The sequence below is a fragment of the Dermacentor silvarum genome, chromosome 6, assembly GCF_013339745.2.
Source record: "Dermacentor silvarum isolate Dsil-2018 chromosome 6, BIME_Dsil_1.4, whole genome shotgun sequence".
Taxonomy (NCBI): domain Eukaryota; kingdom Metazoa; phylum Arthropoda; class Arachnida; order Ixodida; family Ixodidae; genus Dermacentor; species Dermacentor silvarum.
In genome coordinates, this window is record NC_051159.1 from 50,539,215 (window position 1) to 50,597,836 (window position 58,622).

At 47.4% G+C, this 58,622-nt stretch overlaps 1 protein-coding gene across 1 annotated transcript; it reads left to right on the forward strand.

The window, feature by feature from the left end:
• The first annotated feature begins 43,031 nt into the window (after nt 1-43,031).
• Nucleotides 43,032-55,187, forward strand: LOC119456651 (sodium/nucleoside cotransporter 2). The gene is made up of 5 exons (XM_037718477.2): nt 43,032-43,181; nt 49,600-49,979; nt 51,995-52,142; nt 53,107-53,373; nt 54,951-55,187. Exons 1-5 carry the CDS (start codon nt 43,050-43,052, stop codon nt 55,185-55,187), a joined length of 1,164 nt encoding a protein of 387 aa, XP_037574405.2. The 5' UTR covers nt 43,032-43,049.
• The last annotated feature ends 3,435 nt before the right edge of the window (nt 55,188-58,622 follow it).

Genomic DNA, 58,622 nt, shown 5'->3' on the forward strand with positions numbered 1-58,622 from the left:
TCTGATCCTCGCTCACGTACCTACTACGTTCGCTCACGAACTAAGCACTGCACCGATGCTGAGTAGCCTATGGTTTGCGAGCGCGCGTCGCACACGCTTTTGCCGTTTTGATCGGCGCAGTCTATGCGAGTAGTACCCTTATTTTAAGGACTGACGAAAATGCTTCGCCGCGAAATAGTCTTACATTAGCGACAAATCGTCATGTAAACCACCTATTTTACTTTATCACGGGAAGCACACATCGTGTGTGCCTCTTGTTTCTTTTTTTTCTCAGTTTCTTTTTTTGCTACTGGTTATTTGGGACTAAAGAACGCAGTGCTTCTTCTGGGGAGAGCGGCTGTTGTGTACGTGGCAAGCGAAGCATTGTGATTTTCTCTGATTTCTCAGCAGATATCTTGCGGATCTCAGGTTGTTACGTTATATAGCTGATTTTTTAGACGAATATATTTGTAGCGTGGTGCTCGTAAGCCGATGGTCATTCGTGCTCATTCCCGATCGTAGTAGGTACTGTGACGGTCTTTAAATGCCTGTGCACGGTATGCCCAGGTGTAGTAGAGTTAAGGGGCATCATGGGACCAAAATGTTTCGGCGCTTTCTGGCATGGTGTCTGTTGTGGCCTGTGCATTTCTTCGAAACATGTGAAGCGAGGTAATACAGCATTACTTCTGCGAAAATTTATTTTTAAGCACTGTAATGGGTTCTCTGTATTTACAAGGCAACTTTTCATATCAATAATTACTTTTGTTGTCTTACTTGTACTTAGAAACACTTTGAAGAGGACCAGTACGAGGGAAATCGACAGGATGGGCGCCGTCTGTTAAAGTCAACAGCCTTACATCATCATGGACTATATTTTCGAAGTGAAAAACATTGCTAATCTGTATTTTATTGTCTTAGTTTCATTTACAGTTTTTGTACGCGATATGTACGCCGTGTTGTTTATTTTTTCAATGTAGTTATCAGTGTTCTAATGGTTATTTATAAAATGTTCTGTACTCGCCATCGATGTGTTTGGCTGATGCGACGTATTCGATGGTAGATGATGTATTCGGGCTGGATATCTTGATTAATATTACCCGCGGTTGCGTTTTCTTGTTTATATTCTTGTTTTAGATTTATATTGTGTGTAATAAGGTTGATGTACTCACTTGAAATCCCCCCCATGTAATGAATAAATTAAAAAAAGACTCTCCCTATCCCGCATTGTGTGTGTCGAGCCTACCTTGCGAATTTTTTTTTTATCTCGTCTTTGAACACAACCTTCAGGCACCACACATTACACACAATTTTTCATGTACATATCTCTTTCATGATTGACTGTACTAGACATTACTAAGTAAATGTATTTTGTGCATCGTTTGGTTTCTTGTGTGTACTACGCAAGATTGACACAGACAAGTTACGTTACATGTTTCTCTACGCACAAACTAAACCTTATTTTCACATCGCAGTAATTTTTACACCAGCTTAATCCTGTCAACACACAGTTTTGTGGGCGAAAAAAGCAAAATTGCTCGTAGATATCGTCAAATAATTGCAACGAACGCGAAGAGCACGCGCAACGCAAGGGAAACTAACCGCCGTGCGCGAGTTAAAGTTACGGTAAAGGAGGCGTGACGTGTAAACCAAAATACAACAGCGAAAAACAAAAACTTCCACACACAGGAGGTCGCAAACCTTATATACCAAGCATCGAAGCGCAAAAAAAAGTGCGTATTTGAAACATACACACGGCATATTAAATGTGATTGAATTAGGCAACTTGGGGTATGTTCCCGGCGCCAGACATTTACGTCTTCGACCTTCGACGAGTTAACGGCTATTGGTTATAAAGATGTGCAGATGCGATACCGATAAAAAATCCTCATCAAGGCAAAGCACTTGGAAGTGCGCCGCGAGTAACACTATTTATGAACGCAAGCGTAGCTGAGTCTGAGCTCATGTGATTCAATATGGCGGCGCCAGCGGGGTTGTCTCCACCCTGAACGGCGGCGCTGGCATCGAGGCACCCTAGGAACTAATGTATTGTGGTAAATGATGAAAGCAAGGACATTTGTGAATCATTGGGACTCTATTTGCCCGGCGGTTACTCAGCGCTCACAGTTATCTTTTACTTACTCATTTCCCATACTGAATTTCCCATACTGGTAGCGGCACGACACCGCTACCAGTATGGGAAATTCACCGCTGCTGTACTTACAGGTTGCTGCCATATGTGCCGCCTGTCCTTCGTATGCGCAAGGATCGCTCCCCGTAGTACGTGATACGTCCATTCTTCTGCCGGTGGCTCATCTAAGCCTGCTGCGTTTAGACACGACTCACGAGAACGGCTGGCAACCGGGATCATCGACGTCACCTATCAACGCCTCCATCACAGAATATAAGCAGCAAGCTACGGCCACCCACTTTGGGCACGACACCGCTACCAGTATGAGAAATTCACCGCTGCTGTAATTACAGGTTAGTTACCTGCAGGGTGCTTCTTGTTTAAAAACTAACAACTATTATCTGGTTGCGGTGTCGTGCCCACACGATCTCTGTGAAAAACTGAGGTGTTTGTCTAGTGCCTGCCGCTCTTTAATACGCCTGTCTCTACTTCTTTCCGGTGATGTGGAAGAAAATCCCGGGCCCGAACATGACACGATTACGTCTACACTTGAGTCTGTTTTAGAAACAATGCGCAGACTTGAAGTTGGACAGGCCGCCATACTTAACGAACTTAAGTGTGTTAAAGAAAAACAAGAGGCAACAGAAAGCAAGCTTAGTCTACTTTCTGGAAGAGTCGAAACGCTTGAGGCAACTGTCGCTTCCATCAATCCCGTCGGATGTGCTGCGCCCAGCACTCAGTTGCGTGAAATATGTGACCGCCTGCGCTCAGTTACGCTTAGATGCGACGATACGGAAAACCGTCTCCGAAGGAACAACTTGCTCTTTTTTGGCATAAGCGATAGCTCAGGTGAAGATTGGGCCGCATCGGAGCAGAAAGTAATTAATTTCTGTTCTGAGCATCTCGGCGTGACGGCAGTGAGCTCTCAGTTTGAACGCGTACGCAGATTGGGCCGATTTCACAGCGAAAAATGCCGACCACTTATTGCAAACTACAGTTCATTCAAAGACAAGCAAGGTATTCTGTCCGCTGCACACAAACTGAAGGGAACCACGTTCTCGATACGGGAAGACTTCTCACCCGCCACGCGGCAGGCTAGGCGAAAACTAATTGAATTTGCTAGGACTAACAAAAAACCTTTCAAGTTATCACTGGATAAAATGCGCATGGATAGTAAAACCTACATGTTTGACAATGTCACTGATGGCGTTGTGCTATCAACCACATAGCTACAGAAAAGAATTCCGCATGTAACAGCGAAAACACGACCAGCGTGCTCTGCGCCATCGTTATCTGTATCGTACACTAACATTCGAAGTTTGTTGCCGAAACGTGATTACTTGTGCACGTACCTAGATGATAGTAGACCTGACATTTTGATATTAACGGAAACATGGCTTTATTCAGATATCGCAAACGCAGAACTACTCTCAGATAACTGTGGTTATAATATTTACCGGTGTGACCGAGTAGGGAAAAGAGGGGGCGGGGCGGTGTCCTATTAGCGGTCAAAAGTGCGTTACCTTCCTTTTCAATCAATGCTTGCGCTGACATTGAGATTGTTTGGGTCACATGTGTTGTTTCCTCCGTTCGATTGCTGTTAGGAGCATGCTATCGGCCACCTGATGCCTCTTCCTCATTTGTTCAAGACCTGCATAATAATATAGCTTGTGCTATTGAACTTTCAAAGGCAGATATTGTTTACCTTCTGGGTGATTTCAATTATCCGTTAGTTGATTGGTCGGCTTTATCGTCTTCCTGCCGTGTTTCCACCGACTTTGTAAACTTAACACTGGACTATCATTTATCGCAAGTCGTTGACCAGCCTACCCGTGGAACTAATCTCCTCGACTTAGTACTAACAAATGCACCTGAGACTACAGGACCGGTAACGTGTATTGATGGTTTTAGTGATCACAGGCTACTGCAATTCAAAATTGCTGTTCCCTCACCTTTTAGCTGTAACACTATTAAAACCATTCGCGACTATAATAAAGCTGACTACAGCAGCATAAATAAGGAACTTGAGAATTTCTTTAATCTTATATTTCGACCATCGTTTAATTCACGGACTGTAGACGATAACTGGGCTCTTTTCAAACGTAAAATTTTAGAACTCGTCGCGAATTTCGTTCCTTTAGTTGTCATAAAAAACGACAGCAGAAACCCATGGTTCAGTAAGCAGCTCCGAACACTAAGAAACAAAGAAGCGTTTGTACAGTAAGGCTAAGTGCGATAAAGATGCCCTGTCTTGGAATGCGTACACGGATTGCTTGCGCACCTACTGTAAAGCCTTATGCACTGCAAAGAATAAATATTCTTCTCAGGATTTGCCCTCTCTTATCAAAAATAACCCGAAAAAGTTCTGGTCAGCCATTGCACCTGGTAACTCTACCAGTAACATCACTTTACACGAAGGAGACACTCCCGTTCCCGAAGAACAATGTCCAACCGTATTCAATGAGTTTTTTCCCTCTGTGTTTACCACTGAGGATTCTTCTAATGTGCCTCTTGTACCTGATCAAATCTCTGCATTCATGGCACCAATCGAGATCACTCAGAAGGGCATTGCCAATTTAATTGATCGACTTAAGATTTCTACTTCATCAGGCATTGACTGTATTAATTCAAAGATATTAAAAAATACCTCTGCTATTTCCAGTCAAATTCTATGTGACATTTTCAGGCAATCATTATCATCTGGACAGTTGCCTAATGACTGGAAGGTGGCTAAGGTTGTGCCGATATTCAAAACTGGCGACAAGCACACACCTGGAAACTATAGACCAATATCACTAACCTGTATTTGCTGCAAGCTGCTTGAGCATATTATAGCGTCACATATTTATGAACACCTTGAGTATAACCACTTTTTTTCTCTAAGCAACACGGTTTTAGGAAGGGTTACTCATGCGACTCACAGTTATTCGAACTCACAACGGATCTTCATTTTAACATGAACTGTAACAAACAGACTGATTGCGTTTTCTTAGACTTTTCCAAAGCTTTCGACAAGGTTGCTCATTGTCGCCTATTTTCGAAATTGTCCGCACTACGTTTAGACTGTTTAACAATGTCGTGGCTGCGTAACTTTCTATCTTTTCGTCAGCAGTTTACCGTAGTAAATAACTTTTCTTCAAACATTTGCGACGTAACATCCGGTGTACCACAGGGAAGTGTTCTCGGACCTTTATTGTTTCTAATATACATAAATGACTTACCCTGCGGTTTATCTTCATCTGTTAGGCTATTCGCTGATGACTGCATCATTTACCGTACTATTAACAATTTTGATGATCACCTTTTCCTTCAAAATGACCTTGAACTAATTTGCAACTGGTGCGACACCTGGCAGATGTCTATGAACTCATCTAAATGCAAGGTGCTCTCCTTTAGTCGTAAGCGCATTAACTCCGACTTTTCTTACTCCATAAATGGTAGCGTGGTTAACAAAGCTTCATCATATAAATACCTCGGTGTTCATCTAACACCGGATCTCTCATGGAGCACGCATATATCTGCTATCTGTTCTAAAGCATCCAAAACACTAGGATACCTTCGTAGGAATCTACGCAACTCGCCTCCCAATGTGCGCAAATTAGCTTACCTTTCGTTTGTTCGTCCGCAACTAGAATTTGCTTCGTCTGTATGGTCTCCTCATCAAGGTTATCTAATTAGTATGTTGGAAGGTATTCAGAACAGGGCTGCACGGTTTTTTTCTCGTAATTATGCCCGTCATACCAGCGTAACCCAATTAAAGCTAGATATCTCACTCCAAGAACTGGATATACGCCGAACTATCTCCTTGTTATGTCTGTTCCATCGGTACGTTCACAATGATACGTCACACTTTCTGCCACTTCACACACCTGAACGCACGTCAAGCCGCCTTCATAACAAATTTAGCTTCAAGCGCGTTTTTGGCAAAACTAAAGCGTTTAATTCATCTGCTTTTCCACGTGCCATCACCCTGTGGAATAGCCTTCCCGATGATATCGCTATGTTATCTAACCGGGATGCTTTTCGTGAAAAATTACACGCTCTGTATGACTAATTACTGTATATTGATGTGTCACTGTTGCACTGTTAGTGTTTCTGTTATTCTCGCACTGCGGGACCTCTTTATAAGTGTCTTGGCAGGATTTTATTTTAGTTCTACTTGTATTCGTTTGTTCATTGCTTTCACACCTGATATATACTTATGTTATTCGTTTTACTGCTTTTTCCATTCATTGTATTTTCTGATTGTAACCCCCCTTACTCAATGTCCTTTAATGGACCTGTAAGGTACGATAAATAAATAAATAAATAAATAAATAAATAAATAAATAAATAAATAAATAAATAAATAATTGTTCTCCCTTGCAAAAAGTGTCTGAATATCAGTGCCTCAATATTCTATTTATATACAATTTGTCATGGTCTAAACATATTGATTTAACCTGTACTAAAGCGTTTTCGCGTATCGGTTACTCACAACGCATGCTTCGTACACCTCCTAAGGCTACCAAATTGTTAACCAATAGGAACCTTCGGAATATGGCTTGGGAATTCGGAATCGCTACTTAAAATCAGACGTATCAAACTTAGGGTCTGTTAAAGAAAGGCCATCCGCTTTATAATACAGCGTTATCATCGTGACTTTTGTCCCTCTTCTAACCTGTCATCTTTCGATCTCACTACTCTTTTGCACGTAGTCAGGTTGAATGCTTTACATTTCTTTACCCTTTATTTAACACTCAACGCTACTCATCTTTACATTACATGAAGTTTGCCAAACCTTCTAACACTGGAACTTTTCACCCTCTTAACATTGTGCAGATTTATGCCAGAGCAAAATATATTTAAAGATAGCCTTTTCACTCGTGCAACCGAGTATTGGTATATGTCGTGCCCGGTGATGTTAGGCCCTTGTCACTGAAGGAATTTGTAGCTGCTGTTGACAGCTGTTCCTATTGTATTTAAGTTGATTGAGTAGTACACAATATTTTTTTTTACCCTACAGCTGCGATAAACCTTCCTAGGGTTGCAGTAGGTAAAATCAAAGAAATAAAAACAAAAAATACGCATTTGGTGCCGCAGCTAAACGTCGCCTCCCCTCCCCCCCTCCAGCCCCCCCCCCCCCCTCCAATTGCCTTTCGGGCGACGGAATAAGTCGCGTTTGCTCTCTATATATGATGATTGTAAAGGAGGGAAGAGATGCTTAATTCTGCAGCCCTTCAGGGAGCACGGCACAGAACGCGCGTTTGCTCTCCGACGTGCGTTCGCTCCCCGTGAAAGCGCGCGTCCCTCGCGCTCTTTCACTCGCACATACAGCGTCCGGAGCGCGGCGATGATTTCATCGCCGTTGACGTCATACGGAACCTCACGGCGACGACGATGCCGACGGCAGAAATCTGATTTGGAGTGTCCATATAATTGCTATCGCAATAAAACACTGAAACCATAATTATTACTAGAGTGAATTACGTTTAAACACAGTGGTTCTAAGTAAAGGGCCAAAAGTAATGGCGACAAGGGACAACCTTGCTTCACAGAGGAACGAATGTACATAGGCTTGGACAGGTGACCATTAACAATCAAAATAGATGAACAATCGTTATAGCACAGTTTCACACCTTTAAATATAACGGAGGCAACGTTAGCATGCTCGAGAAGAGAAAAGATAAAAGAATGACGGACCCTATCAAAAGCCTTAGCTAAGTCGACTGGGAGCATTTCTAGTTTATCATAAAAACAATATGAATGTTCCAATACTGTACTGGCGATGTGTATGTTTATTTGTATTGAGTGGCCTTTCAGACCGCAGGTTTGGTGAGAACCAATGAGAATCGACGTTGCAAATTGCAGTCTGTTTGATAATACCTTTGCAAAAATTTTATAGTCTACATTAGACAGTGTAATAGGTCTGTAGACTTCAACAGATCGCAGTTTCTCTCTGTCGGTGTATTTTGGAATGAATATTGTGTGGCTTCTAGTGAATGACTGAGGAAGAGTATTCAGATTATAACCAAGCTTGAAAATCTTGAGTAACACGGGAGAAAGTAGGAATTTAAAGGCTTTATAAAACTCGCCTGAAATGCCATTCGGACCCGGCGTCTTTGATATCAGTAATTGGTCAATAGCTAATTCTATTTCTTGTTTAGTGAAAGAATCGCTAATGACAGCCCACTCTTCTTCAGCTAAAGGGGTTACAAAGGACACAAATCGTCTTACTACATTATGATTTTGTTTATCAGAAGGGGCGTTAAACAATTCCGCGTAGTAAAACTCTAATTCGGACATAAATTCCTTTGTATTAGACACCAAAGACCCGTTCGAATAAATATCTGGTATCAGCCTGCTTTTTGCATTGCGGCATTCATCAAGTAAAGTTTGACGTGTGGGTTCCTCAGAATTCAAAGTACGATTATTACGCGATCGAACATGGGCACCTCTGTAGCGTATTGCATCATATTCCTGAAGTGCACATTTATCTCTAGTAATTTAGTCCACATAAGAGCCAGGTGCCTCACATTCTAGATTATAGAAATTATGAAGATTTTTCAGTAAAGTATTTTTTTCAAATTTTCTATAGAACTACCTCAAAGATCCAATTTCTATCGCAATTGACCGAACTTCTCGTTTGAAAAGCTCCCAAGAGGCACATAAAGACATATCAGCAGCCAAACAAGTTTAGAGTGCCAACCGCACACGAGAAATGAAGTCCCCATCATTCACAAGTAAAGAGTTAAGTTTCCAGAGCGCCCAGTTTGGTCTCAAATTTGAACGAGTGTAGCAGTAACAATGCAGTGATCTGAAAAAAGAAATCAGGTTCTGCTTTACAGGACATTTCAAGAGATATAAGAACCTATGAAACATAAATGCGATCAAGTCGTGTGAGGGTACTTCCTTGTGCATGTGTATAAGAGGGGAGGCTACTCGATGCCCCTGTGTCAGTCAGTCCAGCCTTCTTAACTATAAGAGACAACACTTCAGCACTCCTAATACTACGACTAGGCCCAGTACGGTCATTTGGATTGCACAGACAATCGAAATCGCCCATGATCACAACGTTACGGTCACAGTCAAGTACGCTAGCTATGTTCTGAAAAGGTTAATACGTCGCGGTGCATCATTAAAGGCATATGCATTGACTCGGCACCATGGCGAGCCATGAAACATAAAATCGCACTGTATTAATGACCCCTCACTGTGAACATGAAATGCGAGAGCAGAATATGGTAAACTCTTCCTGAGAAACAAAAGGCAGCCCGCCGAAAGGCTCCCAGCGTGCAACACAAATACATGAAATATATAGAGAAATGGCTTCAAACCTTCTCAGCCTCCTCATCGCTATCAATCTTCGTTTCTTGAGCGGCTACGAATTCAAAGTGTCTGCTGAACAGCAACCGGCGTAGCTGCACCTGTTTCTGGTGGGACCGGAGGCCACATACGTTAACCTTTGCAAAAAATGTTGCAGTTTCGCCCGAAAGGAGAAGCATCAATTGCTATAGCAAATTAGTAGAGAGCTATTCGGAGTAGGGATAGTAGTTTTATCGGCTGCATAAACTTGGACACATTCGCTTACTAACTGAATTAACAAGCGTGGTGTCAGCGCGCATAAGCAAACAAGAATAGATCACACTTGGTGACCGCAGACAACCACTGTCAAAACGCTGGCAGCAAGCGCAGCCGCCGCAGCGGGCGAAGGTGCGTGCGGTCTATCGCTTCAACGGAAACTGAGCGGCGAATGCACAGCGCATACAAAGGTCAGGGCCGTGTAGAGATCGCTTTCAAGATACGGTGCGCGCGACAACACCGACTAGCCCGTACCGGCGCAAAGTACAAGCGCAGTTGGCAGAGTAGAAGCTGCCCCACCCCCTCCTCCCTCCCGCGCTGCCTTCCCGCATTCCTCCTTTCGCGTGGGATATTGAGTGGCCTATTCCCCTTGCGCCCGGTTGCAAGATACGCATTTGGTGCCGCAGCACAGCGTCGCCCACCCTACCTCCCTCTCATACCCCTACGGCCTTCCGCGCGACGGAAGTCGCGCTTGCTTTCCGCCGTGCGTTCGCTCTCCGCGATAGCGCGAGTTCCCCGCGCGCTTTCACTCGCACATACGGCGCGCCGTGACGATTTGGTCACCCTTTGGACTTTATACGGAACGTCACGGCGACGTCGACGGCAGAAATCCGCTTGAAGTGTCCATATAATTGCTATCGCAATAAACTAAGTTGATGGGACAGCGCCATGGCGACTACAAGTATTGCCTTTACTGCATGCGTTGATCTGGCGGGCAAGGCGGAGGCGAATCCTCCCCCGTATCAACTCCAGGTCTCCTTGATCTCGAGGGTCTGCGCTTCCCCGAATGCGTTGATGTTCTCCGACGACGTGACTGTCTAGGGCCGCTTGTTGAGTCACTTTCTCCACTCGTAACAGTGTTACACGATGCAGGGCGCTTAGTTGCAGGTATTTCGCTGCAGACATGTACGCGTACGTCTGCTGTGCATGCTGTAAGAAGGTGCTGTGCTCTAGGTGGTTCCGTCTCCAAAGTTTCTGCCGGAGTAGCCCAACCGAGATTATCCTGCTCTCTCGCCGTTGGCTCAGGAGCAGTCTGCGTTTCCTTCACATAGTGGAGCATCATATCTGCATTTTCTGCGTTGTCTTCAGACATCACCGCAACTGTGCACTCACTTCCCGATGCCTTCTCGACAGCGTTGGCGTCGGACACCGCAGCACCTGGAAGGTCGCCCGTTGCATCTAGGACCTCGGTAGCATCCATGATAAGGTCTTGCAAAGCACCGTCAGGTGGTCTTGCGCGATTCCGTAGTTTAGCGGCGTATGTCACCACACATTCTTCTGCAAAGTGTCCGAACCGGTGGCAATCCTCGCATCGTGGCGTATGGCAGTGTCGACGAATGTGCCCGACTCTGTGGCAACGTAGGTGTACTGGTGGCCTGCCAGGACTGAGTACTAGGCTCTGTAGGACACAAACAGTCAGTAGATGTGGAATGTCGCTGACGCGAACTCCATCCGCCAGTGACACTACGACGTCTCGATTAAGTGTGCGCATCTGTTCCATATCAGACACCCTCTAAGTTTCTGCAGATATGGCTTTAATCTCCCTAAATGACTGAAGCGCTTCATGCATGTAAATATCTACCATGCGTTCAGGCAGCCATAGCAGCTTCATCTTAACTTCTGTAAGCTCAGGGTCTACCAGAATACAGGGCGGCGTCGAACCAGAAATTCACCACAAGTGACTAGCTTGATTTTAGCTAGCGCTGTCCTTCAAGCCACCATCCACACATCGGGCATTTGAAATTGACCGACAAAGCTTATGTCTTTGAGATCGATAACATTCCGGAGAGCATCTCTAAAGTCTTGGGCCCGGTACGGACGAACAACGAGGTCTGCATGCAGGAAAAGGGGAGTCGGCGCCGAACCTACCCGATGGCAGACGAGGCAGGACGATACGATAATCATTACTGCTCGTAGAAACCTGTGCAGTACCTCGGCTTGAAGTCGATTGATCCTTTGTGGCGGAGAACACGCTTGCTTGCTTGCGTAGAACATCAAAAAAACGCGACAGTTTAGAACGGCATCTTCATCTTTCTCCCACTAGACCACGATCTCTCCTTTAAGCTTGATTGTCTACTTTTGCACAGAATACAGTCACATTTACAATATTAAAATAGATTTAAACACGCCCGATAATCATTGGCCGATTCAGAAGTTAAAATTAGTTTATGCATTCAAGGGCATGGCTCCACTTGGTTGAGGATTCTGGTGCAGGGTTTTACTGACCATATATTTGGAAAAAAAATCTTGCGATGAGTACGGGGAAATACAGACGAATCGGCAGATGGTATGCATACGTCTCTGGGTACATGGCCAACCAGCTCTTTGAAACGGTCAGCGTGTGCGCGCCGTGCCTCTTTTTTTATTCTCTCTCCTTGTGACAGCTCACGCTCTGCGGCGCCGTGTATTACGGTAAAATCTACGGGATCGGCTGACGTTCATCAGTAATTTCGTCGTAGCACGCCACGTAGATATTGTGAAACGTTATTTCGACTTCAGGATCGCCCAAGTTAATCATGGTTTACCATTTCTTCATCGGAGTTGAAATGTCATCCTCGCTTTACATAAACCAAATGACATAGCGATATATGCGCACGATTGCATATTACGTAGTCGCTGATGATGTCTGAAACTGTGAGTCTCTCGTTAATGCTGCTCTGCAACCTGTGTAGTAACAAACCATTGCACTTTCGTAGGATCTCGCCGAAGCGTCGGCTTAGAAATCAAGGCCCGGTTAGGGGCGATACAATTGTATTCAAGCTGGTCTTCGTCGCTGTCTTCACAGACACGTACGCTCTTGACGCACACACACTGCTACTCAATTTACACAAACACGTTGGTCCACCTGGTATCGCTTTGCGGAACCCCAAGCGATTCTGGGTATCCAGGTACCTGCAAAAAGCTTAGCATAGCATGGTTTCGCACACAGCGTGGAATCTACACATTTTTTTCTCGCTATTACTGGGAATCATTAAGGTAGCTGAGTAATCAATACTATTTGCTCATAGATGGATATTTTTCTCGAACCTTTCTATTAGTGTTAGGGTTTCCCTCTGACTTACTATTGGTATATTCTGAGTATAGTTAAGTACCACTCGATACATTTGGGATTGCGCAGCCGTATGGCGACAGCAGCCGTGCAGCAAGCAAATAGGATTTCAAAATTTAGAGAAACACCTGTTAGGCGACCTAAACATGTTACTCGAAACAACGTGAGAAAAATCCTTGTTTACTGACATACTACGACACTGTCGCCACCCCTGTATAGCGTGAGAACGCTAGATGTCACCAATTCACTGTGCGCCCCCCTCAATAGTTATTTCAAAATCGCATTTCAAATAGATACATCTTGGCACTACGTCGAAGTTAGTTGCGGTAGCGTGGACATACGGCAGACACTGCAGAAGGCCAGGCGTGGAAGCTGCCGGAAGAGTTGTGGCGGCCGGCCCGATCTGGGTGAGCGGTTACTACGCGCAGGAAACTGACGATTGTGACAATAGTCAAAGAGTGCATGTCTGCATGCTTACCTTTAGCGCGGTTTCCCTCCGTATTACTGGCTAGAAGCGCTGACGCTATTCATTGTCACTTGGGCATGAAGTATGGAGCAAAGATAAATACGGTGCATTGTGCACCTGTTATAAATTTACCTGTACCAATAAACCATCGAAAAGCATCCTATTTACAACCGGCAAATGCAGAAATCATGCTCCAGTTCTCTAGGAACTCCTGCTATGGTTCTACTGAAAGTAGAGTTGCATGAAACTGATAGAACACGCAGAAAGCGCCACCAGAGAAATCAGAGAATGTGCCTGCGATACTGAAAGATCGCCGTATTCGCCGTATTCGCCATAACTCCTACATCCAATAACATCATATGACATATGCGAAAAACGGGTTTTTGTATGCGATCCTATGTTTCATATCGAATTATTGGATATGGCACGTATGGCTCTGGCTCCTGCAAGGTAAATAAAGTGCGCACACTGGACTATGAGGCATGCATAGAGATCTTCAGCTTTTGTAGCCGAAGGCTGCAAGCCAGTGTTCTCCATGTTCTTAGAAAAGAACATCGAATAATCCACGACTTCATTAATATGTTGAATGATATGCTGTTTCTCACACGCGCTTTGGCTGTGAATGCTGCAATCGAGGAGAATATTTTCATTGTGCTTCCTTGCGGCGGACGCACTGTGATGAATCCACTTCACAAGGCTTTCAACTCAAATCAAAGTAATCTTTATTTTATCTCTTAAGGACAAAGAGGGAATCGGGTAAATGTACATTCGGAGCCGTACATTCTGCCAGGTACAATTGACTTATACAGCTCTGATTGTATACGAAAAAATATCATCATTCATGGCTGCCACTGCCTGAGTTACCGCTTACATTTGTAGACACTTCACCTTCCAAGGCGGACGCAAGAACGCCAACAAACATTAACTGAGTGCCGAATGCACCTCGAGAGGAATCAGAAACTGTCGGCGACATCGTCGTCGGAAATGTCGGTGGCATCCCTCCATCGACGGCAGCTTGTCTGTCACAGCTACTTAAAGACCCCACGTGGGGGTATTACATAAGAGGGTGGGGTCAGCAAAACATCAATGACAAAGCCACATGTGTTTATATACAGAAAAGGTTATTTAAATTTTCAGCGAATGATGATGCATAGGTGAAGTCGACGATATGTTGGGGAAGGCGTTCCAATCTTTAGCTGCACGCGGAAAGAAGGAAGCTGAAAAAGTAACAGTTCGGACCCGTAGACGAAAAACTTGAAGGGTGTGGCTGGCGCGGTGGGGAAATGTATGATGCTGGCATGACGTAAGATGCACGATTAAGTGATGAGTAATAGAATTTGTGGTGCAGTAATATAGAGTGGCTATGCGACCGCGAACTGAGAGAGGCGATATCACAGATTCAGTTTTTAAAGCTGAAACACTGACGTCATACGAATAAGAAGAATGGATGAACCTTATAGCGCGAATTTGGACTGCTTCTAGATCGTTTATGAGGTTAACATGATGCGGGTTCCACATGGCAGATGCATATTCTAGTTTAGGTTGAACGAGTTACTTGTAAGCGAGCAATCTTAAGTGATGTGGGGCGAGGCGAAGATGACGTTTAAGAAATCCAAGTGTTTTGTTTGCTGATGATATCACGTTAGCGACATGTGCATGCATTGAATGTTAGGTCATTAGATAATGTAATGCCTAAGTATTTGAAAGACGATACGGATTCCACGCATTCGTTAGCGATTTTGTACTGAAATGCATGAATCTTGTGTCGATGGGTAATGGAAAGGAGCTTGCATTTGCTAGGGTTAAGAGTCATGAGTCAATTTTCACACCATTGTTGGATGTGGTTAAGATCCTGTTGGAGGGCTTCTTGATCAGTAGTGTTAGTTACTCGGCGGTAGATAACGCAGTCGTCAGCAAACATTCGAATTTGGCAATATACATGCGTGGGAAGTCGTTAATATAAATCAAAAACAAAAGAGGGGCGAGAACGGAGCCTTGTGAGACACCTGATGTTACTGGAAGATGATTAGACGACTGGTTATTTATGATGACTGGTTGAGAGCGATTTGTTAAGAAGGCTTTGATCCACTGTAGTACGTTAGGATGTAGGTTTAAGCAAGATAGTTTTTGTAATATCAGTTGATGTGCAACTTTATGAAATGCCTTGGCGTAATCCAGAAAAATAGCGCCAACCTGAAGATTAGTGTCGAAGTCAGCATACAAATCTTCTTCTTCTTTCTGGGGTTTTACGTGCCAAAACCAGTTCTGATTATGAGGCACGCCGTAGTGGAGGGCTCCGGATTAATTTCGACCACCTGGGGTTCCTTAACGTGCACTACAACGCAGCAGCATACAAATCGAGCACATCAAAAAACTGGAGGACGCCTAAGCTTCGCTTTTAAGAGTGGAACGCGATAGCATTGGTGGATGGATGGAAAAACTTTATTAAGCGAGCGAGTTTGGACCCTTCAAGGGCCCAGGGCCACCGCACAGCCCTCACATTACGCGCATGTGTCCAGGCCAAGTAGGGCCATAGCACTGACACCCCGGTTCGTGCAGCTAAGTTGGGTGTCCTGCGACGCAAGGGGGGCCTCTCATGTTCCAATGGCGGGCTGTCCCTGCGGGGGAGGATCGGCAGCCGAAGAGGATGTGCTCTAAGGCGGAGTGCGACTCTCCACTGAGAGTCAAAGATCCCTGACTGCTTCTCACGCTTCCCGACAACTGCAGCTTAAGCTACCGTAATGGCTAACTGGGAAACACTGGCGGCGAACGCTATGCACGAAGACGAGCTTTCTGGTAGAAGCGCGGCCTCTTGTGTGGGGCGATCCCGGAGATATTGCACAGCCGCGCCAAAACAAATTGTATAATTTTCAGGTTTCCGTTTTTGTTTCGTACTTTTAATAGTTCAGTCTGAGAAGATTTAACATAAAAGGCATGCGCTGTGGGTGTTTTGTTTCATGACATTTGTTTGTGGATTGTCATTCTCAAAATTCCGAGGGAAAGCTTTGCCAAGAATGCAAGACAAGGTATGAGCAACATTACTGATAGAATGGTGTGGCAATATAACCCGCATGTACCGCATGTCATATAAGAAGGCATGGCATATACATGTACCCAAATATACTCAGAGGGCCTGTGTGGTTGGGGGTGATTTTCTACGCCACCGGCCGACATCGCACGCCAACGACATCGCACGCCGGTTGCCGACGCCGGATTTTCAAGCGATACGGGGCCCTTAACGCTGTCGCGTTGCTGGTTGGAGCTCACTGCGCACAGGAGCACCTTTCGCTGAAGAACAGAAGGTGCTGGATTTGGTCAGTGTTATCACATCCATGGCTAGCGTCGCAAGCACTTACGCGTCCAAAAGCTACGGGTAGCTTCTTCTAAGCCCCCATTCGCAAAGCGCTATTACGCTAGAATTGTTGGTAAGAGCCAATTCTTATCCTAGACATTGCCAATGGAAAGTAGCACTACGAACGAATAGCTTCGTGAATTTGGGCCCCTTATCTTTAAGCCGACCATTCCAGCCACTAAGAAAAGATCGCTCTGAGCACGGCTGTGCTGGAACTCAAGCACTGTCGCGGCCTGTTGTTGTATAGGGAAAGAAGATGAGGATGGTGGCGCGGGGACACTAAATAAAGAAGATGATGTTCAGGCATCAGATGCATCGTTCCTCTGTGTTCTAAATACAACATATTGGCGACGAGATTTCAACCCATGCAAGTGCAACAGTCCTGGTGATTTCTGCTGCATCACCACTATGAGCATTCCGGGATTGCAACCGCCACCGCCTTTCCTGCATTCGCCTGGTCATCCGGCTGTCCCATGGGACCAGTGGAAGCAGGCCTTTCAGACGTACATGGTGGCTTCTGGAGCTTCAGAGCTTCCAGCCGAACGCCGAAAAGCTATCCTGCTCACATGCCTTGGTATGGACGGGCAGCAGATCTTCTCTACACTGAAGCCAGCGGACTTGCAGTCTGGCTCTGCTCCCGCTACTAGTCCTTCGAGCACAGGTGACACCGGGTCGACGAATGACGCGTATGACTCTGCAATCGCCCTGCTTTCGGATCATTTCAAGCGTTCAGTCATCGTCATCGTGGCTCGACAACGGTTCAGTCGCCGTGCTCAGCATGCAGGTGAGACAGCGGAAGAATACGTCTCTGCTTTACAAGTCCTCATTGCAGACTGTAATTTCGGAAGCCTCGCTGATGAGATGCTACGTGATCAGTTTGTCTCGAAAACGACGAATCATCATTTACGTGAGCGGTTACTTTTTGAGGGCTCATCACTGACGCTCTCACGAGCTATAACAATTGCTAATCAGTACGAAGAAGCCGTGAGTCACGCTAAGGAATTTTGCGACGAGGCTTCAGTTCATCACGTTAAAACCGTGCAAAGGTCTTCTCGGTCTTCTGAACAACCAAATGAACGCACAACTTGTAATAAGTGCAAAGCCAAAGCATCTGAGCATCCCGTACAAGGTGCCACGAACCTTCGAGCTTGCTATCGTTGTGGAGCGACTGATCATCTTGCAAACAGTCCTGCATGTAAGGCCCGCAAGCGCAGATGTCGTCGCTGCGAGAAGATTGGCCACTTAGATTTTACGTGTAGGTCGTCTGGATATTCAGCTGAAGTTCGACAAGTTGATGACGACGACGACGCTAGCTCCCATAGTAGCGAAAAAACAGTTTGTGTTGTCAATGGAAACAAGCATGGCATTTACGCATCCGTCGCTGTGGAAGGTCACCCTATCTCGTTTCTAGTTGATACGGGATCTTCTGTCACTATCCTGACTGAAGAACTCTATCACCAGTTTTTTGCAAGCTCTTACCCTTTGAAACCTACCTCAGTGCAGCTTTTCGACTACTCAAAGTCAAAGATAAGAGTTCGAGGATGTTTTGTTGCTTCAGCTGCGTTCCAAGACAGAACTGCTTGTATTCTTCTGTATGTGGTATCTGAAGGCACCACTGTACTGGGCTTAGACGCCACTGCGGCACTACAGATGAATATTGAAGGTAAATCGCTTCAGTGCCTTGCATTGGCCTCCAGCACTCCTACATTGCCAGCTGAGCTACGTTCAGAGTATGAACAGTCCTTTGACAAACAGCTCGGACTTGCCAAAGGATTCAAACACAAAGTTAAGGTTCGTGATTCCGTGCCACCCGTTGCCAGCAAGCTACGACGGCTGCCGTTTACCCTTCGTGAACAAGTGTCGGCTGAATTGCAGAAACTTGAATCCCAAGACATAATCGAGCGCGTTGACGCCTCTCAGTGGGTTTCTCCTATAGTGGTTGTTCGCAAGAAGGATGGTTCAATACGAATGTGTGTTGATCTGCGAGAGCCCAATAAAGCTATAATTGTTGACAGCTTTCCACTACCACAGACAGACGAGCTGCTGCACAGCTTAGCTGGCGCCAAGCGATTCTGGAAACTGGATTTGGCGTCTGCCTACCATCAACTAGAGCTCGATCCTGAGAGTCGTGATCTGACTACCTTCATCACGCACGACGGGCTTTTTCGTTTTAAGAGAGTATGTTTCGGTTTGGCTTCAGCCCCATCAGCATTTCAATAGATGATGCATCTCATACTGAAAGGGTGCAAAGGTGTACTTTTCTACATCGACGACATTATCGTATATGGTCGTTCTCGAGAAGACCATCTTTCAAATCTTCGCATCGTTTTGCAACGACTTTCTAAAGCGGGCCTGAAACTCAACCAGAAGTGCGTTTTCGACGTCACGGAACTAACGTTTCTGGAACATGTTGTGAACGGCAAAGGACTCTTTCCACTAGCGTCATCTATCCAAGCGATGAAAGAAGCTCCGGCGCCTTCAAACATCAATGAACTTCGTTCCCTGCTTGGTCTGGCGGGATTTTATTCCAAGTTCGTTCCCAATTTTTCGAATGTTGTGGAACCTTTACGGGCATTGCTTCGAGGCAACGAGCCATTTGCTTGGCCGCCAGCTGCCGAAGAGTTTTGTTCGTTTGAAATCACTGCTGACAACTTGCAAGATTCTACATTTCTTTGACCCGAACCTACCCGCCATCGTCACGACCGATGCCTCCGGGTATGGACTGGGCGCTGTGCTGCAACAAGATAACAAGGGAATTCTACAGATGGTTGCCTTTGCCTCCCGTACCTTGAGCACACAAGAGAGGAAGTACTCTGCAGGTGAACGTGAAGCCTTAGCATGTGTTTGGGCCTGTGAACATTGGCACGTGTACCTTTGGGGTCGCCCCTTTGTCTTGGGATCCGACCACAGTGCTCTTGTCACCTTGCTGTCAACCAAAGGTTTTGGACATCGGCCATTGCGAATTTCACGTTGGTCAGCGCGACTTCTTTGTTACAACTACACCGTAGAGTACCGTAAGGGAAGCGATAATGTGGTGGTTGATGCGCTCTCTCGACGGCCTTTGCAAGGAGAAACCAATGAGGTTGCCGAAGATGAGTTTGTTTGCCTTCTTTCTCCGATGTTAACCATTGCAGAATTACAAGCGGAGAGTACATCTGACAGTACAATCGCAAAAGTCATGGACTTTGTTTTGTCCTCTTATAAAAAATCTCTGGAAGCGGAGCTAATGCCATATTTTCATGTACGTGCAGAACTATTCATTGTACACGACTTGCTTTACCGTGGTGACAGGATCGTAGTTCCAGGTACCCTTACTCGTCGTTTGATGGAAGTCGCACACGAATCACACCCGGGGATCAGTCGTACGAAAAGCCGCTTGCGAGAGTTGTACTGGTGGCCTCGAATGGATAACCACGTGGAACAACTGGTTAAAACGTGTTGTTTGCCAGTCATGTGACAAATCAGCACGGCCAACCGTAGCACCTATGCAACCAGTAGCTTTCCTTGACAACCCTTGGGAGAAGATTGCCATTGATATTATTGGCCCATTTGAGCAAGCTACCATCAAATGCCATTATGCAGTGACGCTTACTGATTATCACAGCAAATGGCCAGAAGTTTTCTTTTCAAGACAAGTTTCTACGGCGACGGTCAAGAACTTTCTGCTACAAGTGTTTTCTCGTGAAGGCTACCCGAGTGAAATAGTTTCCGACCACGGACCGCAGTTCAGCTCGGCTGAATTTGAAGAATTCCTTCAGGAACGTGGCATACGCCATTACTTTTCTTCTGTTTACCACCCGCAAGCAAACGGGCTTGTAGAAAGGTTCAACAGAGTCCTCAAATCTGTTGTACAGATCGCAGTATACGAGCGGCGTGATATCCGTGTCGCCGTGACAGACTATTTGGGGGTCTACCGCTGCACACCTCACGCCACAACGGGAGTTGCACCCACCGTTTTGCTGCATGGACGACTGCCACGAACACGCTTAAGCATTGTTGGATTACCGGATTCTTCATTTCACGAAAATCCAGCACAAGCGATGAAATGGCTGCGCCAACGTGTCAGACAAAACCAAGCATCTTCCAAACTTAACACAGACTGCCGTCGCGGAGCCCGGACAAGACACTTTGCCGTCGGCGACTACGTCCGCGTGAGAAAGTCGTAAGTTCACGGGAAAATATCTTCGCGCTTTTCGAAACCGAAGCAGATTATTGAAGCAACGAGGGCCAGCTTCATTTCTTTTGGATGACGGTCGAGTGTGGAACGCCTCCAAATTTCAAGCGATGCACCCTGAAGCTGCGGAGAAGTTCACAGGCAATCGACCTAGTATTCTAGAATGGACTCTACCACTACCTGACGAGTCTCTTCAAGGTAGTGCATTTCCTGCGAGTGAACAACATGCTGACTGTCCATCTACGTCACGGCAAGAAATAGCAGCACAAGCCAGCAGTGAGTCAAGTACTCAGCCGCCTTCACTGCAGGACAGAATGACCGGCCAACCCCCACGGAAGAGCGCACGAGTTAAAAGAACTCCATTGAAGTTCAGGGACTATGCGTTACGCAAGCGATAGTTTTTTTTTTTTTTTTGTCGACCGGGAAAATGTTGTATAGGAAAGAAGATGAGGATGGTGGCGCGGGGACACTAAATAAAGAAGATGATGTTCAGGCATCAGATGCATCGTTCCTCTGTGTTCTAAATACAACACCTGTCTCATCGCCGCGTTCGCTCTCCTCCGCCGGAAGAGACGCGGGGCGCTGAACGCCGACGCCAAGTCTGGAGTAGGGATTGACCGTTAGCCACCGCGCTACACGGCACTACGACATTAGCAGGACATAATAATATTGTTACGCAAAAGCTACGGAAGGACAGAAGAGGAGAACGAAGTGCGCTTGTCTTTGGAGCGGCTCGGTGTCGGCGCGGCAACCCTTTGCCCTTTTTCATCGATTCATCTTTAAATAAACGCACCCCATCGTAACAGTTTTGGTGGACGGTGCTGGGTAAAACAACGGCGCCCCCGAAGAACGACAACGAACCGACCGCTGAGGCGCAATCCGTGGAGCTTCGACGAAGTCGCCGAATTGCCGGTCTGCCACCAGAGATGGCTTCTGACGGCGACAATCCGCCACCTTCTACCAGCGTTCCATGGCAGCCCTACATCGAGCCACGCACCTTCCCTGGAAAAGACTGAGAAGACGTGGACGGATCGCTCAGCTACTACCAACGAGCAAGTCGGTTCAACGGCTGGAATGCCACCGCCCAGCTTAACAACGTCGCCTTCTTCCTCAAGGGAACAGCGTCTGTGTGGCTTGAAAACCATGAAGAAAGCTTCACAACTTGGGAGAAGTTCGTAGACGAAATTAAGAAGTGTTTCGTAGATCCGACAGCTAAAAAGAAGCGTGCAGAGCAAACCCTAATGCCGCGAGCTCAAGTCCCCGGCGAAACTTGCACTACTTACATCGAGGAAGTGCTCAAGTTGTGCAAGGCCCTGGACCCTCAGATGTCAGAAGAGGATAAAGTTGGCCATCTGCTGAAAGGGATCGCTGAGGACGTGTACCAGTTCCTCATAGGAAAAGACCGTCTGGAATCCGTAACGGACGTCGTTCCTGCACTGCCGCACATTTGAAGCGCTCAGAGCTCGGCCTATCACACCGAAGTTCGGTCGCCTGGCCAACGTGACTAACGTCGCCAGTGTTGACGTGGTCCCAGCTCCATCCGAACTCGCCTCAATGATTCGGCAAGTGGTGCGCGAAGAGCTTGACCGACGGCAGGCGGTTTCCCTCTCGACTCCTCGGGTTCGAGAGCCTTTCTCTTCCGGCGACTTTGGTGAGACGTCCATTACCGCCGCCTCCGTAGATGCCTACAACTTCGCGCCTCGTCCAGGAATGTCAAACCATACTACGAACGCGCATCCCAGTTACCAGTTTCACAACGGTTACTCACGCAGACCGCCTGCAGTTCCTCAAGAGTGGGACGGCCGTGCCAGTTATCCTCCTACTGACAATTTCAGTGCGCCCCGTCAACGCCCCATCTGCTTCCAATGCGGCATTCGCGGTCACGTCGCCCGATTTTGTCCTCACCGCCGTCGCACGTCACCACCGTCCTATGAACGACCGCGTACTTTTTATCGGCGGGGCAACCGACAAGGTGACGAGACACGTTGGTCCTCTGATTCTGATAGCAGGACGCTCTACCAGGCGAATTACCGTAGCGACTCACCAGCTTCTGTGCGGAGCTTGACGCCACCGCCTTCACGCCAGCGCAGGTCTCCATCTCCGCGACGGCGTCTCACGTCACCGCCGCCGGGAAACTAGGCGGCGAGACCAATGGAGGTGCGGTCGCTAGTCATCTTCAGCTACATGCCCCTATGCCTCCGCCAGTCGCCATGTGTCATAATAAGATTCGTGTTTTAGTGGACAATGTTACTACTTTGGCCTTATTGGACACAGGAGCGAGTGTCTCTGTTATCAGCCAACATTTCAATACCCGACTAGGCCGTAAAGTGATGTTTCACTGGGAAACCTCTAATACATTTCGTGCTGTAAGTGGCGAGTTGCTCCGACCTATTGGTGTGTGCACCGCGAACGTTATGAACGATATCTCCGATAACGTGTATCAAGCCGAATTCGCAGTGCTTGCTAAATCCACTCACGACGTAATTCTTGGCCTCGACTTCCTACAACAGTGCGGTGCCACTGTTGACTGCGGTACCGGCGAGCTTTTCCTCTCTCCTCCTGCTGACCAACCTGCTACATGTTCACGCACTCTAGCCGTCATTGAAGATACTGTCTTACCGGCACGTTCCTTATCCAGAGTACGAGTTGCTGCTTGCGGTGTCGACGCCGATACATTTGATGCAATTGTTGAGCCTGTGCCATCGATGGTTGTGAAGAAAAGTGTGCTCGTACCTCGATGCGTCCTCTCTGTGGCCTGCGGAACGACTACACTATGGGTGTCAAATTTAGCCTCCCAGTCTGTTGTGCTACCCAGCGGTATCCGACTTGCCTATTTTGAAGTGGATACCAGTCTCAGCATAGGCGCTTTAACTGATGACAGGTCCCATGAATCCCAAGAGCACGGTGCTGAAGACTCGTTGCCGTTTCTAAAAATGATCAACAAGTCATTTTCGTCAGAGAAGCGTCAAGCCCTGGTCAGCGTCCTTCGAAAGCATGCGTCATTGTTTGATTTCGCGCAGAACGCTAACAAAGTTCACGTTCCAACTACGCGGGCTCGCCACAGGATCGACACGGGTCCCGCGCATCCCATAAGGCAGAAGCCTTACCGCGTTTCCGCGTCAGAGCGCAAGATCATCGCTCAACAGGTCGACGACATGCTAGCCAAGGGCGTCATACAAGATTCCTCTAGCCCTTGGGCTGTGCCGGTCATCCTCGTGAAAAAGAAAGTTGGGTCCTGGAGGTTTTGTGTCGACTACCGGCGTCTCAATTCTGTAACGAAAAAGGATGTGTATCCACTTCCCCGGATCGATGACGTTATCGACTGTCTTCATTCCGCATCCTACTTTTCATCTGTAGACTTCAGATCGGGCTACTGGCAGATACGCATGCATTCAACTGACAAAGAGAAAACCGCTTTTGTGACCCCAGACGGCTTGTTTGAATTCAACGTCATGCCGTTTGGTTTGTGCAACGCGCCTGCAACATTTGAACAGTTTATGGACACGGTACTGCGCGGCCTGAAATGGGAGATTTGTTTATGTTATCTTGACGACGTCGTCATTTTTGGCCGCACCTTTGCAGAGCACAGCCATCGACTGGACGTTGTTCTGACGTGCCTTGAACAAGCTGCCCTTACCCTCAACTCAAAGAAATCTCACTTTGGCCAACGAGAGGCGCTAGTACTTGGACATCTAGTGGACAAGCAGGGGGTGCGACCAGACCCACAGAAGGTCGCTGCAGTTACCGGCTTTAAACAACCGCAGTCACAACGCGAGCTGAGGAGCTTCTTGGGTCTTTGCTCGTACTTTCGACTTTTGTGCCCAACTTTGCCGATACTGCCTACCCTCTGACTTCATTGCTGCGCAAGGATAACCCTTTCACCTGGACAGCAGATTGCGATTCCTCGTTTCGTCAACTGAAGTTCCTGCTCTCTTCCGGACCAATAATTCTTCGCCATTTTGACCCCTCTGCCTCAACAGAATTGCACACCGACGCGAGTGGAATCGGCCTCGGCGCCGTCCTCGTCCAGCGTTTTGGTGACGCCGAGCATGCCATTGTCTACGCCAGCCGTTCGTTGAGCAAGGCCGAACATAATTACACCGTCACTGAGCTAGAGTGCCTCGCTGTCGTCTTTGCAGTCCAGAAGTTCTGGCCATATCTCTACGGGCGCCGCTTTACGATCGTTACTGATCACCATTCACTATGTTGGTTGGTTGGTCTCCGCGACCCGTCTGGCCGCCTTGCTCGATGGGCGCTACGTTTGCAGGAATTTGACTTTGCAGTCCGTTTCACCGTTTCAAGAGTGACCGGCATCATGCGGACGCCGACTGTCTTTCGAGGCTCCCTCTACCGACAAGTGAATGTGACGCCGACAATTTCGATGAGTTTCTGGCCGCCATCGACGACATTCTTTTTCCCGATCTGGCCACCTTCCGGGAAGAGCAGCGTAACGACCGCAGCCTGGATGGCCTCTTTGCCTCAGCTGCTCAGCCAACAGGTAACAATGGCTTTGTCGTCCAAGATGACCTGCTCTACAAGAAGAACTACGCGGATGAGGGTGCCCGCCTCCTCTTAGTGGTCCCTAAGAATTTGAGAAACCACGTACTCCGTGCTATGCACGACGACTCCACCGCTGGACACCTGGGTTTCACCAGAACATACCACCGCATTCAGGGTCGATTCTATTGGATTGGTATGCAACGCGATACAGAAAAGTATGTGGCCAGTTGTAACAAGTGCCAGCAATTCAAGCGCCCTAATACTGCGCCGGTCGGACTCCTTCACCCTGTGGCGCCACCATCATCTCCTTTCGAAATGGTTGGAGTTGATTTTCTCGGCCCATTCCCGCGCTCACCCAATGACAACCACTTGATTATAGTCTGCGTCGACCACCTAACGCGTTATGCGGAAACCGCAGCGATGCCAACGGCCACGGCTCTTGATGTTTCGAGCTTCCTCCTGTCCTCCGTTATACTGCGTCATGGACCCCCTCGTGTTATTGTGAGCGATCGCGGTCGCCAGTTCGTGGCCGATGTAGTCGAAGAGCTGTTGCGTCTCTGTGCTTGCCAGTTTTGCCACGCGACCCCATATCATCCGCAGACAAATGGTCTCGTCGAGCGCGCTAACAGAACTTTGACCAACATGCTTTCGATGTACGTGGATTCCAGGCACAAAAATTGGGATGACATCTTCCCTTTTATGCCATACGCCTACAACACCGCAAAGCATGAAACTACAGGCTACAGCCCTTTCTATCTTCTTTATGTTAGACCACCCCGCAACTTCCTTGACACCATTCTACCTTTTACTCCTCATGCGGACTCTTCTCTTGCCCAGACTCTCTGCCGCGCTGAGGAAGCACGCCGCATAGCTCAGCTCCGTACGTTGGCATCCCAGGACCACTCCAAGATCCGCTATGATGCACGACATAAGAATGTGTCATACGACAAAGGGGACATTGTATGGCTTTGGACACCACTTCGCAAGCGCGGCCTGTGCCAGAAGTTTCTGGCTCGTTACACCGGGCCTTTCGTCATCACCGATCGCCTTAGTGATGTAACCTATACTTGATTGCTCGCCTCGTGTCCAATGGCTACCGGTCTGTCATCCACGTGACTCAGAGTGGACGTAACAGTTACTCGCCCAGCGGGCTTCGTCTGTGAAGGGAGGAATGTTACGCAAAAGCTACGGAAGGACAGAAGAGGAGAACGAAGTGCGCTTGTCGTTGGAGCGGCTCGGTGTCGGTGCGGCAACCCTTTGCCCTTTTTCATCGATTCATCTTTAAATAAACGCACCCCATCGTAACAATATGCTTGTCTAAAAGCAAATCGAGATAAGAGTGTGCGGGACATGTGGTAATAGGGTCCAGCCCATAAATGTGAAGAGTAACAGCGAAACACAAATTTTATTCAGCCGACTTATTGAAGCAAAGGTCAGAAAGTATACGATGAATGAGCGTCTTTGGCGGCTTGAGTAGTGCTTGGCTGAAAATGAACGTTTAACAATCAAGAAGTTTCTGTTGGGCACCATATGTTGCAATCGTCTGATTTTGGGAAGAACTCCAGTAAATTTGACCGCGATCTTATTCGCAGTTTTCTTCGCGGCTATGTAACTTACACACTCTGAAATTACGAGGACGCTTTAGGACTGTAGTTCCTGTCTAACATAGAAAGGTAACACAGAACCAATGCACCAAGTTTACCAAAGCTTGTTGTATTTAAATGAAAGTTAAATAATACACACAGGAAAACACACTTTTTATTTGGGTCGTCATTATTTTCACACAAATAGTAGAGAATTGCGAAATTAGCTCTTTGCCGCATACGGGGTTTATAGAAATCGTTCAAATGGTCGGCAGTTTTTCTACACGTCGCTAAGCATTTCTTAGGGAACTCTTCTACTGGCAACACCATGCACCGTCTGAAATGACGAGTGAACTTTAACTATTCATCAGATTTGACCATTTTTGACAGATTGTGGTATCTGGAAATATTAGAAAATCGACAAGAGGTATCGTCGAAACTCCAGTGCTCCTAGCACTTGCTCAATAAACCGACGCCAAATTCGCGCTATGGTCTACAGGGCAACATAATTTTTAAATGACATCAGCAGTGAAAACTCAGAAGCTCTTGTCGGGTTGTCTAATTTTCCTATCGTACATCTCGGCTGTCTGAACGATTTCTCAAAAAGCGGTAGATACTGATGAGTGCGTGTTATTTTGATAATTGTGTTCGACTAATATACAGTGCAACTTTATTTTTCCCACCGTGCGTTGCTTTCATACATCAATATTAAGACAGCATTTGTACAAATTATTACGAGCAATCCTTCCCGTCCTGTGGGGTTTTCACTCACGCAAGAGTACCAAGTAGTTTTCAGACCATCCTTCGACTGAAACTTGACTAGCAGTCTAATCCCTTACATTTTAAACATGGCCTATGCAGGTGCCCTACATATTTACTGTGCAATACTGTGCAACGCTCTACATTACTGTACAGTACTGTAGAGGAACTAAGCAACGCATGGGGAGTGTCCAGCGCCTGCTGAACGCGCATTAGACCAGCTTACTTATACAGAAATGCCAATCGTACGCAAAAAAAGAAAAAAAAAACAAGTCAGGGAGCATGCAGGCTTCTGCATGCTCCCTGACCTGTAAAACCATTGCTTCGAGAGCCTCAAGTGTGGTGTAAAATTTAACCAGATACCCGCCGCGGTCAGTAAAAGCAGATGCTACCTGCACAATAGCAACTTACCTGTTTTTACATTTCCAAAGCTACTGCTTTCCTGCATAACATGGGCATCACTATGGATGGTATTGATGCCAGCAAATCAGCCTAATATTTTTATTTTTGCGTGGTCTGATTTACAGAAGTTTGAAATTAGGAGCCAGGCGCATATTTTCACGACGACTGGTAGGCTCTGGTTTATTGCCTATGAGTACAAATTGAATGCACGGTGTTCAAAAGGAGTCAGTTATTGAACATGGGAAGTTTCGCGAACGTCTACTCAGTCAACAGAACCAGAATACGAAAAACGAAGTGCTTTGGAATTAGTGATGCAACACTGACGTTCCGGCGCTGGGATTTCGGCAAAGAATTTCAGAATTTGAAAATGATTTTTTTTCCTATAATAATCGATCTGCCATCGCAAAATTCAAAAAAAAACAAGTCCTTAAACAATTCTGCTTCCTTCAGTTCCTAGAATTTACCTGTCTCTCTTAAATGTGGCGCATTTCATTCAAAATGGTCTTGCGGTTGTATCGTGAGAAAGTTTCTGCGATTTACACGTACGTGAACAGGGAAGACGGAGTTGGCCCCGAGTTAAAGCGTCCACTTAAGCAGGGGCGCTATAACGTAAAATGATTCCAAACTGTTTTGATTTCAATTTCTGCAATCAGACTCCACGATTGGTCAAAACATTTTCAGGCCACTCCCAACTTCGCCTGTCTTTCACGCGACGTCACGAAAACCGCGATAGCTCTCCATCTGATATAACGTGTACACACTGATTATGCTTGATTCAACCGCACAAAAGAAAAATAATCATTCCTGATTCGACGCCTTTTCACCATTAGCCCTCTGCTATTGGTCCAATGTTCTCTGGCTACGCCCACTTCGCCTGTCTGCCACGCGACCTCACAAAACCGCGAAAACTGACCACGTCAAAGTGACGTGTACGCAAAAAAAAATGCATTAATATGCCGAACAAAACTGAACATTTTTCTTAATAGCCACAAACTGCCCCGTTCCGAAAGGTTTAGAAGATGGCTGCCCGCCGATCGCTCAGGCCCTCGCTACTCGCACCTGCCGGTGAGCATGTATTTATTTGCGCGTGATAAACCTTTTTGCGGGGCAGTAAAACGTTATCGAGCCCTTTCGGCATGCATACGACATCCCTCTGCCAACTCTTCCTTGCTGAGGATCCGTTTTAGCGGCATTCTTATCCTTCCGTTGCATGCCGCCGCGATTTAAGACCAGCCACCGCAAGCTAAGTAAGGCGAAGCGGACCAATCGGTGAAGCCAGCACCACCCTCTTCATGCGGTTATCTATTTTCACTGTGCTGGCTCAGTCCCATCGAAACCCTGTCCACTAGAGCGTGCTCTTCGCCTCTTGTCAGCCAATTAGATAAGAAAAACCGGTGAGTGTAGACAATGTTATTGGTTTTGAAAGCGAACAAAGGTGACCTTCTATAAACGAGGAGAGTGTTTGATTGGGTTGTTCAGACAACGCTGCGGGTCACCGCCCGATGCTTGCGTCGGTGGTTACGTAAATTTGACGTCAGGAGTTTGGAATCAAAATAGTTTGGAATCATTTTACGTTATAGCGCCCCAGTGGTGACCGCATGATAAGTGGCAGAATCTCAGCAGAGAACCTCACTAAAACAGTCAACGATTGGTTTCGGGAGCGATTTGACAATGCGCTCTACAGCACCAGTATTTGTGCAATATGCTGGTAAAGCCGAGCTGTAGGGCTTGCATCCCGAATCAGCTATTCCTTGCAATGCACACAACACTGTGAGTAGGCACATAACAAGGCTACAAGCACCAATACAATTTATTCACATTCATACGCTATACCCATCGCTTACGCTTAACGCATTCTTCGGCACGAAACTCAGACCGCGATAAACTCGAAGAGACGTGGAAGAACACCACAGCACTCTTGAATTGCCCCCATCCATTCTTGTGAACAAAGACTCATTCCGTGTTAATTCGAGAAAAACAGTTGGCGTGAACTTTATGCAACGTTAAATGCAACTGGTTTAATGCTTTGCTGGCTTGAAAGCAACCACGCGCATTACTCTACAACAGTGAACAAAAGTGGGCCAGAAAGCATGTTCCACGCTGAATAAAACTAGCAAGAGCAGGCAGGCACGCTAGCGTACTACAAGGAAATGTGTGAGTGATGCCGTAGTAGCCGACATGAATGAGTTTGGTGGGGTAAAGTTAAGGTGAGGTCGGCTTTCGCGTCTCTTACGGCAACCTCAGGAACTGCGCGGCGGGATGACAACGCTCGGTGCCGCTCTCGTAGAACAGGCTGTAATACTGCTAGCGATCCAGCGTGGCCGTGCTGTGAGCGAGGCTAATAACTGACAGTTTTAACTGAGCGTAGTTGACGGCAAGCTCCACCAGCGTTTCACCCGCTCGGGCACTGCAGAAACGTGCGTTGGTTTTGCATTTCACATACGCGAAAACAAGTCTCCAGAGATAGGAGCGAGAGACGCTCAGTCCGTTTGGCTGCAAAATGACGAAGGCAAGTCACATTTCATTCAAAGGGTTCGGCAGCGAAACGCGGGCAGCATTGTGCCTCCCACTGCTGGTATGCTAATCTTTCTCACGCACACCAGCGTCTCTACTGAGCAACTGTGGGCAAATGCTCCTTTGTACGGAGCGGATAGAGCTTCTGCTAGCACATCTCCAAACTGCTGCCTCTTCGTTCCTATACGTGTCACCTTCCTTCCTATCCCAACTCCTGACGTACGCCGCTGTTGTCAGTATATTTTTTGTGTTCTCTCAATTAATATCTTTCTTAACGGATAGAAAACGTCAAGCTTCATCTGTCTAATACTTTCAATTGGCAATGAAAAGCGCCGACGGTTTGCCGTCGGTTTCATCTCGCGCGCCATCGAGGTGGTAGGCTTGCAACGCTGTTGCATCAGTCAGTGAGCATGAACATTGTGGCTATCAAACATTCCAGCAGTAACTTGAAGAGCGGTGCAAGTATCACATCAAGCTAGCGCAGGGAAGTGTTCGCGTTCATCTGTCAGAATCGTGGTCATTGGCACCACATTTTACACATTTAGGGCACCGTCACTTTCTTTGGGAAGTGGGAACAATAATTTTCATGCACAAAGTCGGATCTCCAGTTTTGCCAAATATAGCTTTGCTCTGAGAATCAGGTATTATGTTTTGACTGTTCTGAAAGTGTACAAGAGCCAATGTTTCAGGCGTTTGTCGGTGTTCGTTTGTCACCCCGCCCGATTAGTCAATTTTTGTTACTATTCGATTATGAATTTTCATTTTTTGCGCAAGTAATGTCCACCCCTTCAAGTAGACCAGCTCATGTACTAGAACTGTGCTATCTGCCACAAGCAATCTTTAAAAATTTTGGAAAGTGTTCGCTGAAACATTGCAACATTCCTTTCAATAAATGACAAGCACAAAACAAGTATTCAAACCACATAACACGCATTCAAACCACATAATTCAAACCACATACTTGAAGCACCTAGCTCTCCCCGCAAACGATGTCCTTAAAGATTACTGTTGCGGAAGCTGCCGCGGCGACGGCAGCTTGCGACGTATGGAGTGACGTCACTAGCCTTTCATATATAAGAAAACCAGCCTAGCAATTGATTTCATTGTTGTCGCAGCACCGCTATGGGTAGACAACGCATAGTTAGGACTCCCTAGGAGCAGCGCGAATACGAGGATCGGCAAAGGGAAAAGAAACGGCAATACGACCAGCGGCGGCTTGCTGCCAAAATTGACGAACTTTCTTCCCAAGAGGCTCAGTAGAAGCGACAGGCCAGAGAGGGCACGACTGTTCTTGCTCAAGAGGCTGTAATGTTTGCGACTTTTGTGGGACTTTAGGGCGACTTTATTGTTGACATTGCAAAACCCGACAAGAAGGACTGGTTCCTGTCCTTTGTCAAGAACCACTTTGGACTCGCATGCTACAACGACCCCAATAAACCAACCACGCAGTACAGATCGTGCTTGGATTTGGTCTTGGCCACGAATGTAGCGAAAATGGTAGCGGAACCCATCACGGTGTACCACCAGTGACCAAAGAAACGATCCCTACCATTCTCTAAAGTAAAAAAAAAAAAAGCACTACACACCCCCTCAGCAGATGTAGGGGTGGTTTTCAACTGCTTCGCTGGACATCCACTTTGCAGGTCCGGGATAAGGAGTAAATATTTTTCCTATTGCTTCTACATTACAGTGAAAACAATCGGAGGACGCTTAAGCTTCGCCTTTAAGAGTAGAACAACCAAGACCCGCTGCGTGGGAGTCGGATACTTTACCACTGAGCCACGCAAGCGCTTGCTATCGGCGCCAGAGAAAGGCCCTATAAACGCGCCCTATGCAGGCGCGCAGGCGCAGACGACCCGAGCCTCCACCGGTATGGTGGCGCCTGCAAAAGCCGCGTGCACAGGTGCAGACGGACGAGATGCGATTCAGACGAGGCGCGCAATAAACGCGATCCCGATGTTAGATGTGCGCACTGCGTCACGTATTCTAGGTACCTCTTCGGTACACGTTATGGCCTCTCTTCGCAAGGTACGAACTGCTGATGTTTGAGCGTTAATCTTTTTTCGCCAGGTCATTGTCGTTTTTGCTCAGTCATGGTCATGACTCTGACTTCTACCATCATCCTTTAGTGTTTCCTTAACTTAGTGCCCACGTCCGAACCCATTTCAGTGGCTTTTGAGTGTTAATCCTTTTTCGCTGAATAATTGTCGTTTTTGCTGAGTCATGCTCATGACTATGACTTATACCATCATCCTTTAGTGTTGTACCCACGTCAGAACTCATTTCAGTGGTTTTTGGTGTTAATCTTTTTTTCGCTCAGTCATTGTCATTTTGTTGAGGCATGTTGATGACTGTGACTTCTACCATAATTCTTTAGTGTTTCCTTCACTTAGTGCCCACGTCCCAACCCATTTCAGTGGTTTTTGAGTTTTAATCCTTTTTCGTTGAGTCATTGTCATGTTTGCTGAGTCGTGCTCATGACTATGACTTCTACCGTCGATCATCCTTTAGTGTTTGCTTCCCTTAGTACCCACGTCCGATCCCATTTCAGTGGTTTTTGAGTGTTAATATTTTATAATATTGTTAATTTGAGTGTTATTATTGGGTCATTCTCACGACCTACACGGCACGCGACACGACACACATTTAGAGCATGACGTATCATTTATGCTCGTCATACACTCTTGTCATACTTTGCCAATTTTGGTACGTACCAAGCTAACGAAACGACCATGAGAGCACCAAGACGTATGCGGCTGTTTCATGACCTACATGACGCGTATTTCATGACATTCATGTCGTGACCTATCATTATTTTCGTCATACACTCTTGTCATACTATGCCAATTTTGGTACACACCAAGCATGAGAGCACAAAGACGTAGGCAGCTGGATAGATAGATAGATAGATAGATAGATAGATAGATAGATAGATAGATAGATAGATAGATAGATAGATAGATACTGTCAAAGTGGCAAATCTTAGCGAAGAAATGCTTTGCATTTAATATAACCAATACAGCCCACTGTGCTTTCTCTTGTCCATTATCTCCATTTTTGTATGGGGGTAACTGAAGCAAAGGTCAAACCCATCGGATCCCGATATTCGTATCGTTCATGTATGACGAAGGGTCAACTGATTGGCCGTTTTGCAACACTTCAAACCCTTCTTCCGAGGAATGCATTTACCATTTTCAGACATGCTAGAAGCTTACGCTGGCAATGAATTCCGACTAATTTCATCCAGAAAATGAAGAAATTGTTACTAAGCTGCAGAAGAGCGAAACTGACACGCCCTCAGCACGTGTTCATGAGAGGTATGCTGTTTACGCCTCATAGTCCGATGGGAATACTGCTAGCGACATCGCGGCTTGATAAGGACACTTGTTTATCGCGGCTCGCTCGACGGCGAGCCGTAAACAACACGTCATTCATGGGCTTCTGCTGACACGCCCTTAGCAGACGTTCATATACATGAGTGGTCTGCTGTTTACGGGTCATCATCCGGGGTGCCTGAAGCTGGCGATATCGCGGCTTGATAAGGACACTTGCATATCGATTCCCGCTCGATGGTGAGCCGAAAACAGCGCGTCATTTGCGGGCGTCTCCTGACACGCCCTTAGCAGACATCCGTAAGTGACGTGCTGTTTACTCCTCACCGTCTGGCAAGCATGAAGCATCGAGATAACAACTGCAACAGGACGCTCGCTTGATGATCGATCAAGAATAAGATGCAGGCAACAAGCATGTTAACCATGGGAGTCTGCTAAGGGTGTTTCAGTTGCACTCTTAAGCAGTTCACTTCAGATTTTCTAGATAAGATTGCTCGCAATTCATTCCAATATAGAATTGAGCAGTGTCAGCGTTTATCCCGCAAGAAAACCGTAATGCTCTCCTCGTAATACTCGTTTCAATACTTCAATTTGCATCAAAAGCGTGAATCTTTCAGCTAAAAGTGGTTTAGAATAATTCTTATAATTATTTGTCATTTCATTACCACAAATCATTTTGGAAGGTATGTATTTCTCGTAAAAATAATTCCGAAGTCGTCGCCTAATTATCGCATGCTCCCTATTTTTAAGGCATATACAACTGATCTTTTGTATTATCAATCTATAGGAAGCAACTCGAACTATTCTGCACATCTCGACTACTTCATACTTCACCAAGCTTAAAGTCCTAAAAATAACGTCTCTATATGTTTTCAGAATACTTTGCATGCAGCAGGTGTTCGTTCGGTTTTGGTTGCGATTCGAAGACAGAGCTTAAGAACCGAGTTCACTGTATTGGTCCACACAACTCGCGATCTTATTTTAGGCATAAATTTCCTATATGGATGCAGTGCTACACTTGACTGTGGGACTGGAGAGACTCTACTTCGGAGCACGCTACCAATAGCCATACTTTATGACTTGCAGACCGATCAAGCCGGCATGATTTCGCTGTCCCAAGACGTGTTTCTGCCTGGTTGAACAGCCATGTTTGTTCCCGTGTGTTTTACACGTGTCCGGATGCGATCATGCAGCGGTCTTGTCGAGCCATACCATAATAACACAATTGAGAAGAATGTGCTGGTGCCTCAATCAACGGGCGTGCTATCATGTGGACATTCGACGCCTCTACGGAGTCTGTAGCCCTGTCGACCGACGTTAAATTGGGAGCATTTGAGGAGCAATCAACAATGGGCGTCTTCAGACATCAGTAGACCATTGCCCAACTATTTGTCTGACTTGCGGCGTCTGACAAACAAGTCGTTGTCGTCTTCCGAGCCGGACGCGCTCCAACAAGTGCTTGCCTGCTACACGCCAATCCTTGATTTTGCTCAAAGCAAGCGTTCTCGGATGTTGCCGAAGCCCGCATGCACCGCTGCATCAATACAGGGCAAGCAACTCTCATACGTCAGAAACCCTATCGCGTATTTCCCACGGAACGAGAAGTGATCGCCGAACAGGTCGACGACATGAAGCATAAAAGCGCTACTCAGGAGTCTTGCACGCACAGCAAACATGAACACATCACACTCGATGACCGCGGACATTCGTTGTCAAAACGCTGGCGTGAGGAAACGCGGCATCAGCAGCGAGCGAAGTGACTTCGTGCTGTTGACTATCGCTTCAACCCAAACTGAGCGCCGAGAACACACAGCACGCACTAAGCTAAGAGCCACCGAAGCACCTAGATTGTGATGAAATTGGACTTGACAGGACTTGATGAAATTCATCCAGTCCTGTTCCAGTTAGTTCTCACTGTTCTATAGTGGCAAAGGCTTCATGCATTGGTATGGAAAATATGGAATGACTGTGGAGAGCGTTGTAGTGACTGAACAAGTGTTACTGTAGGCCTTGGAAGATACGAAGTTGTTGAAGGTTTCTGCTGTGTTATTAGGACGATTGCAAATGGTCCTTCAAGAGACTATTTTTTTAATCATTGCTCATTGCTCTCTTTATTCAGAAATGCTTTAATTATTTCCTATTGCTGCTTAGACTCACTGCCAGCTTGATTTATTTTGGACTCATGGCATTCTCTTCTTGCTTTCTTTAACAGTTATTAAGTATATTACAGCAAATGATGTAACGAGACTTTAATCGGACGTTAAACGGGTGTTTTCCTACCTATCAACAGCGGTGCTGTTTAAGCTCTTCGTTAGGCGGCGTAGTGCGAACAAAAACGGTGGGCCGATCCTGGAGGTAGAGAAGAAAGGGTCCAAGCGCAATGGCACATACCCCTGTGAACTAGCGAAGCAGTTTAAGCTCGAGGATGTTCCTTCGAGTGTACGCCGCAAAACCTCCGCCTGGCGATGACGTCACCATGCACCGCCTACCAACGCTTCGCCCGCAGCGCCGACCACGCCGAGCCTCACCACAGCTGCCTGAGCCGTGACGTCATCGTGCGCGCCGCATCGCTTCGCCTTAGCTTTGCCGAGCGATGACGTCACCACGCCCTGCGGAGTGGTTGCCGCGCCTGCGCAGACACGGAGCTAAGCCGTGATGTCACGGCTTAGCGCGGGGCTATTGACCCTTTTCGCGGCGATCCCGTGGGCGCTGCCATGTTTGATCACGTGGTGACGCGTCCATTGCTTGCCTCAACTGCCTCCGTTGCCTCCTCGTTTACAATGGAAGTGTATGACGCCGGCGCGGCTTAGAAAACCTCTATTTTCGGAGATATCGTAGACTGTGACTAGGTGGACGACACGAAGCTTTGATCACAGCTTCAGAGAACATGCAAAAGCGCTTTCGGAGCTGATTAAGCTATGTCCAAACGGCGCAAGCAGCGTATATGGTGATTGTTCTAAAAGCGGGGCTAAATATGTATTCCAAGCTATCCAAGCTTTCCGATTATGAATTCAGTCAGGATTAGTGTGTTTTGTTCTTTGTTCTTTATTCGGCAAATATTTTGAAGCAGTGGCTAGTCAGTTTCTGACTCCGTGAAGTTCCTCGGTGCGGCCACTATCTGATTATTTTCTGTCTAATCGCTCGCGGGTGTGCTCAGTTCCGATATATTTGTTCTTTCTGCTCACAAGACTTGAAACATAGCTGTTTTGTACATTGTAATACCTTGTAGCAAATATATATTACAGCTAGTAACTCGATTACTCTTGTGGACCGTCACGAAACATTCAGCTTCGACCATTCGTGCTCCATAGGTGTAGTCCGTCATTTATTGTGCGTACACAGTGCGCATATATTCAAGTGTGCGCCCATTCACTTATTCTTGATACGTCGGCGATAGAGTGGGCGTAAGTTTTCCTGCCTTTGGCACAGATATGTATAGATAACGTGCGCGAAACTTACTATGACAGAAAGCGGCACTACTCCCTTTGTGATTGTTTAACGAGTGGTACTCACTCTTGCCGAAGTTCTGGGGATGAAGCCCTTTCTTTGAAGGTTAGCGATACAAGGCTGGCGGATGAGCAAATTTCTGTATCCTCGAGGAAAGCCGTACATCACGAAGTTCCGGTAACACGTTTGGACAGTTGCAGCAGCGGTTGGCGAACTTGGCCACACAGATTCATTCTATTCCTTAACATGCTAGTCACTATTTTTGCAGCCAAAGTCTTCAATCAATCTCGCATGATTGGAGCACAGTGTGTTAGCGAAAACTCAGTTGCATTTCCGACAGCTGATCAAGGTTGAAGCGGTAATGGTTTCGTATTCGTGCGCGGTCGCTGAGGAGAGGTATGGCGCGCCGCAGTGAGCGCCATCTCGTTTCTCTAAAGCAAACTACTCCGCGAAAAGGGTCAATATATCCCATGGGATATATAGCCCCGCGTCGCCACCGCGGCGACACCAAAACCCCGCCGTCGTCGCGCCGAGCACATCGCTGCGAAGATGGGGCGGCCGAAGAAGAGCGTCACTCCCGAACCAGAGGAAGCGCGGCACGAAAGCCGCCGTGCCGCTACTCGAGAGCGAGTGAGACGATTTCGGTCCGATACCGAGTATCGCACCGCCGAAGCAGCGGCGAAACTTCAGTTATTCGCAGAAGATCCGCAGTTACGAGCCCGCGAAACCGAGCAAAAGCGTTTGAGCGGCCAGAAGCCTCGAGATACTTTAATGACCGAGTCTTCGTTGCTCCTTGGGCTGACAATGATTCCTGGGTGATATTTGCTGAGTGGCTATGGTGTTGGGGCTGCTGAGCACGAGGTCGCGGGATCGAATCCCGGCCACGGCGGCCGCATTTCGATGGGGTCGAAATGCGAAAACACCCGTGTACTTAGCAGGTGGTTCAAATTCCCAGAGTCCCCCACTACGGCGTGCCTCATAATCAGATCGTGGTTGTGGTACGTACAACCCCTTAATTTTTTCCGGGGTGATCTTGCGCTAAACGTGGCTGAGTCTCGAAGCATAACCTCGCAAAAACTTGGCCGCACCGAGATAAAGCTAGGTGGGGTAGCCAGCTTCGCTGTTTGCCCAGTCTTCGCACCACTAGTGTGAAGCTGCCTCTAAGTTTTAATACCGGTTGTCTTTTTTCGGCATATTTGTCAGTAAGGAGTCATTCAACCATGGGCTGTGGGAGCTGAGGTTCTGTTTTGAAATTTTGCAGCAGTAGTACAGAAACGAGAGATGATGTGTATCTGCTGTTCTGCTTTAGTTTGGACTCGGTGGGCGATATCCAAATCAGTATCGCTAACATGACATCCTAGTTTAGTACCTACAGTTTTCACAATGGCAGTGCAAACTTCACCTTTCGAGCATGGCATTCCTTTTCATTCTAAATTATTCATCCGGAAGTATTGTTCCATCTGGGAAACGAGCTCTGTCAGAGAATCATTTTGCTTTGTTGCTTGCTGGTAGACGTCAGACTTGCATTTCCTGCTCGGAATTCTTCAATTATGGCATTCAACGCATCGACACCTACCACCAGCTGAGCTATGTCAGCCTGCAGTGCCAGTGCCTTAGGAGCCTATTCTTTTAATTTCATTTTGCACCTTTCAGCAAGCTTGTCTGCAAGCTCATCTAGCCTGCTTTCGTACCGTGCTTAAAGATGCGCAATCATTTTCGGCAGTTCAGCGACAGCACAGTAGTCATGGTGAAAGGCTATCGACAGTACGAAATACGCCATTTGTAATAGCAGTAATGGCAAAACAACGTCCGCGAAACCGTGAACAAGGAAATTGAAATATGCTTACCTGCGAGGTGAACAAAAGCGTTTAGCTGCCTAACAGATTGCCGAAGCTGCTACTGTCATGTGATGTAGGGCCAGTGTGACAGTGCAGCTTTAAGTGCGTCAGGGTATCTGTAGTCCACGGATTGCTCCGCGAGGCTGGCCCACATACTCAGTGAACGCAGAAAGCTCTGGTGGTCGATACAAGAAGACAAATCCCCATGGAAGATCACGACGATAAATTACTTACCCTGTATCACTGCAATGGTAACAAAAGCATTTAGCTGCAGAAGCAGAATGCAGAAGCTGCTGCTGTCAAATGCTATAATGCCAGGGCGAACGCCCCTTTTAAGCGCGCCAGGAATTCTGCAGTGCACGGGGTCGGTCCACGCAGCCGGCGCACACAGGCAGTCCATGCACTCAGTGGACGTACTCGAAGATCTGGCGGTCCATCCTAGAAGGCAAATCCATGAGGAAGATTACGTCGCTAAATGGTTAGCGCTGTATTACTACAAGGTGAAAAAATAACGTTTAGATGCCGAAACAGAATGTCGAAGCTGACGCTGTCAAAGTTACTTCCCATTACTGGCAGCGGCTGACCGCCGACGTAGCGCATTACGTCTAGACATGCCGAATGCTATCAGTGACGTGAAACACCCCCATCAAAGCCAAGCGGGATTGCTATAATCACTTGAACCGCTTTGTTGATCGCTACAGCAGATAGGAATGGACTTCTTGGGCCTTCTTTGGCGTCAACATCGGGAAATAAGTCAATAATCGTGACTACCGACTACCTTACGCGTGATAGGAAGAAGAACGGCCATTCGCTGTGCTGGTGCCACTTCCATGTGTCTTTGTAACGCGACGTCCCTGCCTCTTCATTTGTTAATCCACGCATGCCTCAGTCGTGCTGATCCGGTGCACTTGCTTTTCAGCACGCACTTACATCGACGCTGTAGACCCTGTGTCTTCGAGTTCTTCACCGCACCCCTTTACCACATCCGACGACCGTAACCTTACTCCGACTTAGTGTGACGGGCTTCTCCGTCTTCTTCATCAATTCCGAGCTTCATTTGATTGCAATACTACTTTTTTGGGACTAGCAACAGCTGTCTCCCCCACCATGCTCTCATGTTCCTCTGCGGCGGCGACCTTACCAGGTTTCAGCCACAGAGAGGCAGGTTATTGACGAGCAGGTGACCGACATGCTCACTCGCGGCGTTATTCAGCCATCAGTAGTCTATGGGCTTCACGAATCGTTCTTGTTAAAAATAAAGATGGTTCCATCCAATTTTGCGTCGATTACTGTCATTTGAAAAAGATCACGCGAAAGGATGTCTATCCCTTGCCGCGCATAGACGTAGGGTGTAGAAGAGTGTAGGGTTGGACGTCGATTCACGGCACGGGAACTAGCTTTTTTAGGGGGGCCTCAGGCAATTAGGAAGGAAGATTAAGTATTGAATGTAGCGACACGCCAGCAAGGGGCAGAACAAGACCGCAAGGAGTTCAGAAAAGACGCACATAAGATAACAATAGACGGTAAAATTTGTTATATAAAATGCATAGTGGTTGCAAGAAGGAAAAATGGCTGGAAATTGAAACTCAGTTGAATGACGAAGCTATTAACGTGTACGCCTTGACCGAAACCCATCTATGAGATTTGGAACAGCCGCCTGTTCTTGGCAATTTTGTGTGGGAGGGGCGCAACAGAATGACTGAATCAAGGAAAGGTGGAGGCGTAGGCTTGCTAATTAGGTGAGGTATGAAGTGGCAAATGGTAAAAAAGGCATGTAAAGAGTATTTATGGATTAGCGGCACATGGTAAGGCAGAAAGACGTGGCTTGGAGTAGCTTACCTATGAACAGGTAGCGATAGCAAAGATAAAAATAAATAAATAATTTATGCATTAGAAGCGATATTAATGAGTTGAAGAAATCGGGCCTGCTGATATTATCAGATAGGGAAGCGGACATGGAAGATTTAGGCAGATATGCTGATTACAACGGTTTTATAGTGCTGGATCTGTGTAACGAACAGAACTTTATAGTAGTTAACAGGGAGAATAAGTGTCATGGACAGGTAACGTGGCAATGCAGAAACAGGCAGTCATGTATCGACTACGCCTGTCTCAGAAATAGTCTACGAACAACTAGGACAAATGATAATGGACGAAAATGGAAAAAATGACCTGGGTAGCGATCATAAACGTCTAACCTTAAAATTTGGAAGTGATACTGAAGCACATCACGACGCAATAGCTTCAGAATTCCTAAAGAATGAATGAAAACCAAATATCAGAGATCGCAAAAAAAAAAAAAAAACATACGAGAAGAAAATTGGGGCTTTTCCTACCACAGTCTGGGAATATAAGGAACTGGTAGATGTTATGCAGCAGCAGATAAGACAGACACGGCAAAGAAATGCTGGATTACAAAGAGGAAACCATGTAAGTGGTTGAACAAGGAAATAAAGCTAGCTATAGAAGGTCGTAAGCAGGCGTCTAGGGATCATTTGATGATGATGATGATGCACCTCTGTCATGGCTCGCACCCACTAAGGGGGATAGGCCAAGAATCGGGCGGCAGTGGGAATGCTAAAGAAAATTCATATTTTAAAACAAGAAAACAAGAAACGCCAAGTAAAATACAAAAAGACATATGTCGCACTAACCCGATTAGCACTCGAGCGAGCAGTCAGGCTAACTGAAAAAGGTGAAAGTGAAGAGTTGTTACAATCAGGGGGGGGGGGGGGTAGGTAATATTAACAAAACAATTTGGAGAAATCAATTTAGGTGATATGAATGCATCTGATGTGTAGAATACAAATACAATAATTAGCAGGGTAATCGTTTTGTTTCAGTTAAAAAATTAAATACTGCGCAACACACGTCTCTGTGACTATAGCCTAGTGCTGAAGCCCCCAATGATAACAATACTGGTATGTTTAAACCTAATCCAATTTTGTAAAGTGGAGCTTCCAGTAATAACTTTCTGTGGTGTGAATATCGTCTGCATGATAAAAAGTAATGTTCTATTGATTCAATTTCCTTACAGTTGTGACATAGAGGGGACATCGTGAGACCAGCTCTATGTAAATAAAAATTCAATTGCGGGATGCGACAGCGTAGTCTGGTGTAAGTAACTTACAACTGCCGAGAAGAGCACCACTGTTTATTCCAGCAAAAACCGAGATGCTGAAAGTCTGGAGATGGTTTCAGTGGTAAGTTGCTTAAATCATTTTGCAAACAAAATTTTCTGTATCTCGATGCAGTGACGTAAGAAGTATCCGGTAAAACAGGGATCAAAGGCCCACTTAGAGACGTTCTTGCTAATAAATCTGCCAATTCGTTTAGATATAAACCGCGGTGGCCAGGAACCCACAGCAAGTTAATTTTTTGTAAACTTTTAGGGACTAAATTGTGAAACAAGCTAAGGAGAGCTGCATTCGTTTCCGTGGAAAGCGACACACATACCGATAGAGAATCTGTAACTACGACAGCTGTTGATTGATTTGCAGGAAGTTTTTAGGGATCATTTAGAAGCAAAAACGTTGGCATTTCACGAAGAAGAGGTGCTCTTTAGATGCACCAAACACGGAGAAAATAAAAGGGTGGTGAGTGAGCTCGTGCAAGAGAAAATTAAATGCACAAGTGAACGTTGGGTGCATACCAATAAGATTCTGGAACCTCGTAAGAGCACTAGGAGCACTCGGATTTTTTTTTGCACGAATAACGTGCGGTCAGTCCACCGAATTACAAAGAAAAAAAAAGAAAGCTTTGTTAAAATGCCAACGACGCATCAGGTCTGCCTAATTTCTTCCTTCTTTTTTTCAATACCTGATCTCTTTTCCCGGTGCAGGGTAGCCAACAGTACGTCTGGTTAACCTCGCAGGCTTTTCTTGTTTTCTGTTCCCCTCACCTTCATCGGGGTGAATATCCAGTAGTGGGTAAGCCTCACTGCCCGGAACAAGAACAAGGACGGCGATGCACGACCTTAAGGAACAACCCGTGGCTGCCACCTCTCTGGACGCCCTCAAACCACAGAAGAGTGATGATCACGGTTCAATGACGTCTCCAAGACTTCGGGCCAACAGAGTGCATGGCGAGCTGTCGCCGGTGAGTTTTTCCCTGTTGGCTTTCCCACATAGGCTTACTTCAGCAGCCATTCAAGTAGAAGAGAGGGGGGGGGGGGGGGGGGGCAGGAAAATTTGGAGGACGCTTAAGCTTCGCCTTTAAGAGTGGAACGCGATAGCGTTATCTGAACCCGTTCGCATCGCATTTTTCTTTATGAGTAGGCTTCATTGCAACCCACTACGTGGGAAAGCCAGCTTACAAAGACCAAGCTTACACTAATCCCCTTAGAGTCCGCTTCACTTTTAAACACAAATGCATTGCTGGGAAGACATTTCTACAGGAGCAATTTAAGCCGTCTCACATAAAAATGTGAAGTCCCTAGGACTTTTTTTATTGTTTTATTAATTGTTTGCTGTGGCCCCGAGGCGCGTGCGTGTCCAAAATTTAGAAAGGCTCGGTTTTCAACATTCCCCTCAATGTTGCCTAGAACCAAAGTACAGCGAAACACCATCAGAATTGGAGGACGTTTACGCTTCGCCTTTAAGAGTGAAACGCGATAGCATTCAAAGATCCCTGGCTGCTTATCAGGCTTTTTAACGCGGATAGCGTTTAGGGCCCCGTGTCGCAGAAAATCCGGCGTCGACAACCGGCGTGTGATCGCGGGTGGGGGAGAAAATAATCTAGTCACATCGACCGCGCAGGTCCTCCACGTGGTGTAAGGTTTTGGTGAACAAAAAATTAATTTCTCAGTCAGAAAAAGGGTAAAGTACAACTTTAACATTCGGCGTCGGATTCACCGTCGGATTGTTTGCCAATCGGCGTCGGATTGTAATTTGAATGTACGAGACAACATAATTCTGCAACGAGGAAACTCAAACATTTCTCCCAGACCTGCGCGCGTCGGGGCAATAGCAAACAGTTAATAAAATAATAAAGAAAGGTGCTAGGGCCTTCACATTTTATTATAAGACCATTTATATTGCCCCTGGAAAACGTCTTTCCAGCAATGCATTTCAGTTTAAAAGTGAAGCCGACTTTAAGGGTGTCGGTGTAAGCTTGGTCTTTGTAGGCTGGCTTTCCCACGTTCAGTGTTGCAGTGAATGAAGCCTACTTGCCGTATGCGAACGATGCGACGCGAACGGGTCCCGATAACGCTATCGCGTTCTACTCTTAAAGGCGAAGCTTGAGCATCCTCCAAGTTTTTCTCGTATATTCAAATTACAGTCCGACGCCATCACGCCAGTAGGTTGTGGTTAAGTCGTACTTTACGATTTTTCTGACGGATTTTACGTTGAGAAATTTCATTTTCGTTCACTAACGCCTTGCGCCCCGCGGAGGGCCTGTGTGGTCGGGGTGGTTCGAGATGATGTGGTTCGGCATGATTATTTCCGCCAGACGCCGATGCTTAACACCGACACCAACGCCGAAGCTGACGCCGACGCCGGATTTTCTGCGACAGGGGGCCCTTAATGCTATCGTATTAAAATTCGGCCACCTGCGTAAGATACACTACCAGCCGCCAGCCTGCGTTGCAGCCTCGGCCCAGTAATATCTCGTGAGATGAGTCGTCAGAGAACAGGTAGAAATACGGGATAAAGTTCGGGCTCTTTCTTTCATGGTTCTGTAATGGTTTCATCCGTAGTGAAACACGTGCAGCTCTTGTCAAAATGACTTGAAGGTATCGTTACATTATCGTCATTACCATACATTACCTCCACATCCGCCACACAGTTGAGCACAAAACCAATGCACCAGGCGCCCCTTCAGCCGACGTGCGCCCGCACTTCATCAAGGAACGCTACGCGGCCACAGAAAACGCGCTCCTGGAGTGAGCGCCGGCAAGTGGTTAACAGCAATACGCGAACAGACGCACTTAAGTGCCACTTATGACGTCCTTGCAGAGTAAGGCCAGCAAGCGCGGCATGGACCGAGAGCCATACAATAGTGCAGGAATGCCGCGCTAGAGAACACGCACTTTTGGTGACATGCACTTTCTATATGCACTGTACTCTCCTTCATCAATATTGCGGCGAGATACAAGGTCATCTTTGGTTATCATGTCCCAAACGTTCACGCGCTTGCGGCCACTGGCCCTCACTTGCTAAACGTAGAGTGTTTCGTACGTGAAAAATAACAAAGCGATTACTTAGATAAAAGGTTGTAGCGTTTTTCGACGTATGTCTGTGTGCATGTTGGTCTAAATAAGGATGAATATGCAATTACAGTAAGAAGGATGAACACAAACGCTCAGAATTAGGCGTAATAAGAACTCAGAAATACTACGCACCTCATGAGGTCTGGTCGATAGACATGGTTTTGGCTCCAGTAGGAACAAAGCGTAAACGTGTCAATGAGCACGACGTTTCGCCAGTCATCTGCATTCCATTGAAGATGGGGTTGAGTGAACGCAAGCCTCTTTGCGCTCGCCTCATTGTAGAGGAGCGGCTTCTTGGCAGCACTTCGGTTCCTGAAACCTGCTTCGAAAAGCCGTTGCCGCACCAGTTCTGTGCTGACGTCGAAGTCGACCGCATCTCTGACCTGGCCAGCTGTCATAAAAGAATTTTATTACCCTTTCGCGCGGGCGAGATTGAGCTACGATCGTCGTCTCCCCTCGCACGCTTTCACTCGCACATACAGCATAGGGCTCGCGGCGACGATGCTATCACCCTTGGACTTTATACGGAACCTCACGGCGACGGCGACGACAGAAATGCGCCTGGAGTGTCCATATAATTACCATCGCAATAAAACATGATCAAGTCAAAAACATTCGGCAGAGACACTTAAGACTGCGAAAGCATTCCCACACATAGACGTGTGGGAATGCACTGTTTGTAAACCTCGGAACGTCATGAACGTGACCATTTTAGACACTCATGACATGGCGCCACGTCTTCCCATTGGCTGCGCCATCACGTGCCCGATGACGCACGCACTAGGCCACACCTTTAGTCAGCCAGGTGGCTGCGACGTGACGAGTGCAATGACGCATTCACTAGGCACATATTTAGTCAGTCAGAAGCATGGAGCCGCCGTGACGTCGGGGAAGCGTGCTCGTCTCGCCCCCGGAGGCCCAGGTTTGATACCCACCCAGATCAAAATGCACCAAATTTTCTTTTCAAAGCCATTAATTTACTTTGTTTGCAGGAACATTCCTGAGAAACTTGAAGTCAATCCGAGTATTTTGACGTGTTCTTACTCTTTGCGCTATCGGGTATCATCTTTCGGTCACTCTGACTACGACGGACATGTAAGGGGCTACGACGGCGTAAGGGACATGTAATGCTTTCGCATTAAAACATATGAGTGCAAGAACAGCAACGTCTGTGAGCGTCTCTCGACTTCCTCGACGCTCCTACTCTCCATGTGGCTGTGTAAGGCTTTCATAAAAACACCGCATATCCACAACGTTAATGATGATGAGTGGGCGAAGCACCGCGGGATCATTCGGGTAACCGTGAATCCCCCGTACATTGCCCCCTCGAACATGCAAATGAGTGACAACACATGTGTACAGTATATACAATGTTGTTTTATTGGTCGTATATGGTATTGAGGTGCAGACTTCGTTTTCCCTTCATTAAGACTGCCTTGTGATCAGTGCAGCAGCACGGCGACGCCGGCAAGCGGACGCAGAGGCGGCGAGAGCGCGGAAAGCGGCGGCAAAATGCCGGAAGCGTTCTCTACCTGAGGTTAGTGGCGCCGATGCTCGGTTCAAGCGCGAGCTTCGCAAGCCCTCAGCTGCGGGTCCGCTTGCCGGCGTTGCCGTACTGCTGCAGCTTTGCAAGCCCTCAGCTGCGGGTCCGCATGCCGGCGTTGCCGCTTTGCTGCAGCTTCGCGAGCCTTCAGCTCCAGGTCCGCTTGCCGGCGTAGCCGTTTTGCTGCAGCTTCCCGCGCCCTAGACTCCGGGTCCGCTTGTTGTCTGCGTCACCGTGCTGCAGCAGCTTTGCGAGCCCTCGACTCCGCTAGTAGTTGAGCCGCCACTCTAGGCCTTTCATCCCTAGCGGGCGCGCCGTTATCAGAAGCGACCGTTATCATCCATGGCTGAAGAGAGAAAGAGAGCGCGCGTCGGAAACGAGCGACTATGTAGCCCTCGTGCACCGCATCGCCCCTAGCGGACTCCATGCAAACCAGAGCTACGGACGACGACGACGACGAGGGGGACAAGGCTCGGCCCTAAGCTGCTTCGCCCCTAAAAATGAAAGAAAAGGGAACGGACAGCAAAGCAGAAAGCACAGGGGGCGATTCCGCCTAGCAGAACAGTGCAGCCGAGGAGACTTGCCCTGGGCGCGTACTCTTCACGATTTCGCTCCGTTGCGGGGCGCTGATCGGCTTTCCCGTCGACGCTCGCGTGATATCATTTCAAAATTGCAAGGGTATCCATGTGCAGCGTGGTGGAGCGCTCGCTGCTCTCATCTTCCCGGCATGATGACGGTGGTAGCTGGCGCTAAAGTATTCTTATGTAATACAGCGAGGCATTTGTCACGATAAAGAAACAGGTATGAAGATAATCATGCATCCATTTTCAGCACGATATTGCGAGAACAAATCTGTACTCTCAATTTCACTGCAATCTTTATGCATTATGTACATAATTTATAACGCACATTTCATGCATTGCTGCGTGCAATAATATATGTCAATATAATCGTACCCAATGTTTTATTACTAATTTTGGTTCTTGCGTTGTTTCCTACACTGCCGAGGGTCGCCACGTAAAGGGTGTTAATTGGGACCTTCGTGAAACCATTGCGGCTTTAGTCCTGGCCTTTCCTGTCAAATGAAGAGTAAACTTGATTGACTGATTGATCTTCGTAAAGGCCTTACCGTCTTTGCCGGCAACGCGAAATTCAAGTGCTCATATCAGCAAACAAACACTACTGCTCGTGTTTCTTTGCACCTGCGCCTGTGTCCACGTTCGCGCCTCTTGTAACCACGGAATCATTCCAACTAGCCCGATGGCAGTGCTTGTTAAAGTGCCGTAGTGTCCGCCCCATTTATCATAGCTAGTTGAAATTGCCTATTTTTGATTGTAAATAAACAAAAAAATATTCGACAAGTTTGTATCACGGCGCTACAAGTATTCTTCGGGACCGCGGTGCCTTTTATATTATGTGCCACACTTCGCTGTTTTGCTCTTCTAGCACATACGATCAGATGTCGTGAAGCACGATGAGCGCATTTATCGTGGTCACGTGCGCGTTATATTAGGAGAAGCAGCATCTGCACACGCTTCGCTGCCCACTTGAAGCTCCCGGCGCAATTGCCGCGCTCGTATGCACACAGATTGTCACGGAACGATATTAGAGCGATAGCTGTACTACTCCAGGTACAAACCCAGAAAACGTCTGGTTCCGTAAATGTGACCTTCAAGCTCAACCAAGGTCAAACTGGGACTTGGCCCACCACTACCGGCGGCTGCTGCGTACACCGCGTGGGATCCCCTATCTTCAAAGCGATCTGCGATGTGTACAAAGTGCGCTGAGTGCTTGTAGCTTCGTATGCGTTTTGCTTTCGACACTTAGTTCGCGTTGAGGCGAGACGCAGCATAAAGGTCAATTCACTCGCTGATTCTGCCGCGCCGAGCAACGTATGTGTGTTGCCTTGCGGTGCAATTGTAGATGCGGTAGTTGCTGACGGCGCCGAGTAGCATCTGTGTCCTTTCCCAAGGCAAGCAATACCGTGCTACCGCTCGACAAACTTGGTTTATCCGCGTTATACCGCGGCATTTTTTTTCGAGAGCTGCTGGAACACTTTCAGCAAAGTGTCAATCTTGGGCTATTAGCTCGGATGGTGATATTGCAATGTTCCGAGCAGCGTTTTCGACATCCATGGTTGCGTACAGCTTAGGCAAAGTGAAGCAGCAGTTTAGAACTAAGAAATCCACCCACCAGCGTTCATAAACGTTTCCTTCATTGGGCGCTAAAATGGCTTAGGTATGAGAACATATCCGAGCAGAAAGTTCATAATGTCACACTGACTTGTGAGCGTTGCGTTTTGGTACAGTCTACTACAAGAAGTTTGGTATTCACTTCCACCGCCATCAACCAAACATTCCGCATGAAATATTGAGAGTTAGGTTCTTGGAAGAACACTTCGCCAGTATAAAACAATTTAGTATAAATATCGTAGTTCTTTCTGTTCCATTAAAAACCCGTGATAATGTTCTAGTAACCTACTTGACGGCTACCTGCCAATGCCGGTTGGGTCATCGCAATGACACGTATTACCACTACAATGACCCACAACAGTTAACGCGGCTGGACATCTTCGAAAAATTTCAATTATCGCAAAGCCTGGAAACATAGCCGCGAGCTTAAGGTTTAAACCTGCAGCAATTCTCACGACCTGCACAGTGATCACTTAAACTAGAAGCGCCAGCACGCATTAACCGACCAGTAATCCATATTACTCGCGGAGTCCCCTGTCTTTCGTGACCGGCTGTACAATTCTTCTCCAGCAATCGCCTACCATGGCGACGCAGAGCCTGGCCGATGGCTCCCGCCCCAGCCAAGGTATGGCGGCGCGCGGGCGTGAGACGGCAGCCGTCGACGAAGCGTTCCCGACCACGGCGTCGGCCTTGTTCGCGCCGCTGCTCAAGGGGGCCCGAAGCCGAGTGTACATGGCCGCGGCGTGCGCCGTGCTGTACCACGCGTACCTGCTGTTCGCCCTCATCCGCCACTGGTACGCCGACGGAGGTCCCGACTTTTGCCGCCTCGTGTGGATCCTGGCCCTCGTCACGTTGATCGTGCACGTAGTCCTGGTCGGACGTGCTCTGGCGCAACGCATCGCGCCTAGGATTTTCACTACCTCAGTGGACGCGCTGCACTTGGACAAAAGGTAGGTCCCGGGGAGCCACAGGGCGCCTGTCCTAATGGACTGTCTACCGCTGTGACACTGCTCGCAGTCGAGAAGCAGCGAAGCCAATGAAAGCATAGGTGTGTAGACTGCCGGTATAGTTGCGGGCCATCTACCTTTATGTCCATGCATTGCCGGCTGGCCAACGGAGCAGCATGTAGTCGTTCTGACCCCGGAAGCTTGCTGTTTCCCTCTAAGCCCGCACCCGGCCGATCACCATCTTCGTGAGGCGACATCGAGGGCAGACACTATTTGCGCCTCTACACGGAACTGTTTAAGTGAAACGAAGTACAAATTATGAATGATCAATGATGGTTGACTTTGTGAAAACGAAAATTTCCTTCAACTTATTCTTTATTAAGAATACAAAGCTTATCGTAAATTTAACCTCCTTGGTTTCTCGCTCTTCTCCCTCAGGGCACATTCTTCGTGCCAGCATCTCTCACACGCAGCCACCGATGGTTCCATATTTTATCTTTCATTATTTCACCTTTGCTGCCCATTGTCGCTTTTTCAACTAAAGGTCCACAACCGCTGATACCCTAGCTGATACCCGCCGGTTTTTCCTGTCTATATACAGGGTGTTTCACGTAACTTAGGCGGAACCTTAAAAATATGAAAATACCACGTAGCTGGACAGAAACAAGGTAATGTTGGGGCCGTATTCTGAAACGTTCCACTTCGGCGATATTTTGCTTTTCGCTTTCAGGCGCGCGCTGATTGACTGGTTGAGCCAAACCGGAACATAAGTCGCGCCACCTAGTAGTTCCGGGTTCCGGTGTACGTCATTTTCACGTCACGGTGTCAGTGGGTGCTCCCGGCATGTATTGAATAAACGAACACAGCTGTGTCATACTGCGACAGATACATTCGAAAACAACACACCCGAGCCGCTCTGCACTCGTACGGTGCGCCCTCTCGTGTGTTTTGCGAAGCGTTCGAGAGCGCGTGTTGGTAGTGCATGCAGACGTCAAGGGTAAGCAGTCGGTTGACTTACTGAACGCGACTATCGCCTAGGCGAATTATCGCCGAAGTGGAACGTTTCAGAATACGGCCCTTGTTTGCCGTCGCTTGGAGATACTCAGATTACTTTTTGCAGTCCGCCTAATTACATATTTAGTCTTAATTAGTTAATCAACTTCTCAAATATTTTAATTAGGTTAAAATTGTCAATCAGAAAATTCTAGAGCAGCATGTAAAACATCCGATACAGATTTAAGTCGGTCCGTACGTGCGGCATAAAAGTTACTTTCGAGCGTGAAAGAAGCCCGCGAATACGCGCAAGATTTCCGCGCAACTGGCCGCTCGAGGCACTTTGCGTGTCACGTGCCTCATAATCATATCTTGGTTGTGGCACGTAAAACCCCAGAATTTACCTTTTTTTTTTTACTTTGCGTGTATTCGCGGGCTTCCTTGCTGCCGTGAGGATGGTGATTAAATCGCGGCAGTTCCTTTGCAGGGACGGCAACGTAGGAGCACTTCATAGTATAGTGCTCACGCAGTGACGATATTAGGCACACCATGTTCCTGACGATATTAGGCACACCAGCCTGGCTTTAGAAACATAAAAGCGCTTGGTGGGACAAAAAAAAATATACGTGCAGATTTCTTATTGCATGAAGCCACGTGCTTTGAGCAGTAATAATAAATCTCGGGCAGTTTAGAGAAAACGCCAGTGTGTGAGTAGTTTCGACACACTGTAATGTAGTTTAAATGTGCTCTGGGCACAATGTGCAGAAGTAGCCATAAGAGGGAATGAGAGTATCCCCATGCACTGGCTTCCAAGACCAGCTGTCGACCAATTTTACGGTGGACGTATTGTTAGCGAAAGCGGCAGTCAAAAGAAGAAAAATAAGTCCTACTCGCTTGCAGTGGTGATCCAACTTTTCGGGAATTCGGTCCCTCGTTTGCTCACAAAAGCGAAGAGTCTCGTAACTTTTTATCGCCCGCAACAGTTGCGGATCGGGTGACGATTCCGAGTCATTCCTCGAACGCAGGATGCCCGTCGTACGGGTGTGTATTCTGGTGGTCGGCCTGTGCCTCCTGGTGTACGACGCGCGTGATCACCTGACACGGCTGGCGTCCTTGGGTGGCATCCTGGTGCTGCTCGCAATTAACTACCTCCTCTCGCGCGACCGAACGAATGTGAGTGCCGCACAGTCAAAGCTCCACGCGTAGAAGCGGGCTCTACAGCCACTTCACGCTCCGAAAAATAGTTACATGCAGCTGGTACAAAAACAAACAGAAGTAGCTGCAGTAGATTACTTTGCATAGGAACTATTAAAGGGAACTTGCTTCACGCTAGTTCAATAGACCTCCGGGTTAGACCCACGTGACCAGCGAGGGCGTGTGTCTCGGCGGAGCAGGTTCGCCTGATCGAAGGAGCATACCTGTGAGAAGACCAAACCAATTAGCCTATTTTTGCGTAAGTAGCTCTAAACCTACACGTGTTCGGGATTTTGGGAGCGTACTTGTCTTGGGAACGTATTTTGTCTGCGCTTCAGAGGCACGCTGAGGGCCAACATTAGATTAGCTGCAGTGTCGAATAAAGGTTCAGATAATTTCGTCCTAAAAGGTCTTCTCATCGTTAGCACCTTCTTGATTCGAAACAGAGTGACAGACGTGCCAACCTGTGTCCTTTATATTAGTAAAGTTCTCACTGACAGGGTACTAGAGCGGACAGAGGGCAATAGCATCCTTTACATTTTTTTCTTTTTTTACTTTGCCCTGAGCAAACGCTTTTCATGGGATATGTAGCACTCAATCAGCAGCAAACATTCAACAGCAGAAATTGACAAGCGACAGGGCTAAATTTTATACTTTTTCTGTAACATTTTTGTGACCCGTTTTGACTGCTTCATGCACTCGTCTGAATAAGCTTCCCCAAAGCTTGTACCCCCTATGTTGTCCTTTTCCCATCACACAATTCATCCGAGGAAACGAAAGAACGAGAATTTCTCGCAAACAGATTTCTTTTTTCTTTTTTCGTAATACTTGAGAAAACATCCGTGAAAGCGCAGAATGAGCCCGAATTTGTAAACTGAATTGGCAGATATGCATTCATTTGTTTACAGGCGTACATGTTTACTGGCGAGAGGTGCTCGTGCAGGTTCCGTGGATGGTGCTGGCACGTGCCCTAACCCTTCAGTACGCTGCAGCAGCGCTGATGCTGCGCTGGCAGGCCGGACGCACTATGGTCGTGTGCTTGTCGCAGCACATCGCGCGTTTCTTCGACCACGCCACAGCAGGGAGCAGTTTCCTCTTCGGGTACCTGGCCGAAGGCACCAACATTTCCCTCAATAGCGGAGGCCAAGTCACGATGCTGCCGGAAGGGCGGAACAACTCCACCACGTTGTTGCCCATACTGGCCTTCAGCGTGAGCGCACCGAACGTTAATTGCTGTTTTACTATATACGACGGTGATTTTATGGCTTGTTAGCGCCGTTGGCGTCATGTTTTGGCATGGTATCGACTGCGATGAAGCCAACTAGACCCGCCGTCGGCTCCGCTCAGTCGAGCCTGCCGGAGCTATACGGCCGCGTTGTGGCTTCCACTACTGGCGCGAGTGTTGCGCGCACAGGCAGTACCTTTCTGCTGAACAGCTGTGAGCATGCCACAACGTGACCAACGTCAAACTGAATTTATGTAACCCGTTTGCATACCGACTAACGCCGACTGTTTTCTTTCGTTCTCTTCTCATGGGTGCACGAGGTGTGACGGTGTGACATCTGGGGCTCTATTCTGGACATTCCGCCATTTTTTTTCGAGGCGTGACGTAGGCGCGACGCTTACAAAATGGCGCTGATGGCCCCGATTTGTTTTCGTAATGTGACGCAAACTTGACATTTCGCCTAAGAAACTGAAATGGAGAGCAATGAACCTAACATTCTTCATAAAGCAATACTGTTTTACTCCTCAGTAAAAATAAAGCAGCTAGCTCAAAGCGGAGGGTTATTCCGTCAAAAGCGTCTCTCGTTTTCGTCGTCTGTTGCGTACAAGCCATCATCGGTGGGGCGCCACGTCGAAGACGAATGTGGCGAGAGACAGAGACAGCGCACGCCCGCCCGCCACCTAATACAGGGCAACCCTGGGTGCTTCATGTGCTATGCTTAGAAGGTACTAGACATTTTTATGATAACATCTGACATTTACCCGCACGCAGGTAGACGACCAGTTGTTTTTCTAGTAGTACATGCACTTCAATTGTTGGTTCCCTACAATTCTATATTCAGAGTGTAACAACGACAAGAATTATTCGTGCAAGTGAAAGCTGTTGCCTAACTATTAACGCGAGAGTGTTAAGGGCCCCCTGTCGCAGAAAATCCGGCGTCGGAGTCGGTGTCGGTGTAAGCATCGGCGACTGGCGGAAATAATCATGCCGAACCTCGTCATCACTAACCAACCTGACCGGGCGGGCCCTTGCGTGGCGCATGGCGTTAGTGAACAAAAATGGAATTTCTGAACAGAAAATCCGTCAGAAAAATCGTAAAGTACGACTTAACCACAACCTACAGACGTGATAACGTCGGATTGTTATCTTAATATACGAGAAAAAAAGCCTGGTAAGCAGCCAGGGATCTTTGAATGTTGTCGCGTTACACTCTTAAAGGCGAAGTTGAAGCGTCCTCCAATTCTTATGGTGTTTCGCTGTACTTTGGTACTAGGCAACATTGAAGGGAATGTTGAAAACCGAGCCTTTTTAAATTTTGATCGAGCCCCATGTCACAGAAAATACGGTGTCGGTGTCGGCGTCAACGTCCTTCAATAACGCTATCACGGTCCACTCTTGAAGGCAAGCTTAAGCGTACTCCAAGTTTTAGTTCTGGTTGTACGGGCGCGCGTCTGGCCTAAGTACACCATGCAACAGTGATGGTTTTCTTGTAGGAGGCAGGCAGTACGAGTTGTCGAAGAAGCGTTTAGTTATATATATGTATATCCCCAATCTGGGTGCAGGCTATGCCGGTGATCTTCTACGTCGGCTTCTGCGTGAACGCGCTCTACTACTGGGGCATCATGCAAGCCATCGTCACTAGTCTCGGAGGCTTCCTCAACAACGTAGTTGGCTCTACCGCCTACGAGTCCATGTGCGCGGCCGGTAACATGCTGTTCGGACTGGTACGGGAGCACTGTGATCGTAATAAGTCTAGTCTTAAAAACAAAAATTATTTGCAGCACAAGAAAAGACGCTAACGCAAGCACAGAATGACCTAAGAAAAGCGCTTAGTAACAACTGAACATACTACACAAAGCAGCAAATAATAAATACAAAAAAGCGCGATTCTACTGCTGTGAAGGTGGATTACCAGCGAAGCAGTTTAGCACGCGACATAAGGTGACACGGAACTTAGATCCGAGGTATGATCAAATTTTATTTCTCTTGAGCGGCGACTACGGTCATCCCGAAGAAAGACACACGCGCACACAATTTTATTTTGATCAGCGGTCTTGATAGGCGGCATACATTCACGTGGAAGGCTATACCGCCACCCCAGGGAGCCGGAACAAACTACAAACGCGCGACGGAACGGCCACGCGGGGAGCGCAAGGAAACTATAGGCACGCAAGTGCTTGGAAGGACGACGAAGAGAGGGCTGTGCGAGCGTACACATGGCCGACGCGGGTCACACAGCGACAAATCTTTTAGAAACCCTTATTGTCTACCTGATAGCGTACTGACTTTGAAAACGGTGCCTATTCATAACTAATCTACTGAAAATGCATATCCAAGTGATGGGAGGTATAAGCTTGTGAAAAGGATGAAGCGATTTTGCGTCAAATTCGGGAGCTCAGTTTTGGCACACGCAGATTTGTTGACGGACACGAAAAGTGCATAGAACCGCAGCCCTAGACAGTTTCGCTGTAAAAAAAAATGCAGATCTGGCGGACATGTTGGAGTTTATTTGAAGTTAACATTTCATAGAGTGGTTACGTGTGTGCTATTGCCTGTTCGACTAATGACGTTGCGTACAATATTGCTTACTTTCATCCTATGCATGCAACCTGAAGTCGCGTGCAAGGGTTATGCGAATGCACCGCGACGGTCACAACTGGTGCATTCCTTGTGTCACACTATCGTAAACACGTACATTTTATGCTGTAGCGGCAGCAGGATTGGCGTGGCACAAATAAAATATCACACGCTCGCAACCTCACGAGCTTGGGTGCTGCGCTCGGCACGCGCCAGCACACGAAAGTGTTCGGCATGTTAAAGCCTAGTCTGCCTGTCTACTCTCTCCGGAGGTCTGTCGAGACCTACGGGTTCGCATTGTCACACAGACTTTTATATCATTTGTGTTTACTGTCGCACATACCAATTCTAGAAGATTAGCCAACAATGAGCAAACACCTAGTGGCACAAGCCGGATGGTTAAAGCATAGGAATAAAGTAAATCAAAGAAGGCGCCGAATATATGCGCTCTTTTATTAAGAGTTCGGTGTGCCTTATCGATGCCCGTGAGCAGGCATTACATGAGCAGGTTTTATGCTTATTAATTTGTTTATTATATTACGCAGTACGGAGGTCCGCTCACTTTCATTATACTTTGTGGTCGCTTTACAGGGTTTTTAATACAAGTCCGTTTACTGGTACTTGCCATTCGGAGCATATATAGGGTGTCCCAGCTATCACGCAGCACGATTTTAAAAAAGAGAAACGGAGATTTGGGTCAAGGACTCTTGTCTGAGAACGTCCTAGACAAGCCTAAGGAACGCGCTAGGAACGCTGTCACCCTGTACGCCGACGCGTCCCATCCTCCGCAATGCGCTAGGAACGCCGTCGCCCGTGGACGCCGACGCGTCCCATCCCCCGCAAGTAGCGCCGTTCACAGCGCGTTGTTCTACTATCTTCACGGATTGGAAGGGTTGGTGATTTTTTACAACGAAGCTGTTAATGGCTCACTGTTCGATGGTCGCGTCTGGCAATAAAAAAAAACTCATTGGCCGTATATGCTGTATGTGCGAGTGAAAGCGCGTGAGGGCGAGGGACGCGCGCTTTCACGGGGAGCGAACGCACGGCGGAGAGCAAACGCGACTTCCTAGTGGAAAGGGAGCGGTGGACGAGGAGGGCATCGAGGCACCCTAGACTGTGTGTGTGCGTGCCCGCTCTCCCACTGCGGCGCATGCGCGCAGCCCTGCCGACCTCTGCCGCCTGTGCCGAGAGAGATTGTGGTTGTGAAGAGGAAGAGGCGCTATTTTCTGCAGGCCTTTAGGGAGCACGACTCAGAGCCTTTGGGAAGGCGCGGGGGATATAAAGAAGAAAGAAAAAAAATGTGGTTGATCCCTCTTATATAGGAATCGGTATAGAACACGAAAGTGAAACGTGTCTTCACAGAAGTAGTGTAATGTTTATTGCACATTGATATATAATGGCTATTGGTGTTTTGTGGCTAAAGCGCCCTTAGGCGTTGATGCACCCACGCTGACGCCTGGTGGCACGTCTCCTCCATCACGACTACCAACGTCGATGACCATGAGCAACCGTCGGCATATGGAAGCTGCACTACGCTGCACACGCTAGCACAACGCGAAAGACGAAGCACGTAACTGACACACTAATACAACGCGCAAGACAAAGCACGTAACTGAATCGTCACCGAGTCAAACAGCGCGTACAGCGCGTCGTAATTGCAGCCTCCGCGATCAACTTCAGAAACATTTTCAGAGCTAATTGCGGAGGCCACGCTCCGCTGTGCTGAGTACGGTGAACGCCGCCACCTAGGTGGCGTTGGTAGTGCTTCTTGATGCCAGCGTCCCTTCGAATGCTGGCATCGAGGCGTCGTAGTGCTGAGACCACCGAAGCGTTCACTGTCGGTGCGCGTTAGTGTCATAATGCAGTACTCTCTCTTTCTGCTCGTAGGCGGCGGCACCGCCCCGAGCAAGAGCGCGGGTACGGAGGAGTGTTAGATATATAAGGCGCGTCTGTGTAGCTCTCTGCAAATGCGTTTGTGCGCAATGGTTAAACGCTCGGCGATCTATCGTCGCGGACCGGAGGTCGTGGGTTCGATTTCCAATTTTGCATGTTTGTGGAACTTTTTCTTCTGGTTTTCTTCTTTGTATTATGTTCGTGTACATTGTAAAGAACGTTCATTCCGTATTTCCGTATGACGTATTTCCGTGACGGAAATACGTCAGTGAAGTCTGGTGGACCCCGGCATAAAACACTTCGTGTTAAAATGTCACAGTTTCGCCCTAAGGGCGAAGCATGAACCATAGCAACACAGCACTGTCTACGAAGTAAGGTGAGCGGCTTTGCTAGCAATATGAATTGTATAAACATGAGCTGATTAAGTAAGCCTGTGTGCTGCGGCGTAAGTAGACCGACATGAAGAGACTCGATGACCACGAGAAGGCGCGTGTGAAACGGTGGTGTTGATGAGAAGCGCTTCCCTTGGGCAGCACGTGCGAAGGGACACACCTGTAGCGCTGCACTGCCGATCCGGGCAGCATTGCATGTGTAGCGTGCGTTGGAAAATGTGGCCCGACTATTACTAACTGAATGAACAAGCGTGGTGTGAGCGCGCACAAACAACATGAATAGATCATACTGAATGACTGCAGACAACGACTGTCAAAACGCTGGGCAGCAAGCGCATACGCCGCAGCGGGCGAAGTTACGTGCGTCTATCG

What these genes read in the sequence shown, in the direction of transcription:
- LOC119456651 (XM_037718477.2), top strand. Translation starts at nt 43,050, where the DNA reads ATGCACGACCTTAAGGAACAACCCGTGGCTGCCACCTCTCTGGACGCC. An exon ending in TGCATGGCGAGCTGTCGCCG is followed by an intron (nt 43,182 to 49,599) that starts GTGAGTTTTTCC and finishes ATTCTTCTCCAG; the next exon opens with CAATCGCCTACCATGGCGAC. An exon ending in GCGCTGCACTTGGACAAAAG is followed by an intron (nt 49,980 to 51,994) that starts GTAGGTCCCGGG and finishes CCTCGAACGCAG; the next exon opens with GATGCCCGTCGTACGGGTGT.